Source organism: Passer domesticus, chromosome 2 (assembly GCF_036417665.1).
Source record: "Passer domesticus isolate bPasDom1 chromosome 2, bPasDom1.hap1, whole genome shotgun sequence".
Taxonomy (NCBI): domain Eukaryota; kingdom Metazoa; phylum Chordata; class Aves; order Passeriformes; family Passeridae; genus Passer; species Passer domesticus.
Genome location: NC_087475.1, coordinates 66,085,871 through 66,157,959, shown reverse-complemented (window position 1 = coordinate 66,157,959; position 72,089 = coordinate 66,085,871). Strand labels below are relative to the sequence as shown.

General features: G+C 38.2%; 1 long non-coding RNA gene across 2 annotated transcripts; it reads left to right on the top strand.

The window, feature by feature from the left end:
• Positions 1-16,679: 16,679 nt before the first annotated feature.
• LOC135294108 (uncharacterized) lies at positions 16,680-45,818 on the top strand. Of its 2 annotated transcripts, XR_010356262.1 has the most exons (4): positions 40,744-41,017; positions 41,604-41,658; positions 43,963-44,717; positions 45,361-45,818. It is a non-coding gene; the product is annotated as an uncharacterized LOC135294108 (long non-coding RNA). The 2 variants fall into 2 exon arrangements; XR_010356261.1 differs by lacking the exons at positions 40,744-41,017; positions 41,604-41,658 and adding an exon at positions 16,680-16,775 and having other exon boundaries at positions 43,722-44,717.
• Positions 45,819-72,089: the final 26,271 nt, after the last annotated feature.

The following is a 72,089-nucleotide window of genomic DNA, read 5'->3' as shown; positions in this document are numbered from 1 at the left end:
ACAACACAAAATTGAGAGGAGTGGCTGATACACCAGAGGGTCGTGCTGCCATCCAGAAAGTCCTCAGCAGGCAGGAGACGTGGGTTGATAGGAACCTCATGAAATTCAGCAATGAGACGTGCAAAGGTTTTTTGGAAAGAAAAAGTACAGTTTCACCCACACTCCAGAACACCAGCAGACCTGTCCCAAACCAGCTACACTACTTTTACACGTGGCTGGCACAAGGGCTATAATATCTAGAACACAGAGCTCATTTTGCACAACACTGCGTATTTCCTGTAGTGGCCTAATTGTATTATTAAGAGGAAAATAAATCATTCTCATGTTTTGGTTTTTCTGTTCTGCATGTCATGGACTGGAGCAGGGAAATCATCACTAGTTTGTGCCTGTGGAGGAGTCACAAAAGTGGGAGCAAAGCTTCCTGCTTTCTACAGTCTCTTTTGATGCACTGCTTCTAAGATGGAAGTTGTATCTTGAGCATCATAGTTAGATGTGATTCATCACACAATTGGGTTTTATATTGCACACAGACTGCTTGGCAATAAACTAGAAAAATAACATCATACTGGTTTAATTTTCTTGGGAAAGAAAGTCTATTTAATCACAACACAGTTCAGCCACATGCCTACATTTCTTTTTGTCCTGTAATATTTGTAGGAGCAGCATTCTGGCCACCTGATATATTTCTACACTCAAGAAAGGAAAAGGAATGCAATTCTTGTTAGAGGGAAATGTTGGTCAGAGGTCAACACATATTCAGAAAAAGTTTCTCTGCTTTCTTTTAGTAGCTCTAAAGCTTCAAATCAACAACTGCAATTCCCAACCATATGCATCTCAAGCAAATTCTTGCCCTCTGCTACAGTCCAAGGTCTTGGGAAATATCATGGTTTTACTTTTATGTCACTCATATAAGTTTTTATTCTTTTGGGCTAAATATGTGTCTCCACACCCTGCTTTTATCCATTCCTGCATCTGAACTGGACAATCTTCAATGTAAATATTAAAATATTTACCTAAAATTTTAGTATCTAATTAGGGTTTAGTCCCTCAAGTGACTCATGTCAGTAGTGTCCATTTTCTTTTCTCTTTTTGCTTGTTATGAATTTTGTTCCTAGAATTAATAAAGCATTTGTGAACAGGAATATCATCACACTTTCCTATGGTTACTAGTTATGGTTACTATTTCTTCCCTCCTTGCAAGTGACCTCAAAATGGAAAAAATCAAATTTATGATTTTCCATGCAATATACCAAACACCAGTGCTGATCCTATGGTGCCATGGTATCTAGTGCTCTATGTTTGGAGCTTATCAATCTGCATAATGACATATATGAAAGCTGTTCAGGTAAGGACTCATTTATGCTGGAGTCAAAAATTCCATCTAGTCTTTGCTAGTCCTTGCTGCTCTTTGGACAGTGCCATTCTCAGCTGCCTCAGAAAAGAAAGAAAAATGACAGGTTTTTGGCAGAAGATGGAGAGTTTATCACAACTGTGTTGTGACACTTTTTCTTCTTGCTTTCCTTACTCTTGTTACCTGTTCTCTTCTTGCTTGCAATAATTGTTTTCAGCTGTTCTTCTCCCCTCTCTTCCTCAGCTGTCCTTACTTTTGACACAGGCTTCACCCAGACTCTCTCCATCCCTTTTTTGAGATGACAGGAATATCGGGGGTTGGGACCATTTTCCAGAAGCATATCCTGCTGCTTCTTTCTTATTTATTTTTCCTCCTCTCTGGCATGGCTTCAGCCTCTATGGGGATGTCCCCACAAAGAGCTGAAGATCCTCATGGATCCACCCCAAATTGCTAAAACCTGTCCTCTTTTACCAGCTCACATTCTTAAAAAAACACTTGGAAAATGCAAACCAGCTGTTTGAAGATGTTTCTGAGAAGTGTTTGTGTATAGGATTTAAAGGCTATGAGAAATATTATGATCTTCTTGTATTCTGCTTTTTTGAGGGGCTCTACTTATATTTGGGGGTGATTTTTGTTTTTATCTATATTTGAGGGAGAAGTGATAGGTGAATGAATGAAAGAGAGACATTTCATGCTATTATTGAAAGAATATGATCAAAAGAATATAAATTCTGTGTTATTGAAAAAGAGCTGTAGGGAGGATTGACACACAGGCAGTTTATATTCACATATAATATTAGAAAATCACTAAAATAATAAAAATGTTACTGCTAGGCTTTACCACAGAAATTAAAAACAAGATAGATCAGCTGAATCTCCCAGAAGGAGGCTAAAAGAATACGAAAAAATTCCTTGAAGAGAACAATTCATATTGCAGTTATTGGAGAATAGATGAAGAGGGGAGTTAGTTACTTGGTTGGCTGATCCTGTAAAATCATTCATAGCTGTTCACAGCTCCTCAGTCATCAGCTCTTCTTCCTCCTCCTTTCTGTGTTGGCTCAGATCCTGCATCCCATGCCCTCCCTAACCCACCCTGGCCATTCTGCCCCACTTGCTGTGCCGGGAACAGGGATGGAACAACTGTGAGAGCTGCAGTTGGAGGAGTCTGAGGTTGAGGGTCTTTTACTGCATCTTCAGTGAATGTGGGGTCCCTCTGGATCATATCCTGTGAATTGAACCATAAAATAAAACCCCTAAGGTGTTGCTAGCTGAGTAGGCTCTGTGATGTAAGAGCGCTGAGGACAGGAAAAGCAATGTTCTAGAGACATCTGGGGAAACTGCTGCATCCTCTGGAATGGCCTCCTTGGAGCACTTTTGCAGTGATGTATGTTCATATGAGTCTTTCAAAAATATCTGGAAGTTGAAACATATCTGTTCCCATTAAAAAAAAGAGAAAAGGAAAAAAAAAAAAAGAAAATGTTCCTTAACTATGAATCAGAGGAAATCTGGAGATTGGAAATGGTAAAATACTTGCTTAAAGAATTAAAAATATGTTAAATGCAACAGAAAAAAATTAGTGGGTATTTTAAAACATAGTAGGGAAAGTGCTTTGAGATCAACAGGTAATAACTGGGTACATAACCACTATCTTATATTCAGCCATAAAACACACCTTTTGGAACAAGCTGTCAGAGCTGCCGTCGTGTTACCAATAATTGTTCTTGCATTACTTACTCCTGACAGGATAGAACAGTCAGAGTTTAATTCCCTGTAATATATTTGTCATAAATCTTAAAATAAAAAGTCAGAGGCTGTTTATGACGCCACTTACTATTCAGAATGAAGACTGAGGTTCAAGCAATGACAAGTGAGAGCTGCAAAATGCTTTAGATATTGGAGGAAAACATGATTATCAACACAGGCTTCTTTAAAACAATCAGCCATAAGTAAACAAAAGTAATATATAAGTGAATGGAATAAAATTCAAGTACTAAAATAAGTAGTCAACATTGAAGGTCATTGAAGGGTCAGACCTAGGATCACATTTGCTTGTCCAGGGGAGTTGTCTTGCATAGACTTGATAAATACCAGTTTCATTCTTCTGCAAGTGTTGGATTGGTTTTTACCGGACTTTGTGTTTTCACCTAACCTGATATTAGCTATCCCAAGAGAGAGGACTTAATTTATCTATTTCAGGAGTTTTCCATAGACATATAAACTTTTTATAAAAAATATTATTTTGACTTCTTTTCTACAGTCACTTCCAGTGACTCAGAATTACTTGGCTTTTGCGTTAATTTACATCATTTGGGTCTCCCTATTTTATACTTTTGGTTCAGCAAAAACACCACGAATATGATAAACAGACAAAGTCTGATTGCAGCTGGCCCACCAGTGATGTGTCTGAAGTGTGATAAGAGTACCACACAATCACAGGGAGCACAGAACACAGTGCAGAGGATAGAGACTTGTAATTTAGAATGAGCAATGGGTACAGACATGCTCAGCTGGGCTCAGATGTGGCTTTTTTCAAAGCTTGTCTTAGATCAAGCAGCGGAGAAGCATTTTCATATTAAGGCTAAGATGAAGGAACAACGTGTCCCTGATTTTGTGCTAAATTAGTTTCTGTTTCTTCAGGACACTCTGGGGCTTGGCGGTACTAAGGTGATTAAGTGCTTACAGAGGACTTGTATTTGTTAGAATATCAGAAATTAGATTGAAAGACTCCTGTATTGTAGACCAAAAGGCCCATAATAATTGTGATCTTGGTTACAGTCATGACACTACCATATCCCTAAATGAGAACCATAACTAAGTTCTGTAAGACTTATTGTCACCACTACTTTTCTTCAATTATTTTTTCTTTTTGTTTTCTTGTCATACTGATCTCTAAGGTTCAGATTGTAGACACAGACAGCTAGATATCCCTTAACTAGAGAATGATGTTATTATATAATGCAAGAATTACGACCAAACTAATTTCATTTTTTATAATTTTCCTCATTCTCCAAAACATTTCCACACCCACATTCTACCACCTACCTTTTGTTCTATGTGAACACATGAAGAATGGAATTTTAAAACTAATTTTCTTTATTTATATTATGCAATAAAACAGCAGTTACTAGGAAAAAGAAATCTTCATAGCTATTGGTTCAAAAATGCACAGAAGTTAGTAAAGCTTTTCTCTTCATACATTCATCTTAATATATCAAATGCCGTTATCTTACATGAATTTTTCCTTGTAGCTAATAAAATATTTCTGTCAATGCTTTAGCTTGCTTCATCTTATGATTTGTTTTATCATTTTATTGATAAGCAGAGGACTGTGGGTTTTTCTGAGGCATTTGCAAGCTGATAACCTTTCCCCCGTTCAAAGATCCTGACTCTGACAGCAGGACTGGCAGTGTCTGGCTGCCAAAGCAGGTGCTTGGACCCATTCATCTGTCCTGACTCAAATCACAAGCCACTACACTGCACATTACACCCAGCCCTAAGTGTACCATGTGCTGAGTTCACTTAGATATCAAGGAGAAATTTCTGGTATGAGAGCCTGAAATTTAACTTTACAAAGCCTGGAATGAGGCTTCAGAGCTAAGTGTCTGCAGCAGTGAGTCATACCAGCGAAGGATGGTGTACCTCACCCTCCTCTTTACCAGTTACCCAGAGCTGCCTTAGCTTCCTGACAAGTGTTTGGGCTTGTAGTAGCCTGGATTGTGTCAATTGACTGACTATAAGCTGCTTTAAGATGAGTTTTGCCACTTTCTGAGTTGTATTGACTATACAAATTCTCTATCTAGGAGAGAACTTTCACAGCTGGAAGGTAGATGAAATACCTGTGACACCCCAAATGATGCCAGATGCCCATGCTTTAGCAATGAAATTCTGCCCCAGATCTCCACTAATGAAGGTTTGTGCTCACACAGAGACGCTGTCTCTAATCTGTGGGTGTCCACCTTTAGTTACCCCAATGCCCCAAAAAAAGGTACTAAGGAAGATGGTACACGAAAAGCCAATGTATCTGCAGCCAGTGCTCAAAGCTGTATGAACATAGATCTTATTTTTTTAAAAAATTCTGTCAATATTCAGCACATTCAAATCCAAACGACCAGCAATCAGAGATATTTTGAGAAAATGAAGACAGACATCACTGATTTCTAAGCTGTATTTGTGTCAAAATACTGTCCAGCTAGATGCCATTTGCAAGATTATGTATCTGTAGGCAGCATCAGTATAATGAAATGCTATTATCTCTTTTATTTATAATAAAAAAGTAAAATTATTGTTTTCTAAAAGCACATTTCACAAGTTCATGTTTGAGATATGTAATATATTCCACCATTTTATTTTCTGTATACATGTGTAAGAAAACAACAGAAAACAACAGAAAAGTGTACACTCATTAATTTTAGAGTTGCCTTTTAATGGTGTTTTTCTTACGTTGGATAACCTTACTAACTGAATAAATTATTTCCTGTGTGTTTCAGGTAATTGGAATAAAAATATTTTTTCAGGCATGAATGATTCATTTACAGCGTCTCATCACTGAGGGCAGGATTTGTCTTCCCTAACTTTAGACATCTACAACGTAGAACATCTGATTTATTTTCCCTACTTCACCTTTGTCAGAGGAGAAAAGATCAACATTTATGGTGGTGCATTTTCTTTTTCCTTAATTATAGAAGGGTTTTGTAGTGACTAATTCAGACAGGGTCTTCTACATGATAAACATCTAAGATCTCTGTTGCCAGCAAAGCACATTCTCACATTCTAAGGTGAGATGCGTTTAAGGAAATCTCATCAAGTTGGAAGAAAATGTGGTCTGTCAGCAACTTGGTCTACCTACACATGATTTCCTGTTGTTGTTTCAGGACCAAGGTGCTTTTCTGTCAATCCAAAAGGTCATTTCTTTTATTGGCTGTGATAGATGGCAGGTGCTCTTGAATTACTATCAGTCTGTAGATGAAACTTGCACACTGGGAAGTTCTGCGACACTGGCTAGTGAAGGAGCTGTGGGAACACGGCAGGGAAGAGACTGAACCTTACTATATTTATTGACATGGTGGTAAATTAGATTTTCTTTTGCCTCGAGTACAGTTTTCCATCCTGATGGCTAACTCAAATAGGTTGTTTCAAAAGCAGTGTGGTTTTTTTTGTCTACCAGTGACATATATTAAACATAAGGTAACAGCTATTATGTACTCAGGCAAGTAGTATGCATTAATAATGTGCTTGCCATTACCAGATAGCACATGCAGTCTCTCAGGCCTGCATGAGTGATCTGACTACACTAATAGCTGTTTTGTTGTGACAAAAAAACCTCATGATTTTTAAATTATTGAATATTTTTCAGTAAAGTGACTTTTACGGTTAATGTGCTCCTGATGTTGGCATCCATTATTTTCTGGCAACACAGAATGAAACCATGGAGGAGGATCCCAGTTCTCCTTTTACTTTCATATATGTCAACATGAAAGAGCTGCAACAGTGTAAAATGGGAACAACATAAGGAGGCCAGATGTGTCCAGCTCAATACAAACTTGCTTTCTGTAACTCTTACGTGTACTATACCATGAAGAAATTAGTAAATGCAACATAGTCGTTAGTTACTTGAAAAAAAAAAAAACCCCAAACAACTTTTTTTCCTTTGTGTTACAAAGAGCATTATTTTAAAGGTTACTTTCAATATTAGAAGTTTAATGGAAAAAGAGTCACCCATCTTTTAAGAAAAAAACTCAATCAATTAAGACAGTATTTACTGTTGGGTACAGGTTTCTCTCTGTATGTCATATACATAATGTGTTGCACAAGATCATGAGCTCTGAAAAATTAGCTTCTAACTATTTCCAAATTATCATTCACAATTAGAGAAAACACTGCATCTCATCCTAGTTCCAGAGCCATAAAACTGAGGTTAACATCACCTCCTACTGCTCTGAAGTTTCAAAATTTATTGTATTAGGGCATGGAGCTATCTATACAACAATAAGAAGAAAATAAGTGTAACTACTCATCAATTTGAAAATAGTAACTATTCAATGTTGTGCAGGAAACAAAGGATGGTGACCTTTCCATTATATGCAGTCATATACTTACAGACAAAATTGCTAAAAAGACAATTCTGGCTGTCTTCATTCTGCCACTTCCCTGCTTTTGAATAGTCAGCTTTGTGATTCTAATCTTGTTCTTTTGAAGTGGGGGTTGGGTTTTTTTTTTTTTGTTCTGCAGTTTCAGCTGCTAAGACAATAGGCTGTGCTTTATATGAACCCTCTCTTTTCCTATGATGGAGTTTTAGGTCTTCTTAGGACACTGTTTCAGTAAGAGACAAAGAGAGAAGAAGGGGTCCTTAATTAACAGCCATGCAGACTGGTTCACCTCTTCTTTATTGTCTAAATAAGTGGCCAGTTCTTTAGAGCAATATGGTTCTGACCCCCACAGGCCTCACCTCATGGAAGTTCAGGAACACTGCTGGTTGTATTGGTTTTGTTGGTTTGATTAGTTTCTATTTGCCTTCTTCTCTTAGTTCAAGCACATGTACAAAAATTGTAAGCGTGGAACTTATCAAAATGTGGTTGTGCTATAATTTATAATGTATAATGTGATAATTAAAATAAAATTCAGTGCAATTCTCTCCCAGGTGAGTGCTCAAACCTTTAGGATGCAACCCAATTTAGCTTTAATTTATTTTGAAGTTCAAAAGGACTGTTTTGAATTTATTAACCAAATTATGATTCCAATTCATGTCTCCCAGTGCTTGGGTCAGGACTGTCATATAAATGATGAGGTTTATATCTTCTGTCAGTCTTAACAGAAATGAGAATCCATTGTAATTTTCTCTACAGACTTTTATTCTGCCCATTCATGCAAAGTCTTTGGAAAGCATCTGGTGGATAAGGCATTACAAAACCAAAGGTTTGCTTTGAAAGTGAGTTAGGGCTGGGTTGCTAAGATAAGACAGCTCAGAACAGACTTGCAGCCTCACAGGCACATTGAAGCAGAGCACACGTGCCTCTAGCGTTCAGCTGTGATACATATTTAAGATATATAAAAGGTATTAGTTAGGTCTGAGTATTTAAATTCATCTCCAAGTGTTCTCTGCCCATCTGTTTTTTGTCTATTGTCCTCTCTTCTGTGCCAAGAATTCACAGTGCTGCAGGTGGATAAAATTTCCCTGACTTGACAGCTGTACATCAAGTTAGCTGGAGACAAACCACGAGATCTTCGAGCAGCTTTGCTGACTCTATTGACTCCTACTAATGTAGGCAAGTTGGAGAGTGGATCAGGAGTGTTTGGAGAGTGGACTGTAAATCCTGGAGCCAGGGGTTCTTGTCATAGCCTGCAGTCAAAGCATGATATCTTTGTGTTAACACAAAGAAATAATTCTTGTTGGTTGGTCTTATCCAGTCTAAGTTACTATAGTTTACAAAGGAAGGTACAGCTCTCTAAGTCCAGCAGTGCAGTAATTTAGGCTACCTACTTTAAAAAGTACTTCACTGCTTTACAGTGATCTTTAGCAAACAGCACACATTAGAAAGATAGGTACATCTTTAAATCTTACTGGCACTGTTAGAACTGCTTGCAGCCCTGAACAAACCCATTATTTTGCATGTGATGGTAATGGTTTTGGCCCACCCTTTGTACATGTCATGTGAAGTACTACACTTGCAGGCTGGATTTAGAAGAGTCCAGTGTAGCTACCTGGAATCAGTGTGTATACCCACACAAATTATTAATGGAATTTTGTTCAGGAGAGCAAGTACTTTCAATCAGAAAGTATTCTGAAGTACAATTCAGGATGTACTGGTATCCTAGATACAAAAGGGGCTTAATGATGCCAATCACAGCTCATATTGAATCCTTCCATATAAAACCCACACAAATAAGAAATAAAAATCCTATATTTTTCAGGCCCATTTCTGACAGAAAATAGTGATATAATCACACTCTGATAACATGTTCCAGAAAAAACAGCCAAAGGCATAATTTTTCAAATTAGTGGCATTCAACTTTGTTCCTTGCGGGGAGCTTTAGACTTTACTCTTAGATAAGTCATTGTACTAAAATTTCAGGTCATTGAAAAACCATTGCTTTTATATCTGTTAGCTGCAATCCCACACATGGACCCCATCAGTCTTAGTTTTTTGTTAGGTACAATTAATTTTGAAAATGTACCGTGCTGAATAAATCATATGACGCATTACACACTTCACAGTTATTTGTATCCATCTTCCATTTACTCCTCTTTTTGAATAGCAACAGTTAATCCATCCTGAGGAAAGAAGAAAAGGTCAAAAGACCCCCATGATTGACTGCAAAATAAAATTACTTTGTTAAAATATAAGTGAGCCACAAGCTTCTGGCAGTAATCTGAGATATTTGACAGTGGAGGCAGAAAGGCAGAGGTCCAAGCATTTGGGAAGAGGCCAGGGAACAGAGAAGGAGTGAAAAAAAGGATTCTTGAAGCAAGGTATTACTTATTATATGCTGAGAGAGGTTTCCCTTAAGAAGTCAGTATCCTGTATTAGAGATATGATGAACTTGCTAAACAGTCCCTGTCTAATTTTAAAACCACTATTTTAATTATTTTAAGCTTACCACCTTAAAAGCCTTTGACAAATTTGTGTCATGTCATTGACCCAAATGACATCAAATACAGATCCTCACAAAAATCGAAAGGTGCACAGTTAACATTCCAACTCACATTCAGATCAAATTTGCCTTCAACCAATAAAAATAGCTTTTGGGCATTTTACTCAAATGAACACTATATGAAAAGCTGCACTTCCATATGATTCTGGGTCAAGAAACAAATTATTTGCAATAACCCACACTGGTTTGCCAGGTCAGCAAGCTATGAAAAACATGTGACAGATCCATAATGATCCAGCTGTTCTGCCATTACATGACCAGACCCTGCAGCAAGTGGTGTAAGCAGGGGTGAGGGAAATATAACCCTTGTATATCCCAAAGATAATTGAACCTGGCCCTACATGCATAGTGGTAGTGATACTTCTACCTGTCCTTGACAGCTCCTCCCCTCCATATAGTCACACAAAACTGTCCCTTCTTCTAAAAAGAGCTTCAAAAAATTTGTGACTCGTAGAAATTATCTATTTCACAGTCTTCTCACAAAGCTGCAATTTAAACAAGCCACAAGATTCCAGATTTATGTGTATTTTTATGCACCACTGTGCATTTCAGTGAAACTGAGATTAAATGCTGTGTCCATAGTTAAGCATATGTACAAGGTCTTTGCTATATCAAAATCTTATTTTTTCCAGAATGCTCTCTTTTTAAAGCAGTATGAGGTGGAGATTTAAACAGAGATTTTAAATGGGTTTGAAGGAGTCATACATGATGCTGAGTTTTACTTTGAAATTTTGAAGGTTGTAAGATTCTTGTATATATGTCCACAGAGTTGAAAATATAAGGAAGTTTTCTTCTAAATCTATCTTGTACGTAGAAGCTGCAGAGCTTTTTGGGTTTTGGATGAGGTCTCTGTTCTCTGTTTTAAGTGGGGTAAAGTTGATCCTCTCTCTGTTTGTGCATAGAAGGATTAAAGAAGTGATATTTATTTGTGGTATCTATTTAGATGGGGACAAAGGCACTGATAGACACTACAGGAGACACCTGTAAGAGAACTCTTCAAACCTCTCATAATCATATGGGGCTTACAAAGCATTCTGGAGACACAGACTGGATGAGGAGGAAAGGCATTTTGGAGAGGAAATCCCAGGCCATGGATGAGGGAGACTGCTATCATATCTAGATTACGTAAAAACAGCTTGTCAAATTTTCTGTCAGACTTCACATTCTATCTTAAAATGTCATATCCTCATAGGCTAAGGTCTCTAGCTGGCCTACAAATCAATTGCAGTGTTTGATTTTCAGCTTCTGGGCAGCAATCACTGCAGCAGAATTCTGTAGAATTAGTAGAATTAGGAGAATTAGCTCATACAGAGTTGCTTGTAGCCTGGCTGTTCACCATTGGGCTGGTCAGGAATGGAGCTGATTTTCCCACTCCCTTTATCCCACATTTCTCAGTGCAGAGCTTCAGACATACCCAAGCAGCCGGTTCTTACCAGTTACACTCCTCTCCCCAGGTCCTCCTGAGCTTCCTGCCATGCTGGTCTCCCTCTGCTTGTGCTGGAGGAAAATTCCTGCAAATAGGAGAGTTTTGCAGTGGGCAACCACTGCTCTGCCAGAACATTACAGGCTCTTTACTGTCTGGGCTTTTTCACCTTCTGTGAATTAGTTTTGTTACAGTGTTTGGTATGTACTTGCATAAAGTTAACTCCTATTTTTTTCCTCACAATGAGGGATATTTATTTATTTTTTGTATTTAAACCCTCTGCTTCTGCAGAGGACAGAGAACTCTTAATACCAAAAAACCTTCCTTGGAAAGAGCTTATTCACCATAAAAATGGATGCAAATAAAAGATTTGAAGCTTAATTGATTAATGCAGAATTGATGGATAGACCTATATAGGACACTACCACTAGCTAAGCTGAATCAGGAAGATGCAGGATTGAGGGTCAAAGACTGCCCTGGGACATTTAGCAGCTGAGGTTTAATAGGATGTGACTTAGAAGCTAAATTGACCCCCTTCCACAGTGGCACTTTACTATAAGTCAAAATGTGCCTCATATTCCAAGGCCTCTACTCTGACAGGCTCCAATATCTGTGTGCTTTTCCATTTGTTTCCTTATTTTAAAGCTCAAAGTTATTTCATTTCTTTTCTAGGGGAAGAGATGAATGGCTGAAAAAAACAAGGCAAGAACACTGAATTGAAATTACTTTCCTTTATGATCATATTTTAAAATATAAAAAAAAATATTAACTCCTGAAAAGGGACAACTTTCCTCATACAAATGTTGGAATCATTTAATACATTTTCAGGATCATGATGTACTTTGTTAATGTTCCTATTGAACATGAGAAATATCTGCAAAGCAAGCTATACATCAAAACTGACCATAAGGTATCTAAAATGCATTTGAAAATAATAAAATTATTTAAGTTGCTGCTACTAGAATTATAGCTGCTAGTTTGGGCAGTGGTTTGGGGGGTGATTCTATTCTCAGGACAAACAATATAAATTATCTCAAGAAGGTTTTATGTTCCCACAAAAGGATACGACATTAAAGGCAGAGAGAGAAGAAGGGGAAGCACCTTCAATGGATATTCTGGATTCAGGAGCAACAGAGAAAAAAAGAAATGTTTTGGGGAGATTTCTGTTGTCAGTAAAATACTGCACAGATAATAAAATACAAAAATTTGACAGCTGTGTTGAGGAATTATCCCTGTTTGCATAGAAGTTTTCTCAAGGAAAAAAAAACAAAACATTTGCTCATCTTGTTAATCTGAATTAAATTCTTGTGTTTAGAGGGAAATATGCAGTCTCTTCAGCCACTGCTGGTGTGAGTCAGTCACTGTCTCTAGAGATTCCTTCTGCCGCATAATCCCACTGCAGCCCTGCTCAGGAAGAGAGATCTTTTCAGAAGAGTTGCAGCACAGTTTTTCTTGTATACTTTTTGATGACTTCTGGAAAAGAAATTAAATATGGCCTTTATAGTTCCTACATGATCCATCCTATTTTACAACAACACAAAATCATATCTGATTTCCTTACATTTAAGGGGGCTTTTTCTCAGAAGTAGTTTTGGATACCTGACCTGAGATAGAATTCTGAACTGATCCGTTACTTTACTTCTGGTGTCCTTAACCTGAAGCTAAATGCATGTATATTAAATAAGTGGATAGATATTAATAAAAATTAATAATTTTCTCCTAAAGGGAGAAGTATTGCATCCTGTTCTTGACAGCATAGAAAAATCATGGAAGTTACACATCTCTGAGCTTAAAGATAGCTTGTTCCCGGGTATTATTAAGATGATTTTTTTGTAATTGGTCCTCAAAATATGACTTCTCTGTAAGGAGCCCATGTCCCCTGTTTTTTTGTTTGGTTTTGTTATTCATACCAAGAACTCTTAGGCATTTTCACACACCCTCCATTCAGCACTCTGTATTCAGCTATAGCCTATGCTGGACAATTAACTGGTCTGTCCCTGTCATATCATCTACCTACCAGGAAATCAGATTTCCATAAATGTTACCAGCCCTAATTCTTTGGACACTACACAAAGTCCTCCATTAGCTCTCCCATCCTCATCCCCCAAAGTATGATCCATTCATCTGATAGCATCATTTGTCCCTCAACTTTGAAGGTGTTCATCTGTCTTTCTTCTTTTGTCACAAATGTCTAGGTCCCAGACTCATACTTAATCAGATTCAGGACAAGGATTTGTCATTCAGACACTGAATTCTGAAGTGTGGTGGGCGTCTGCAGAACAAAAGGCAATTCAGCACTGCTGAGGGCATTCACGATCTCCAAGCACGCTTGTTGCTTTATTGGTCTCAGTAAAAGCACACAGTAGCCAAGTGCAGTGCTGAATCAGAGCCACAGATAGTGAGTCAACCAAATGAAAACTTAAATGATTTATAAAAAAGTATTTAATTTCCATATTGCTCAAGGGAGGTATGTCTTTGTCAGTCCACTCTTTCTTCTCACTATTTGCCTGCTGTCCTATTTAAAGTTCATTATCTTATCAGCTGGAGCTAGGGAAAGTGTCAGGAAAACCTAACTCAAAGCAGTACCCATAACCTGTCCTCTTTCTCCACAGTTGTTTGTAATATGCTATATGAAATTGTAATCCTAATTGTTGTATTGATTTCTGAGCTAATTCATGTTTCTCATGCTCTTTTCCTGGAAAGAAAAATAGTATGGAGAGACTCAATGAACTGTATGACCTTGAAAGATTCAGAATAAGAGTACTTCTGAGTTTGAAAGAAAATATATATTCTGAACATTTGGTTCTTTTTCCCCTGGAAAATAAATGTTTTGAGAGTTTCATTGGTCAAAAAGACTTTTTATCTAGAACAGAAAATTCACAAGTCCTCTCCATATTCATAAATCATAACAATTCCATCAGCTAAAGATTTAGAAAGACCATGCATCTTCTCAGTGTTTCTCAGAACTTGTACTTCCTTCAAACACCCATACTCTGTTGTTCTGTGACTGTACTATTGTGCATGATCCTTCTTTCAGTTCATCTTTAGCTCTGACATGTCTGCTTTTCACTCTGCATCTTTGGTTCCTTGAGGAGTGTTGGAGTGGGGGACAAGGGGTCCATGACAGTGCCCAGGGCTGCAGCTCCCATGGACCTTGCAAAGACCAAACAGCAAAGTAAGAGGTGATGGAGGTGTGAACAAGGGGTTCCATGAGAATTAACAAGAGAAGAAGCCCTTCATTTAAAACAAATCAATTGTAGAAATGATGCTTGAGAACGGAGTAAGGGCTGTAAGGAATAAATTGGAAAGAGGATAAGAGAGAAGGAAGGAGAGGAAGCAGTTGAGCTGAGCTGGTGCTTGGAGGTTGGAGTCACATATCTTTTCATTCAGCTGCAAATCCAAATATTGACCCAAAGTCAAATGTCCATATCCACAGTCTTTATCAATGTGTAAAGGCTTTAGACACTATATCAACAGGCTTACAAGAAATCCTTAGTAGAGAATCATACATAGGCTCAGTTCTGCTCTCAGTTTTGCACAAGACTGGCCAAGTATCCAGAAAGAAAATGTGATTCTGTTTTGACATTATCTCTTCCCATGAAGTACATAACATGCACTTAAGCACCAGGATAAAATACTCCAAAATACAGAAGCTATAGATACATGAAAAAAGGCTGGATTGCACTGTAGTTTAATTTAAAATTATCATGTTGTTATTGGATATATATGGAATACTCAAAAATGAAGTATCCCAAACCAGTGACATATTACTTTATTTCGTAATTGCTATCTTCTCCCTACTAATTAAAAAATCATTCAAAAAGAGATATTTTTTTTTTGAAATGCCAAATTTAAATGTGAAGGACAAATTTATGTCTACAGTACATGAAATATATTTGAGAATTCAGCTGAAATGCTCTAACAGTGCCATCTACTGAAAAGCAGCTGAGGCTAAAAAGTATTTGGCAATTAATTCTTGCTAGGATACATGTACATTCTTGGTCCATCCTGGGTTTTTTTCAGTTGTTTATGCTGTACAATGTCATAGTATAAAATCTGTAAACCCAGTGCAGGGGAAACTAAGAACACTGCATTTGCCCATATTGGTAAGTGTATGGTGCCACCGGCAAGTAAAACCCAACTGTCTCAAACAAGGTGATGACATGCATGCTTAGGGTTTAAACTGGTGTATGCATATGCACAGCTTAAGGCCTGGATGTCTGCAACAATTTTTTTTACCTCTGTCAGGCTGCCTCTCATAAAGCAGCCTAAATTTAATAAGCTCTAACTTGTTCAAGGAAAAAAAATAATAAATTTTAGACTGATTTAAATTCTCATCTATAAATGCTTGTCAAGCATGCGACTAATTCTTTTAAAATGAAGAAGACAGACTGCATGGATTAAGGTAAGCTTTTGTCACAGCCTGAACTTGGGCCATGTGAAAACAGCCCACTTGTCTGAATTTAAAGATTTTAATTTTTTTCTTTTTTTAGTCAGCAACTGATCTGAGTTTCAAATTGGTTCTTAATTAGGGGTGAATATTTTTGTCCTGCTTGCTGTGTTAGGCATACTCATCCTTCATTATTTTCATATTATTTTATAAATTCTTCTGGCTTCTCAGTCCACAGTGAATCAAATTTTCAGCAGATCTCCTATAAGATCTGGTCAAAAAGCTCAAAGCTGTGTACATGCCTCTCCACAGGAAATGCAGGGATTTTTCGTTGTACATACAGATGTAAAGCATCATGTCAGTGAAAATCAGATTACTTCTTCCCTCCCACAGACTAAAGTTTGAAAATGCACTTTGAAATGCAGGTTATCTGGTATTACTCCCCTGCTTAAAAAGTTTGCAATGGTGATTTCAAAAAGTAACAAAATATATTCCAGCAATTAATCACAAGCTGCACACTGTCAGAGTGGACATTCCATAAATAACCAAGAGGCTGGAGCTCTTTTTCATATGTTCTGTCATGAATAATTTAGACTTGTAAAAGCAAAGTCAATCAGTAACTCACTGAAAGAGAAAAAGACTGAATTTCTTTTAACTCTGTCAACCAGCATGACTAATTCTACCCAGTTCAATGGATGTAGGACAGGCACAAGTTTGCTCACCAGCACTGAGCACCGTGTCTGTGTCTGTTAGGTGACAATGTTCAAAGGCATTAATGTGATTTATTGCTGTTAAGTGCTACTGATGTGAATTACCCAAGCTAAGCAAAAATGTGTTTAAACTTTTGTCTTCCATCATTGTATTTTAGGGGTTCAAATTTGTGTGTAATTGATTCACAGACCTGAGCTAATTTCCCTAATTCCTCCTATGATTACTGCAGTAAGATGTTCTTACTCCAGAGGGTAAGTCTTAACAACTGAATTTCAACTCAATTTCTGATGTGTGCTCTGGCAAGTCTCTTTCCCTCTTCTCTCTTTCCTGTTTCTTTACTTTTGAAGAAATATAGGTAGATTCACTTCTGGAGTCTCTTTAAATGTGCATTCAAGCTCCTCCTCTTTTTTCCTTTGCCTTTCTTTGTTAAAAGCTCTCATAAATATCATAATGATAAACCAGTACTTAATAAAGTACAAAGAAGGTTTGGGGTAAATGATTCTGATGTAGGATAAGAATTTCATATTGAAAAAAAATCACAAAACCCCCAAACCTTGGGGTAAAATATTTGAAATATGTGCATAAGTATCTGAAAGGTTTTGTAAAATTTGGCAGATGCCTGTGTCTGTAGGTGCCTTCTTCATCAGAAATTTTAATCCAATGTTCATGAAATTGTGTTTCAGTCAAGATAAAATCCTGTGTGATTTGCTAAACACATCACTGTCATAGCACTTGGGTGACATTCATTTGTTTACTGGAGATGGTGGGTATAAGCAAGGGTTCTAGCTGTTAAAAATTTTTAATCAGTCAATTCTATTTATTAACCATACCCTAAACAAAAACTGAATTTCATGAAAGATGTCAATTGTTAAATGCTACATATTTTTGAAGCATTCCAAGGACCGTGATTCTCTTTATGACTGCAGCCAGGCTGATCCTGTAATCTTTTTTCTGTAAAAATGTATTATGTCCAATGGACTTTGTTTTGAAAAATGCCCTGATTTTTTGTATTGTTGCTACAATAATAGTACCAAGAGTAAGCTTAGCTGCTTATTTTGGCTCACAGAAAAAACAGAATCATAACTGATGGAGGAAATTGTGAAATCTCCCAGAACACTGTAGTATTTAAAGAAATAAATAAATAACAAATGCAAATACTTCCCAAGTGTAACCATTGTTTATCATGGTGTCCGAGCTACACCATTAGTTTTCACTTAGGTTCAGTAACTTGCACATAATTTTAGGGCAAGATACAATGACCACTAAAATTCATGGACCAGGTGATCAATACTCTACAATGATTAAAGAGATCAGTACTTAGCTGTGACCTAAATAAACAATTGTAAGCTTTTATTTTCATCCCTGTAAGGTACTGGAAGGTGCTCTAAGTTCTCCTTGGAGCCTTCTTGTCTCCAGGCTGAACAGCCCCAACTCTCTCAGCCTGCCTTCATGGCAGAGGTTCTCCAGCCCTCTGAACAGCTTTGTGGCCTCCTCTGTAGTTGTTCCAGCAGGTCCATGTCCTTCTTATGTTGGACATAAGATGCAGCACTCCAGGGGGGTCTCAGAGTGGGGCAGAGAGGCAGAATTCCCTTCCCCCTGCTGGCCACACTGTGTTGGATGCAGACCAGGATATGGTTGGCTTTCTCGGCTGTGAGCACACATTGCTGGGTCACGTTTGAGCTCTTTATCTGTCAGCAGCCCCAAGTCCTTTGTGACACCACCGCTCTAAATCCTGTTATTCCTCACTCCAACTCAGATGCAGGACCTTGGGAACATATACATGGGCTCCCATATACCTGGGAACCTCATGAGGATCCCACTGGGCCCGCTTGAGGCAGCACTTGGCATCAATGGGATATCCAGACAACCTCGCCTCAAGTGTTTTTTAACAGGTAACAACTATTCAGCTGTACTTCTACATATTGACACAACCTAATCTACAAGTAGGTAGCAAAAAAGACTTTCATTTCAAGTCACATTAGCATTTACTGCTTTATAAATAAGCCATAGAGGCATTCTTTTAAAACATGCCATGGAAATATTCTCTGTGCATTTATGGGCCTGACAGGTTTGCTTCTCTAGGGTACAGGTTTCCTGAACAAACAAATGATTTCTTCATTATCTTTGGAAGTCTGCTCTGTGCTGCACCAGAGCCGAAGCGTTGTTTATGTGCATTCTGCCAGCTGTCTTCAGGATGCTTAATGTTCTTACACTCTTCTGCCAGCTCCTGTCCTAAATTACATATTTACAATGCTTCAGGGAAATGAAAACTCAGAGTTGAAACCTCCCCTGCCACTTTTCAAAGAGGCTGCTTTAATACCCACCTTGGAATTTCAGGCACTTGCACTCCATCCAGCAGTTTTAGAAGAAACACTCCACACATGTTCAAAAAAACATCATCTTCCTCGGCATTTTGAACTACAGGCTGCAGAAGTCAGGGAAAAAAAGTGCTTAAAAATTAAAAATAACTTGATAATTTCCCACATTACACTCCTCATTATATACTGAAGAAATTAGAACTCCATTACTCCTCTAAATATCACAGTCACTGAGATTTCCTAGGGCTGTGTAGAAGAACTGGAGTTAAAAGGAAGTGGGAGATAGTCCTGTATATTGGGGTTTCTCAGGACACAGCCTGCTGTGCAACAGGCTATGCAGCAGCCAGAGAGAGAAGAAAAGCAGAGACAAAATGCACTTGCAGCTTCCACTTGAAGGTACAGTGTATCCTCTTTTGAATAAGAAAAATATCCTCTTTTGAGTAAAACATATTCAGAAAAATACCAGCAGAAGCAAGGGCATTGAATACACATGAAAGAATTGAACATCTGTAATCTCTATAACCATCTTTGCAAAGCATTTTTACACCGTCCTTTCCCGTTTTTTGCTCTTACCTGTCTTGCTAGAGAGCCTTTACCAATGTTTGCCCTGGGTAAGGTGTAGCAAGAGCTGCAATTGCTTTTTAAAACTTAACACAAAAGGAAGAAAAGACAAGCTCTCAGGCATTCATGCCCTTCCTTGACTAAAAGTTCCCAAAACTCTATTTTTCTTCCTGCTGACTGGAGGGGGTAGTTGAAAAATTTATTTCTCCAGCTTGTTAGGGAAAAATGTGAATGCAGAAGCAGATAAAATGGAGAATTTTTCTTTTTTTTCAACCTGGTTTAGGGTTTATTTGCATTCCTTTTTATTATATGGATCACATTTGTTAAAATGCTTAGTCAATACGGATTTATATCAAGCTGCTAAATAGGAGGCATCTGAGAACCTCAGGCCTCCACTGGTAATTTTTTCTGGGCATGTCACTGGCCTGTAATTCAGATAGGCTTTGGGATGTTCATGGCTCCTCATCACACAAAGGGTGACTATACCAAGGACCCAGGATGGAAAGGCTAAGAGGAACACTAAGTTTATGGTTTTGTCTCTGAACTTTTATAAACCTAAATTCCTCCCCTTTCTTACACATCCCAAGTCCTCCTGTTCCAGTACAATTTAATTGTATTCCACTGCTAACCAAACACTTAAGTATTCTGCAGAAGCAAGATCTCTATTTCTGTTGCCAGATCTTCATTTAGGTACAACAAAGGCAGAATCCATCCTGAGTTACAGAATTGCTAGGCTCAATTTAGCTATGTAATTTTAGCAGTAAAGGAAAGGGGTTTGGGGAGTGGAGGGGAAGGTATTTGTTAAAATAGCACAGATATGGTCTGTCTAATTCCAGTCCCTAACAGGGAATATGTGTTTGCATGACAAATTTCAAGGTAAAACATGTTTAGCAGAAACAGTGCTTCCCAGCCTTCATGGGCATATAAGGCAAGTTCTGCATTTCACACTGTGCTTTTCTCTCTATTCACCTGAAGAGATAGATATTGACAAAAAGAAAAAGGTCATTATTAGCCCGTGAGATTGAATTGGAATGATGGGTCTACAGAGCAAGCTTTAACAGCTTGTTGCCAAACATCTGTTTTAATGAAATTCATTGAAAAAAATAATATTTTGAAAATGGTGAATTTTCTGGTTTATTTTTCAGAATTCTGTTTCAGTTTGTTGTCCAGATACTCATACATTTTAAAAACAGCAGTACTTAGCACTGCCATGACAGCTTATAAGTTCCTGGCTGCATGCAAACAGTTTCTGATGTGCATCCACATTGGCAGGAATTAAGCCCACATGAAGCTTTGTCACGCACACACAATTTCTCCATCATTTAATCTCAGTTGTAAATGACAACTTTGGAATTCTCTGCCTCTCTAAATCTGCATTTCTCATTGAATCTAAATGGATCTCCAATATATAAATAACTGCACCAACCCTGAATATTACTTTCAATTGCTTTGAATTTTCTGCTGCTCACATGGCATTCATGCTGGTCTTTCATGCTGTTTGCATTAGGAAACCTCTTCTTTCTAAAACAACCTCCTGCACTCACAATTAACAACTCAGTCCAAGGTTGAATTTCTTAAGCGTCTTCTCTGACTTTTTAAAAATGTACAACTGGTGGCCTGTGGCTACAGCTCACCTCTTGTTCTTTTAAACAAGACTTCATTTGGAGTCACAAATGTTAGAACTGGTTTTGAACAAAAGTAGCAGGTCTGTTTCACAGAATGCAAACTGAAATTCAGTACAGAATTAAAGTGACAATAATAACAACTTATTACAAGCAGACCATGCATTTTGTAGGTGCCCAGTAAGACAGGGTCAGGCTGTAGAAGGATCATTTCAGACAGCTGCTGCTCTCCATGGGTAGCAAAACTAGATTCACTGATTTTACTTACAGTGCTGTTATGGAGTGGCCCTGTCCAGGGAACATGGACGAGCTTTCTGTTTTATTTTTGGCTGTTAGCAACAGCCTTGGGTAGGGCTGTCCCTGGGGAAACTGCAAGTCCCCAATGCTGATTGTGCCACAGTACATAAGGAAAGGCACGTCTCACCATCATGGGCTACACTACACCCTGCTACAAGGAGCCTCTGTCTAGCCCCTCTGGGCTAACAAAATGTTCTGAGCAGATAACAGCCATGATTATGGGGGCAGAGTGCTGCCCAACAGCTCCTCACTACTAATTGATGTCACAGCAGGCGGGGTTTAAAACTGCAATGAGTTCAGCTTGCACGCGGCAGCAAAAATGGGCAGGCCCTAGTTTTCCCTGTGGCCTGCATTTCAGGCCATTAGGGACAGCCAGAGCATCCTTCTTGGGCAAAAAATGAAGTGCACATCAATACAGACATTAAATTCACAGTTCAGATATTAACAGGTAATGGATAGGTAGGAAATAGGTAATAAGATCAAGATCAGACAAACTCAGAAGCTAATGTTAATTCACATGAGCAACGGCAATTCTGCTAAGGGTCATGGACATGCTGGAAAGGACTATGAAGACATGTCTAGGTGTCTAGATATCTGTCTATTATCTGATAAAGGCCTACAAAGTTCATTTAGAGCTGACCAACTCTGTGGAACAAGAGCCTCTGTGCAAAACAGGAATAATAATATTTATTATTATTATTATTAAATAAGTGACTTGCCCAGATACTCAATATATTGCAACAGCTTCCTACAAGGAAAATGGGCCAAATGGGTCTTTTATTTCAAAGGCAGAGAATTATTTCAAAATTGTAATGGAATTAGGAAAGAATGACATCCTTGTGCTCACTGAGAGGCATTAAAGAAAGCAAAGGTGTAGCTAGAGAGAAACAGAGACTTTAAACGGTTCTCCAAGATTTTTTTCCTTTATTGTTTTACCTACTCGTGCCTCATGCACATATTTCATTCTTGCTAGAGGTTTACATATCCTTGGTGGTTAATGCAAACAAAGACACTTCTATTTTAGAGTAGAAAAATAATAAATGAAACTTTATTTTGACAGAAAGACAATGAGAAAGAGACATTTGAGCTCTGTTCACTTTTCAGTTTCTGGTTGGCCTGCATAGGGATTTCACAGCTGCTGCTAAGAGTCATACCTTGGCTTATCTTCATGGGAAGAGATATGCACAGACCCATGGAGTGGCCATGTTCCACTTCAGGTATTTCCACCAGCACCTGTGGGTCCCAGATTTTGCACTGGCCCTCCTTCATTTCAGCAAAATTCTGTGTGAAGATGGGCAAGCATGACCCAACCTTAAAAATTTCCTTTCACTTTAAACTGAAAACAAAAACAAATAAATGTGCTATGAGGAGAATGCTTCTCAAGGCGCCATTCCTATAATAATTTATAAACAACTGTCCAATTTAAGCCAAGTGTGCTATGTCTCTATTAAAAAAATTTAAAAGATACCCTTGCTGTTATGATAATTAAACAAACATGAGTTGGAAAGTAACAAACATACAAAAATAGCCCATGATGACTTATAAGTACAACAACAGTAAAACTAAATTTAATAAATAAAGCAGAATAGTGTGGTGACAGTGAGGCAAGAACGTCAAATCCACAGAAAATAATGTACTGCACTAAAGAGTAACAAAAAATCTTGCCTGAAGGGCAGAAAATTATGATGAATGATATACTGAAGAAGAAAATAAAATATTGGTGAGTAAGAGACTTCAAATGCTTAAGGCTGTATGAACAGTGTGATTATTCACAGTGATTACTAAATGTCCCTATGAGTGTTCTTAATGCCAGAAGCATTTCATTTCTTCCTAGGACCAACAGAACATTCTGCAGGAAGTGAAATCAGCCAACTCTTTAGCTAGACTAGAGGGAAGCAAGGTTCTGTATCACTCTAGGACACTTTCCCTGGAGAAATTGCACCATACACATAATTAAGCTGAACAGGAACTTGTCTCCGCTACTGCTTTTAAGAAATAATTGGAAGGTATTGCAAAAGACTAAAAAATGTCTCTCCCACAATATTAGATTTAAAAAAAAAAAAGCTTAATTTTCTTTATTTGTATAGGAAGAGCTATTTCTTTTCCTGCTAAATATGGCTTTTTAACTGGAAAGAACAAAAACACTCCTTATCCTAAATATAATGTGATTCTTCCCTTCCTCTTAGCTAGCAGTACTAAAAAATGAGGAATTTTTAAAATGCAGATTAGTTTGGTGTGAACCCTGTGTCAGCGGGCCAAAATTCTACTGACCAATAAACTCTTAGGTATTGAGTAAAAGTGAACTTGATAAGGTCTCATAGATTTTTCTGTTTGTGCTCTGTTGTTGTAAATATTTTACATATTCTTTTTATACTGATAGCAGAGTTCTGACCTGCCCAATCAAAATCTTTCAAATTACCTGGATAAGGGGTATTTACACCTTGCAATGATTTACAGGTGTTTTGTTTTCTTTTTGCAGAAAAGCAAAAAGTTCATGAAAAATACTGTAGAAGATGTGGAGTATTTGGTTTTTCAGAGACTGATGCCACTGACTGTCTGCAATTGTCTGTGTCAGATCTGTGTTTCACTGTCAATTGAAATGAACTGAGAATAAAATGCTGTTCAGTCCTCTCAGCTTCTTCCTGACATCACATTAAACAGCTTTGGAATCTGCTTGCACTTCAAATAGAGGGAAAAATTACTTTGTATGTACAGCTGGTTAGAGCACTGTTTTCTAACATGTGGGCCACACTCTGCTAAGGAATCACACTAAGGCCAAATTTGTAACCAATGTTTGAAAGAGGGAAAAGCAGGAATCAAGGAGGAATTTCAATCTACTTTTCAAAACATGAAGGACAAGCACTGAGCCGGAAAAAGAAAATAAATCCCTTTATAAATCTGTGGGGAAAAAGAGGGCCACATTAGAGGTTGCTGTATCTCAGCACTCACAAATTATATTTGGTCTCCAATACACAGGCTGTAATGTAAACCCTCTTATCCTTGAGAAAATAGTAATAGATGCAAGTGCTAGTTTTCAAAATCTTGCATTTTCTGTGATGTCAGTAAAGGTCTGACACTAGGAACTTTTCAGGCTCATTTTCAAAGGTGAGACAAATTATGTCACTGGCTCAAGACTTCTATATTGGCATCTATTATATTTCTGCTGAGACATTTTAGGTCCAATCCTATATGTAGGTTGGAGCTGTAGGTACTCACCTACAGCTCAGGCTGTGAGCTCATCTGTGTAATTCACTTTTTCTGCCCATATGATTACTGCAGGTGATTTATCAAAACTAGAGATCACGAGAATAATTTCTAAAGTACCTGTAATAGTTCTAATATCTACTTATCTTGAGCTCTGTACTCCTTATCAAGGGATGATTGTGAAAAAAAATAATGTATCTTTTCTCATTTGCTGGGTAATATAAAATCCCTTTTTTTTCTTTCTCTCTTCACTTGGATTTTATAGATATAGGTACCTATTAGATTAGGCATGATATGAACTGTAAAATATTTTTGAGTTCTCTCTGAAAATAGAAAAAAAACCCATAAAAATACTAAGTCCATAAAGAATTTTTTCAATGTTTTTAAATTTAAAAACTCTACAGAGTAAACATTACAGAAAGATGGAGAAATTGTACATTTTTATAAAGGTCTGTATTCTAACTAGTGTTGTCAATCAAATGTAGAAAAAAATTGGCTCTGACAGAGGAGTTCTTCAAAGCAACTTTGGATGAGGATAAAACAAGTCTCAAATTTGCACATGAAGTATTCGGAGCCTCACACAACAAGCTTCAATAGATTATTTTATTCTCAGTATTGTAATTTTCCTCTGCTTTATAATCAAGTTACATTCTTATTCTTGTTGCATCGCTCAGCTGGCTCCAGCCCAACTTGATATTTTGCTGCCCTTATCATCTTTTCTCTGCAGCTTCTGATTGACTGTGTTTTTATTTTTTTTTCTCTGTCTTGCTTGCATCATCTTTTCTTCTTTCCACTACGGGGCATTTATTATTGCAATTTCTCTTAGGAGCAATCACTGCTATTCATATTACATATCAGATATTTTTTGACCCTTGCATTTTCTTATTACTGAGAGATGGCTGTGTCTTCTGTCACTTACCATTGTCAGTCAGATCCCTAGCAACATAAATTTGCAGAACTCCACTGCCTTCACTGGAATAACTTTACTTTGTGCTAGCAGAGGAACTGGCTTAAAATTCAAAGATGTTTCTTGCATTACACCTCAAGAACAGCATCATTACTTTCTCTCCTCAGTTAAAAGTCATGTATTTAAAGAGAAGGACGCATTACCCTCTGAAGTTGTATAGTATCTTTTAATAAGTTTTATATAGTATTAAAATGTAAAATATATTTTAAAAAATCTTTTTGGTTCCCCTCATTTCACTCATTTAGGTGGTGACATTTATTTTGGGGAAGATCTGTAGAGACTTTTGATAGGAGATAATATGATACTGGCACTGAAATAATCCTTAAGGCTGTGAAATCAACAGATCGAAAGATCTGTCAGATCACAGGAATAGAGCTCAGAAGACAGACATTTCTGCTGCTCTGTACCTCGTTACTGTTTAAATTACTGTAGGAGTATAAAATTCAGCCTAGAACCAGCAGCAAAGGCTCATCATGAGTGAGGTGGAACATACTTTTGAACCTTCATGAAAGGGTGACATTTGAGACTATTCCTATAACACAGGCCAGGGTTTCAATGACTGCACTAGCACTTCCTAACTTATCTTTGGGGTGGAAAACCAACTATCAAACAGCATCAACACAATGCCCCTTTAGTGAACATCGTAACTCTCTCCAAAGCACAGAGAAATCTGAGTAGCTATGTACCATGGCACTACTGGACTGAGGTTCTCATTTGAACTGAGCTTCAGGGGACAAAATCATTAATTGGATTAAAAAAAAACAAAAACCCTGTGGAAACCTGTCTAACCTTTCCCAATTAAAAGAGAGAGGATGGATCAGTTCTGCGCTAGACTGCTGGAGAAAGGAGAAGGAAAAACTGCAGTTTTCTGCTAATAAGTAGGAGAGCAGGGCACGGTAACAGCAGTTTCTCCCACATGTCACCCCTGTTGAGCAAGGCACCTGTGCTTGACCTTCTCCAAGCTGATGTGAAACTTTGCCATCTCATGTTTCTGTGCCCCTAGAGAGAACCAGGGCTGTGTTCCTTTCTGGGCCTTGACCCAGTAATACACCCATGGTCAAATCAGCTGTAGGTGAGCCCTTAAACACTGTTGTTAGAAGTGATACCACCCCAACACTGTACACTGTGTGTACTCCTCTGTTTACCACTGCTTGTGTTTCTAGAGGACAGGACAATGGAGTGCCAATTTCCCTGGTGAGTCAGGTAACATTCTAATGGAAACCACAGAAGATTCCCTCACTCCTCATTATGTCATCAAGTTTTACACAATTCTTATTTATAAATGTCTTCTGATAAGCATGAGGGAAAATACACAATTCTGAATTAATACCTTTTTCTACAAATCTGATTTTTTTTCCTCTTCTGTCCTGCAGCCAATAAGATGCTATTAAATAATACAGGGCCCTGCTATTTCCCACAAAGGTGAGGTAAGGGGTATTATTGCTCCCCTTCTGTCTATTTTGAGGGTCTTATCTTTCACCTGTGCTAAACTGGTTTTGCTGTGTTCTTTCATAGGCACAGCATAACTGCAAAGGCCACCTCAAAAGTTCTGTGATACCATAATTCAGGTGTTAGCTACACAAGGTCCTTATTTTTAGCTTTTGCCTGTGCTACTTGAAGAAGGTTACTCTTTGGTCCTTCAGGAGAATAGTGGGACACTCTATGACCAAAAGAAGAAACTCAATTTTCTGAAAACCAGGCTAGCTCTTACATTTGTACTGAATAGCATTTTTGCATTCAAGATCCTAGTAACAAATTTTAATACCATTCTGAGTTAAGTGAACTTCTAGTAACCAGATGCTTTCTGCTCCTCTTACTAAGCTAATCCTAGATTGCAACTGTCTTCATCTTAACAACCTCTATTTTTTTTTTTTTTACATTTATTAGTAGTACTTCTTTTGAAAATAGGTTGATACCTTGTACTGGTGGTATAGCAGTGCTATTGGAAAGTATGGGAAGCACCTTTCTTATGCCACCAAGCAGAAAATGGATGAGATACTTGGCTCAGCAGTATCACCTCTAATAACAGTAAAAAATGGGTGAATGCTGCAATATAGATAGTATTTATCCTGAATGGGCTGTGAACAAAAAAGGACTTTCAGTTCCATCTGTTTTGCATTCTTTGTGGTTTCCATAAAGGTTTAAAAACCCTTTTATTACTTAAGTCAAACAGCTATAGGCTTTTGCCCAAAGTGAAATGCATCATGATGGGTCTGTGGACATATGTTTGGGAATATATTATGCATTACATAATCTTACACCAATAAAACTCCTTTCATGCTAAAGAGCTTTAATAACTGCTAGCCATAATTGGTTTTGGCCTATCTGGGTGGTATTTGCTGTGAATGAGCTCTTCACAGATTTTGCAGCTGTACTCCTCTGGTGCCAGATTGGAGACTAGCTGGGTAGTAATCAGAGAAGTGCTTTGTCAGCTAAAGGAACATGGCCAGATAAATTTGAGAAATTTACCTGCCATCTCCTCTTGTTATGCAATTTCCGTCAGGACTGATGTTTGCTTTTTCATCTTGGAAGCAAAAGTATTACACTATCCTTCCATCCTGTATAGACAAATTTGTATTCCTTCCTTCCTTCCTTCCTTCCTTCCTTCCTTCCTTCCTTCCTTCCTTCCTTCCTTCCTTCCTTCCTTCCTTCCTTCCTTCCTTCCTTCCTTCCTTCCTTCCTTCCTTCCTTCCTTCCTTCCTTCCTTCCTTCCTTCCTTCCTTCCTTCCTTCCTTCCTTCCTTCCTTCCTTCCTTCCTTCCTCCAAAAAAAGAATACTTAAGGGTGTGCTTCACACTTAAGAGTGTGCTAGTCCATGAGGAACATAAATACTCAGTGTGTTCTCTGTTTTTTGGTTTAGCTGGGAGGACCAAAGCAAATAAACCTACCTGTTCTCTACTCAGAGGAAAACCAGCAAAATTTACAGAGTCATAGAGTCCATGAAAGACAAAGCTAAATTTTGGGACTTTATCCTTTTGGGGAGAAGGTAGGAGCCCATATGCTCCAGGATAATGGTAGGAAAAGATGCCTGTTCTCAGAAACTTCCCTAACATGTAAGAAAGTTATGAGGTGAGTGTCTATGCATCTTCTGTCACCCACACCTTGGGGATGCCACACTGACCTTTCTCCCACTGTTTAGCAGTGCTGAGGTGGTTGCATCCCAGCACAATCACTCTCCCATCACCAGGTGGCTGCCTGGCACCAAGACAGGTGACACAAAAGCAAAATACTCTGGAATTTGAGAAACAGTCTGGGCTTTAGCACAATGTTATGCTAGTACTATCCATACATGAAGTTCTCTTTTTGAAGTTTTCCCTCCAAATATGTAGGGAAACCACAACAACCTATACAGAATATGGAACTATATGTGTCTGACAGAGCCAATTTAGCTGAAATTTTAGTTGAAATCCAATTTAAAATGAAAGTTTTACATATGGCCCATATATGCTGAATCACCTAGAAATACATCTGCCAAACTACATTAATCTAGCTTTTGAAAGAAAAGGTGTTATATGCATGTGTGTTTACATGTAGAAAGACATTAAAATAATACATGAAGTTTTAATCAGGACAGTCAATTTTCATAAATACAAAGAGATTTAGAAATTTGTCTATATCATGTTAAAAGGTTTCAGAAGTAGGGCTTTTCTAACATCTCTGCAGATGAGTGTTTTTACTAGGGAAATGGGGTGTAATCTTGTCCTCTGTAGGTGGTTTGCTCTGGACTTCAAAAGAGATGGAACATCTTTCACAGGCTCAGGAAAGACACAGAATCTCTAGAGTCAAAAGATGTGTCTTATAGCTCCAATATTTTCTTAAAAAGTACACTTTCTAATATCGCTATTTGTCAAATCACGTTCAAAACCATGAGGTGAAAAGATAGCTATTGGCTGTTTTCCATATCCTTCAAGATGTGACAGGTTATTTTCCCTACATTTTTAACTGCATTTTCTGAATTTTTCTTTTTCTTTTTGGTCTTCATTCCAGCACTGTGCAAAGACTGCACACTTTTCATGACTGCACTTAGAATACTTATCCTGTAGTGAGCGTTAATCCAAGCTATCTGTACCTGGTATCTTATTTTCCCCTTCAATATCTGAAATCCCAATACCTCACCAATGCTAAAAATGAAAAAGCTGTGCAGAACATCAGCTGGCATTAATTAACCTTGATTGCAGGGAAACTGGTTTTTTATGCTGGTGAATCATAAGATCTCAGTTTTCACCAATGATCAAAACCACATCCAAATAGGGATGTGATAAATTAAGGACAAAAATCTTCCAATTTTTGCTTAAAATTATATTGGGGAATAGGGTACTCATCAAAGTGAAATTTTACACAGAAATTCAAAGTTTTAACTAAAAAAATATTTGGAAACATCTATCATTTTTGATCATATTACATGTTAAGTCATGCCTGATCTGCTGGGCCTCCTGATCTTTTTCTAATTACAGATATTTACATTATGTTTTGTGTTTTTCGTTTTAATAAAATCATGTCTTGTTCAATTAAAAACTGTATGATTATACTGTTGTATAGCAAGTACAGTAGAAATCTACTATTTTATTTACAAAATACTGCACATTTAAAAAATCAGTTACCCAGTCTCTCTTGGCAAATATTTAGTATCTTCTGGTTGAAATGAGACATTACTTATGATTCCAGGGGAAATCACCATGGGAACATTTCATTATTTAAGTCTGTGAGAGGTTGGAGGGGAAGGGGCTTAGCCATAAAAGTTTAATAACATATTACTGTAAAATTCTCTTTTATTATGTTAGAGTATAAAGGTCAAATCTGACTTTAAAACAAATGGTAAATTTAATCTCTGTTATAACTCTATGGAACTGCATGAGAGAGAAAAAATATGGTATGGGGAAGACGAGAGAAAATTGAACAAAATTGTAGCAAAGTAAAGAACTTGTAATATATGAGAACTACTGGAGCATACTTTATAGAAGTTCCACATGTGGATTAAATTTTTATTATCCTCTTTAACTTTCTAGACTCCTTTTCTGGCAGCATGCTGAAAATGTGTAACATCTAAAGATATGAAATATAATCTAATATTTATACATTCAGTATATATAGTCTGTTAAATTATTGTATACAACAAGTGATAATATTGCAAGCTGTTATGAAGATACCAAAAGTAAATACATTATTTCTGCCAGATACCTTCTTCTAGATGTACCATCTATCACACATATGGAGACAATTTCTACTTTAAAAGATTGAAAAAAGCCCCATGGCTACACTGAAGTTACAGGAACATAAAAGTCAATCTGACGTGAGATTTTTTTTTATAAAACAGAATTTTTGCCTGTTTCCTTTTCACCTTGCAGCTTGCATACTCATTTACATGTGTTTGAAGTGGCTGTAAAATATTAAAATTGAGATCATTATTTCCAGTCCCTCACGTTGAACTGGATGGTTTACATGTAGGTAAGAGACAGCCTGTGTAACTAGACAGTGATGAAGCTGGCATACCTGCAAACAGCTGCCTTCTAGCGGGTACTGTTGCCTAATGCCATCAAGAATCTTTAAAGAGACTGGTTCAGAATTACATTTCCTGGGTCTCTGAAAATACTTTTTCTTTACTGCATTTTTTATATAACCATGGCTGGAAGCATTTAGAAAAATGTCTTTACAGTATTCATGAGCTAAATGGATGGCAACAGATTATATCTGAAAACCAGTTGCTGACTACAGTTCACAGTTGCATCACTCAAAGTTATCTATCTGTCCTTGTATCTGTCTAACTACCAAGAATTCTTTCATGGCAAAGATATGTAACTGTCAGTTCATTATATAAAATATTTATATATTCTTCCTACAAACATTACAGTGAAAACTCTAAGGTTTCCAAAACATGTCAGAAACTCATTTCTGAGTCATTTGCCTGTCTGGTAACACCCCAGGGCAACACATTCTTGTCCTTTGTTACAATTACTATTAGTTAAACATAAATGCTCTGAGATTTTCATCTGCAGAGAACTCAGGTTAAGCAGACTGCCGTGTAACCATAGAATCCTTGAATCTCAGAAAAGCTTGGGCTGGAAGGGTTGTCTATTACAACCACCCCTGCAATGAGCAGGGACATCTTCAACTAGACCAGGTTGCTCAGAGCCCTCACCAGCCTGATCTGGAATGTTTCCAGGAGTGGGGCATCTGCCACCTCTCTGGGCGATCTGTCTGTGTTTCACCACCTTCATTGTGAAACATTTTTTTAAATCTAGTCAAAAATAATTCTCTGTTAGTTAGCAACAGTCTCTACTGAAATTGGTTTTTCTACCTTTCTTAAAAGTCCCCATCAAGTATTGAAAGTCCACAAAAACCTCTCCCCAGACCCTTCTCTTCTCCAAGCAGCACAGCCCCAGCTCTCAGGTTTTCATCACAGGAGAAGTTCCATCCCTCTGATCATTTTTATGACCCTCCTCTGGACCCACTTCAAGAGGTCCATGTTTTTCCCATGCTGAGGACTCCAAAGCAGTATTCCACATGAAGTCACACCAGAGCAGAGTCACCTCCCTTAACGTTCTGGCCAAATTTTGATGCAGACCAGGGCATGATTGGTTTCTGGCCTATGAGAGAACACTGCTGGCTCACACTGAACTTTTCATCCACCAGTCCATCTCACCACCCATGTCCATCTCAGCAGGACTGCTCTCTGTCCATTCATGAGCCTGTGTAGATGCTGGAGGTTGCCCCAAGGCAGGTGCAGCACCTTGTACTTGGCCTTGTTGAACATCATGGGGTTTCCATGAGGCCACTTCCTTGAGTTTGCCCTTGAGTCCCTCTGGATGGCATCCTGTCCTTCACGTGTGTCAATTGCACCACTCAGCTTGGTGTCACCTGCAGATGTGCTGAGGGTCCACTTGATTCCACTCTGTCATTGGCTGGGATATTAAAAAAATACTGGTCTCAGAATGGACCCCTGAGGGACTGGTGTATTCTAATTCTTCAAAAATCTCTGAATTTAAAACTCCAACATTGTGCATCCTTCTGTAGGATGGCAAAGAACCTGATTCTGGGTGGGAACTTCAGATGTCAGAATAATACCAAGACAATGTTGCACAAAGTGGATTTTACTATTTTTTAAATGTCATTGGTTGGTTGTTTAGTTAGTTCCCAATTGAGTTTTAATATAATTATTCCCCCCACCCCATTTCTCTGAAATAACACCTTTCAAATTAGACTTACATTACCATATTTATTGCGATATTTACCATGAAAATATTCAGCCATTATACCATGCATGTAGGAGCATGTTCCTCCCATAAATTAATTGGTTTCTCTGGTGTTGTGTTATATTCTTCTAAATGCTTTACCAACTAACCTTGGTCTTGACCACCTATATATCATCTGTCCCCTATGTCAGTAATGATTCACACTCTCAGGAAACAGGACTCTGACTATATAAGGAAAAATAAAGCTCTCCTTTTTTTTCTCATGAAAGAATATTGTTAATGTAATATATATATATTCTTTAAAAAGATAAGGTTTGAGCATGGGAAAGGTTGTTTTGTGGATTGAAAAAACCCTGGGCTCTGTTATCTCAGAGTGTTAAATGATTGGAGTGTTCATCTGCTGCCTGTTATACCCCTCAGTTTTCCAGAGTGTCCGCTGTGCACATAAATGGTCTTTAATGTTGTTATTGATGAGACTGCAGGCAGAGCAGGGATGCTAAATAAAAGGAGAGCCTTGAATGCAGTGCTGGTGTCCAGAGCTTCTTTGCAGAGAGCAGCAGGATGTAATGTGATTAGAGATTTGTGGCTGGCATTGAGCCTGAACACAAAACCAGAGGCATTTGCTCAGCCCCAGCAAACACTGGTTCAGAGGTCAGAAACCATTAGCACTGTAAGGTGGAAAACAGATAAAGACCTGGGCTGCAGAACCAGATAAAGGCAGAGCAAAGCAACGCAGCTGTTTTGGACCACTGCTTATGCACTGCTCAGGCAGAGCTCATTAGTGGCCAGCTAAAGAATTGTGCCTGTCTACCAAACACAGAGCAGAGCTCCTAAGAAATACTTAAATCTGAATTGTGCTATTTTTCCTTGTCTGGCATAGTGCAGCTTGGGCCATGTATCTCCATCTCACGTGTTCCCTTCTGCTGCAGGGAGGGAGGTTCTTGCAGCCCCTGGAGAGAAAGGAATTTAACTTCCTCTTGTCAAATCCTTACAGTGGGCAGGGACAAGCCTGGGGCATCAGGCCCTTGCTTACAGGGCATCTGATGTGGTTTATTCACACGTGTTTGGGAAGCAAAGAGCCTCAGTCACCTCTTGCTCTGGACCAAAGCAGCTGCCATGGCCAGTGGGACATGGAACATAGACTGGGGCAGGGCACTCAGGTTCCAGGGGTATCTAGGCGCTGCTGTCTCACAGGACTTCTTGATTGTTTTCCTGCTGCTAAAATATGTTTATGCTGTTGAAATTGTTGCCATGCTGCTGGCCAGGCTGGTGTTTGCTTACAGTCTTCAGAGAGACCTGCTGGCTGTACTGACAGGTTCATAGGTCTCAGTGGGGCTTTGTACTTTCTGTGAGAGTTCAGAAGCCCCCGCCAGCCATGAGAGAGAGACAAGGTCTGACCTGAGGTATGGCAGTGCCATATGACTGACTGAGAGGAAAGGGTGGCATCTATCCAAGACCCTAATGCTGATTTTTTTCAAGGCCTGGCCGTGAAGAAACAATCCATCTCTGGTGTGGGCAATTTTTCAGTAAGCTGTGAAACCAGTGTACATTTCTGTATGTGTGATCTCAAACAAATACATCTCCTACTAACCCTGATGGATCTCCCAACACTGACAGAAAGTTTGGTCCAGGATTCTGGCAAGACTGGTTGCTAGCTACTTCCTCAAATACTTAACTTTGTAGACAGAGATATTAATGAGGGCAGCAGCAGCAGCTTTTGGTATTTGTGAATTCTGAGCCCTAGATATTGAAAAAGTGTGAAATAAGAGGCTATTTTTCCACTTTGTCTCTCTTCTATTTATATGGACCCACATGTGCATAATTCAGTCATGAGGAAAATATGAGCAACTGCACTGGGAAAGAGTGTCGTACATATGCTCTTCTGAGGTCTTTACCCAGAGAATTAATCCCCCCTTAATTGGAAAGATTTAAAACTAGATGGAGAAACAGCTGACATGAAGATCCCTTCCAGAGAAGGTGAAAAATCTGGAACAAATTACCCACCAACGACTGAGCAATAGTGAGAAGACCTTTATGGCAACCAGCCTTTGAAAGACGAAATTTAAATTAAAAACCTTTTTAGTTTATTTTATTTTAAGTAGAAATTGCCCATGCAACTTGCGCCAATTGAGAGCACTTCTGCACTGCTCACAGAATTTGGTCTAATAATTTTCAGTATAATTAGATAAAAGGAAGATACTGTACATCTCATGTTTTTCAAAGTCCTGCTGATTAGTAAGACTGAGATTCTTAATCAATAATTACAACCAATTCATACTGTCCATCTCTCTCAGGGAGTCACTGTTGCCCTGTGATATATTTCATGATTATATTACAGGCACAAAGTTACTTCCTGAGTGTTTGCCAGTCTCTGTGCAGCCCTCATTTCTCTTAGCTCCATTCAGTTTTATTTGACCTTCAGTGAGAAAATAAGTCCCTCTTGCATTTTTCCATTTTCTGTGTCTTTGAAAAACCCATCCCTTTCACCTCCAATGTCTTCTAATAATTTTTAGCTTCATGTCATCTATTTCTTTAAATTTGCTTGAAAATGAATTCTAAAATCCTTTCTGGCAGTAATAATTTTGGAATGTTATAGTGAAACAATTTTCTCACCATTTAAACTAAGAATGTGAGAAATACTGCCAGTATTGAATTAAATATTGATGAACTAGCTGATTTTAGACAAACAAATGCTATTTTGAGTCTCTTAATTTTGGAAACAATTGCCCCAGATGTCTAAATATGAGTTGTCAATTGTGAGACCAATGAAAGCAAATTATCTCTCCTTTCCTCGCATCATTGTTGTTTCTGGTGAGAAGCTGGAGAGTTTCATAATTCATTGTGGGTCTAAAGGGCATAATCTACTTTTCTCTCACAGCATGGCCAGACTAATGTGTCTGACAGGATCTGGATCTGAGGATAGCAGCTGCTTCATAAATCAGACAGGTTTGCAGTCTGCATTACAAATTGATCCTTAAGACATAACCTGTTGCAGCAGAACTTTTCCAGCTATTATTGGGTACCAGTGACAAGAATGCTAACACACCAACTCACTCCCTGTCTGGTTATAGAAGTAAAGATGCTTCCATGTACAAAGAGCTTATGGCTAACTGGATGTTACTGTAAGACAGTCTTTATCCCGTTTGTTGAATCTGCACAAGCTTAAATACAGAAGTCAAAAAAGAAAAAGGACAGCTGGGGAAATGAAACACCAGGCTGCAAGAATGTGACATTTGCTGAGCTCCTGTTTTTAGGGAAGCCAGAGAGTAATAAAGGTTTAATATGTGAACCCCAGAAATTTGTGCTTCATGGGATTTGCTTCTTTTTGTTTTATCCCTAAATGTTTGCATAGGTACAGCAGACTGTTAATTCTGCTGTCAAGTCAGCTCCCATACAGTTGTGAAACCTTAGTTCAGAATGTGAATTTCCTTATCACAGAGAATGAGACTCAGATTAAATTCAGCAGTGAAATGACTACATCCTCACATATCATGGGCCTCTTGCAATGTATTTTTATTTTTTGAGCTGTTTTCCCTAAGGAAGGCAAAAGGTAGTTTCTATGTAGCCTGCATTTTGAAAACATCTTAAACTAGGCAAAACCCAAGACATATAAAATCACTGTTAATTTTAAGAATATAAGCTGAATTGGAAGCTGTGATGAAAAAGAATTGAAGATTAACAAACTCAGAAATGTATCTTATCTATTACATTCTTATCATCATACTAATGGCAGTGATGGGGAATTTTCAAATAAAGCTTGATGAAATCTTTCCATTGTTCACATGCTTCAGGGTTGGCTTTTTTCAAATATACTTGTGCTAGTACTGCACCAGACATGTCTTCTCTGATTTATAACAGGGAATGTCTAAAGGTAGATGATTATAATTGGTGCATTGTGGCAACATTTTTAGCAGGAATATGTTCTTAATGCTGATGGATTCAAAATCTAACCACATCAAGTAGTAAGATCTTACAAAGCCTGAAGTTCTTACACTAGAAAACATTTCTAAACTCTTGAGTTTCATATTTAGTTGGTATGAGTTCTCAGTTTTGCAAAATTGAAATGCAGCAAAGTGGCCTAAAGCCTAGAGCCAGGAAGAAAGACTGTGACTGTGGAAAGGAAGAGAAAGGCAAAACAGGCTAATCCTCAGAGCTGAGTTTTACACATTGTGGGGATGAGAGGGGTCCCAGAATGCTGCAAGCATTTTTCCAAAGAGGAAGACTTCACCTGTAGGGAGGTATCCCAGTGTAATCATATTGCAAGGGGAGATCAGTGGGGGCTTGGCACACAGAATCCTTTTGCAAGAGCACAGACATTTAGGTCTTTGGGGATTCTTCAAGTGAAACAGAGTGGGTCTGTCTATGTGTTGCATGGAACCATGAAGCATGTGGAGATTTTGGGAATACCTTTTCAGATCAAGGTATCCACTTCCTCTCAGATGTGATTTCATTAAACAGTAATGCTGTGGCACTATGAAGGAGATAGCAGTAATCTACATAGCTATGGATCATTACAATATTAATGATGGCAATGAAATGACTGCTAATTTTAATCAGCAATGAACTTTATCTTTTGACAACCTTCAGAGCAACAACAAAATTCTTATTTGAGTTTGGGTTTTGAGGCACAGAATAAATTACTTCCCTGAGGGAGTAACTGTGCAGCAGCCCTTCACAAAATCAGCTCTCTCAGCTGTTTCATGCACTTCAGATTTCTCTAAGCCTCTTGAATTTGCTGTGGGCTAAGGCATCAGACTATGAAAATGTACATTAACTTCCCATCCAGTGGTAACCTGTTTGTTGGTCTGAGCTATTTCACAGCTGACTATTGACAACTGAGGTAGCAAAAAAAGTCCAAATTTTTGTCACTTTAACAGTACAGCATCCCCCTTCCCTCCTGTGTAGCACTGACTTTTAAATGCCCATGTCTGCCTTTTTCAAAATATTCAGCCCTCATGGACACAGATGTGTGTTGGATTGCATCAAACATGCCCTATTCCTGCCCATATTGAGCAATCCTTATTTTATTTTTTTTATTTAGAGAACAGATTTCTGTATCAAAGGTTTAAAGTGTTTCTATAAACAGAATGGGAAACCACTCCAACTTTGTCAGAAGATTCATTATGAGGAAGGTTATGCATTTGCATCTAGTTCTTGTGCTGTCTCCAATGCTGAATATTAGCTGTTGTCTGGGGATCTATCCCACAAAAATACAGTTTTTATTGGCAAAAAATGATCTGGGCTGCAACAACTTCTGCATACCTTAACATCACAACGTTATCCAGCAGAACCTTTTGCAAGCATCCCCCAGCAGAAGAATCCATTTCAGCTCTGCCATTCCCCAGATTCCACACTCAGTTCCTCCAGCCTCACAGCAGATCACCTCTTTAAAAGTGCAGTGCTGTGCACAAGATGGCCCTGGGGTTAATCACCAGGGCACAGCTCAACACTTTCACTAACACAAAAAGCTTGGTGGATCCCTGTGCTATTGCTGTTAAATACTGATTTTCTGTAAAAAAGTTTTACTCCCACTGTTCTCATCAAGAATTCCCTCTCTTCCTCCATTTAATTATGTAAGATGATGCTTGTTTCTTCTGGAGATATTATATGTCATTGAAAATCTTGACAGGGAATGCAGCTTTTACAGCTAATTATTTTTAAAGAGGATGAAGAAGGGATAGGAAAAGCATCTTTTAACTATAAGCAGCTTCAGCTCTCACAGTGCATGAGCACACTCTGTTGGATTGTTCTGATAATGACTGTGCAGAGGAAATGGTAATTTTGTTTGAAATACTTGAAACTTCTGTTCACAAAAAAAAAAGAAAAGAAAAAAAGAAAAGAAAAGAAAAAAAAAGCAATCTCCTTCGTACCAGTCTGATTCTCAAATTAAATATATTCCAAGCTATAAGTTTCTGAATCCAAAACCCCCAAAATATTAAATGCAGAGATTGTATGTTGATTACTTGCAGCAAACAGATAAAAAAGGAACAGTTTCAATTCTAGCTCAAAGTCATAATGTCATAAATTAAATTTGAAAAAAAGGAGCATGGATGAGTTTTTTAATTTCATATTCTCTATTAGTTTCTATATAATGACAAAGGTTTTCAGAATAGATGCTCTAAACTGATCCAATTCATCCTAATACCTTCTGTATCTCCCCCAACAGGAAGATTTGAGGGAAGAGGAAACAGGGAATATTCAGATACAAAAAGGCAGATTATGAAATCATCCTGCTAAATTTATAAGTAGTACCAGTGAAATCATGCCCAGCTATCCGGTTTTACACAATTCATAGAATCATAAAAAGGCTTGAGTTGAAAGGGGCTTTCGTGATCATCTGGCTCCAAACCCCACGCCACGGGCAGGGATGTCACTCACTAGGCCTGGCAGGTCCATTCCTTCAATGAATTTCAAAATTACTTCTGGGGAACCATTCAGCCATCAGATAATTGCCCCTCTTAGTCAGAGAACACTGTGCATGTAAATGTTTTACTGAATAATGGTAAGGTTAATGCCCATCATGAGCTTACATGCTTATGGGGCCTTGCGACAGTGGAATGACAGAATTGTACTCATTTAGACACTGGTATTGCAATGTAGTGTGAATGTGCTTTGCACTAAAAGTGCAGTGTCTTTGGTGATCACTATTACTTGAATCAAGTGTAATGCAGTTTGGGAAAGATTATTAACATGCTTTTTCCTTAAGCACTTTAGCCTCAGTAGTGAAGTTAGAAAAAAGTTGTGTGTAGATTTATTATAGAAATTTATAATAGAATTATGTAGACCCATAATTTTTTTCTCATGAAATATTTAAATTAGGACTACTTCAATAATTTCAAGTCAAATCTAATTTATCTCCTCAAATTTCAATGCTGTGTTACATGTGATATGCTATTGTCCCAGCCAGGGCTGTAACCAGCATAACCCAGCAAAGCCTGCTGCAATACAGCTATGCTCATTTGGATCTCTGCTGTGATAATTCATAAATATTTTCAATATTAGTGCTGAGCTGGTTATATTTTTGTGGACCTGAAGTGAGAGAATCCTGTTCTATTTGAAGTCTCAAAAATATTTTATTTCACACACTTGACTGGTCTACTCCCTATTATAAAGGAAGGGTTTCACCAGCTTCCAGCAGCCTGAGCTTGTCCAGCCTCCAGAGGAGAAAGAGTTAACGGAGCCCGCAGAGACAAAGGCGCTGAGAGATCTGACCCGTGATGAGGGATGGCGTGAGACCCAGCATCCCGGGCTTGTGCTCAGGTCAGGGAGCTAGGGAGGAGCCAGGCCCCCTTCAGGCATCCAAACCTCTTTGTTTTCCAGGGAAGGCAAAAACCTCAACTCAGACTCCTGAGGGGAAGTACAGAAACCAAACTCAAAAAGATGTTTTTATCTTTTAATGCCATAGATATTGGGGTCAGCATGCTTCTCAGCAGAGATGGCACATAGCAGGGGAGCTCTCCCTTTTCTCCCCGAGGTTCAGGAACAGCTGCGTTTGTTGAAGACAGCTTGTAGCTTCATTATAGTTTAAAACAAGAAACATAAAAAGGTGAGGCATCACAGTGCAAGATGTGATAACTGATTAGAGTGTTGTGCACTTCTAGGCTGCAATAAAATTGAAGATAAACTGGGAAACCAGTGCTCAGTAAAATTTATTTTGGTTTAGTCTAGAGGTTCTTATTTCTTTTCTATCAGATCTTTAATGGGATCATTACTATGGTCACCACTACACATTTAAAAGTATAAGGCTTTTTATACATTTGACATGAGTACTAAGTGTAATTTAAAAGTAGCTTATCCTTTGTCACATATGAAACGCCAACCCCTTTACAATCCTCTCTCCCAGACAGATGGACTAAAGCTGTCTCTGTGAAATATAACTGTGCCTTGACAGAGACTAATTATCCCATTTCTTCAAACAGGGATTTTTACAAGTGGGAAATTAGTCTTACATTTGTTTCTCCCTGATTTTTCTGAGGTTGAGACTCCTGTTATAGAGAGGGACTGGTCAAGTTTTGTTACAGGCTCCCTCCATTTTAAAATGTTTGTAGACTGACTTCCTCTGATGTTGAGGCAAAATCAAAAAGATGGCATATGCTGTTCTCTGTCTCCTGCCATGGGCAATTCTTTATTCCTTAATCTACAAATCCAGTAGTTTTCCTGAAAATAAACAGTTCTGAGGAGAAAGCACAGCCTGCTCTGCAGACCTCTGGTGACTGATGTTCTCTAATCTCCCCAGGAAATTCCCATAGTGCTTCATTGTAGAGTTCTTTTTGATAGGAAAACCTGAGCCTTTCTTCAGCACCTGAAGGTCATGGCTCTGTTTCATCCACCACAGGTGAAGCAAACCTTATTTTCACGTGTTTCAAAGCATGTCTGATCATTAAAGCCAAAACCAAGCAATACTCCCCTGCCTCATCTCATTAGTCATGGAAGACAACAAGACTGTCTCAAAAAACTATGAGCCGATCCAAATCAGTCTTGCATCAGAGAGCAAATAATAATATAGGTCTTGAGCAGAACAATAAACAGGATAATTGTGGGAGACATTTTAAATTCAGAGTAAAACTGGGTTGTAGAGGAGGCTGAGTATGCCTAAATATTAATGAAACCGATTGAAATAGAAAGCACACCTGGGATCCACAAAAGATAGTGTGCAGCAGTCAATAATGCTGAAAATCTTGAACTCTGTGGGATGGAGTAGTGTTTAAAGGTGTATTGTTAATCTGCAAGGTACACAGATTTGTTGACGGTCCCTTTTCATGCTGTTACCTTTCAGGATTTATAAAAAAAATGTTTAAACAAAAGTGAATTTTTAAATTATTATTTATAGAGAACTGTTTTTATAACATGTACATTCAGCAGTATACATCTAATAGTAAACATATTATTATGTTAATATATAGAGTCATTTTCATTTTCAGTGATTCTGTTTTAAAGTCACTATGCCAGAAGAAGCAGTTGTAAGGAAGAATGAAGGTATTTATTTAGCACTGATAGATTTCTCTATGAAGTTTTAACATCTTGCCTTTTACTTCTGATGTTTACAAGTGTGTCTTCAAAGACTGCTTTCAAGAGGACTTAGTCAGTCTTCCTTGCCCCCTTTGAAAATCGAGGCCTTTGGTATGAACCTTCCATAAAGCCCCTAAAATGTGGACCATAAAACTATGTTTCATGCACAGAAATCTTGGCCCTTATAATTGTTTCCTCAATGAAACTGTTCCCATACCCTACTAAGGGAAAATGTCATCACTCAGCCTATATCCACAGATTAAGAATCTGCATCAGCAAATAACACAAAGCTGAGCCTCAGGCACAAATTTTAATATGAGAATAGATGTTATTGGAATGAAAACACATCTGCTATCATTGCCCAAAGCACTCTTGCACATTTACAGGTCATGGGAGCACAGGTACTCAGTTCGTAAAGCTGTGAAATTGCCACTGCATGGGGAACACCTATCCTCAGATAAGACCAGCAGGATCTGCAAACAGAATGAAGCCTCAGAAGATCAAACATTTTAATTCTGAAAGATACTGCCTATAGATAACAAAGTTTAGGGATTCATGTTTGCCCTTATTAATGTGTGAAAATTTACATTGGTACACCACATTTATTTCCTGAAATCACATGGTGTTAAATCAGTGGAAGATAGAAGTTACCCTCCAAATACTATTACCATTTAGTAATATATTTTTATGAACTGCACTGCAAGACGAATCCACAAAGGTAATTTTGACCCAGCATTGCAACACCTACTTCTGGTAGAGCCATTACAGATAAATGCAGAAGCCTCACCCCCAGCTTTGATGCTGAATATCTTCTGCAGGCACTGATGCCAAGTCAAACACAATTCAGCCATTACTGGCTGACTGACCAATTGATTGGCATCAATTTACTGCCCTTCTGTTCTATTTTTTTTTCTGAAGAACTGATCACAGGAGAAATAAAATTGTTTAAAATCTGTCATCATTCACCCACATTACTCAGTAGTATTATAAAAGCATTAAATTCCAAGTTAATACCAATATAGACCTGCTTTAATAATTTGAATATTCAATACCGATTCAATTACTGTCAACAGCTTAAACCAGAAGAAATAAAAATAAGATTTGGATCTCATTTGGACTTGTTTAAAGGCACTTTGACCTCCATGATATTATCATAGCTCAAATGTTTCTGTTACAAAAGAGAATCTATGTGGAAATCTGCAAATGCCAATTAGTTCTAACATGAAGTGCTAATTAAATTTGATCTCCAGTTTCTTTTTATATTCTTCCCAAGACAAAAAAAGAACACAGGCAAAGAGTGGTCTTGATATGCTTTAGTGAACTGTCATAGAATGTGCTAATTACCTAGCAAATTCAGTTTCCAGAGTTGTTCTTGTCATGTACAGTCTTTACTTGAATACTGCCTTGACTTCTGTGATGCCTTTTTACTTTCATTTCAGAAAAAGATTCTGAAACTGAATTTTTAGTATAATTTTAAAAATATTAATTTAAAAATTGCCATATTGTGTATTTTAAAGAAATAAAAGTAAACATACACACTAACAAATTTAAGACTTGGATTTTATCCAAAAGATTGCAAGTAACACATAAAGCAGGACCCTAAACCTCAACACTAATTTTTTTTCTGTGTGTTAGGAATTGACATAACTTTTAACAAGAGGTAGTGAATTACTTCTGTATGCATTCTGGTGACAAACACTTTACTGAGATCAAATTATTTTTCTCAGTTTGAATCCAGTGTTATTTTTAAAAATTAAACAAATTATTATTCCATGTGTAAAAGAAAAGCAGTCAATAGATATCTGTCTGCCAGAATATTATATTTGTTTTCAGGCAAACAAAAAGATATTTTTCTTTTTCCATATCAGAGTTGAAGGTTTCTTCAGCTCAATAAAATATATCAGAATGATTGACTCAGTAGTAATAGAGATAATCAAAATCATTTAGCCACAAGCTTGCTGAATCTGCCAACTACATTGGTAAATGTCAAAATCTCACAGTTAATACTGACAGAGTTGCAATAATTTCAGATGCTACACACCACAGGACTTTCATCAGTCAATAAGACGACTCCACATCACACAACTTCATAAATCTCAATCTTTTGAAAGAGCTCTAAGTATTTTGAGCCTTAAAAGTACCTCCAGAGTGCACCATAGAGCAGACAGCTCAGTATTAAAGGGATGATGACACCTGATCATCCATCTTCATACCCCTCTCATGAGGAGGAGGAGGAGCATGTGTCTGTGTGGATGCATTTGTGATTTGCAGGAGACCTGAAGTTTCTCCCAAATGCTGCACTGCTGTCATCAGTAGGAGGAGGCTGAACAGGAAGGTGGGGAAAGTTCTCCAGCTGTCATGTTTGCAAAATGGTGAAATCATGTCAAGGTGGGCAGGGTTTGGCTGTGCACAGTGGGTTAGGTCAGCTCTTTGATGCTGTCCTGAGCCTGTGTACACTGGGTCAACAATCTTCAAGTTCAGAGCTAGGGCTTTGTGTTAGGATACAAAATCTTATCAGATATTAAAGTATTTAAACCAAAAATCTTTCTTACTTTTTCCCATCCAGGACTTCATTACCTGGAAATCTCTCATTCATACCTTACTTATATTAAAAATAATTTTCTCTTCCTTGAATAGTGACAGGTCAGTATAAATGTTCTAGTGATGTTATTCACTAGACAATAAACATCAGTCTAGCTGAGATGAGCTAATGTTGCTTAAAAAGCAACAAATCTGAACAAGCCTGCCTATCTGCATTGCAACCATCCAATTTAAATGTATACAGGCCTCACTTTAAACACATTTTTTCAAGTACTGTTTCAGTGCCTTTCTGGCTATTTAATTCAGATGGAATTTATGATGTAATTTTTTAAAACTGTGTTTTCCTGCTTAACATGTTTATCACTGTGAAACTGATTTTTGCCTTTGGAGAGGACCAGCATGTGTGTTGTACATTGACATGAGACATACAAAGCAACCCTGCGAAGGAACTGAAGTCTGCTTAATGCAGCTCTCCACATTGCAAGGTAGGGTGCTGGCATCTAAATTCTAATCTAATCTTGTGCAATTACATTACTCAAGGAATGCAATCAAAACTTTGCCTTCCTAGGAAAGAACTCAGAAAGACTTAATCAGTGAAATAAAACACAGGAATTTTATCATGCTTCCAATAAATTAATTTGAAAAACTTCTCAGATAGGAACCTTCTACAAGCCTTGGAATTTTTTTACAGAGTTCTAAAGCATTGATTTAATTTATTATTTGTGTAAAATGTTTTCAACTTATCTTTTCTCCATTAACATCTTGATATGTCTTCTATAGAATGATGTAGAATATAGCTCAACTCTCAGAACTAATTCAGGCCATTCTTTTTACTGCTTTGTATTTATTCCTGCATACTTAAGCTGTACTTTACCTAAACAAATATGTTTCTGACTAGTTTAGAAATTGAAGGTAAGGAGTTTAACTCATCTAATTTGCTAAACTTGTCAGAGCAGAGAGATATTATTGCTATTTGTCAAGAATCTGCCTCTTTTGCAGTGTGTGCTGGTAGGTAATTTCTGATCTGTATTTGCTGCAGTTCAGAACTATTGCTGAAATGAAAAGTACAGTACTTTGGTGTAATTTTCATTAATTCTTCATGCTTTATCCTTTTTTTATGTTTTACAGGCTGCCCAGTCTCAATAGACCACAGTGAGAGAGGATACCTTGAAAATGTGTATGATGAGATTCTATTAAGTTCAAGGACATTAGGAAGAATGGGAGATTTTAAAAGAGGATGTTTTTCCTGATGCTTATTTCCAGCATGATGAGAAGAGTCTTTTCAGAATTAAATGCCCCCACTGTGACTCACTTGAATACAGTGAAAGCTGAGAAGTGGAAGAATGCAACCAAATGAAAGAAGCTTAAAAACACAAGGCAAACACAAATTAATGCAAAATCCAATGTTTCTTGATAATAAAAGTCAAGGGATGCGTTAGACTACTGAAAGCACCAAGTCAAGCCTTAGCAGATGGATTTTATTTCATTCCAGTGTTCAGTTGCACAGAGTGCTGTAGTCTTACAGCAGGTAGCCTGTTACAGAGATGACAGGGAAAAAAAGCTTAGGTGGAGGAGTGGGGATTCCTAAGAGATTGGTTTGTTACAAAGCAAGAGAGAATTAATAGCAACTTATACTTACAGTTCCTTATCTGCAGCAGTTTTTCTTCCAAAGCTGAAATTACCCCACAAGCTTTCTTCCCTTGCTGTGAAAATATCTTGTGAGAACCAATCTGCTGCTCTACACAACCATGTGCTCAGGGGATACCCTTTTCTCCAAGAGTTAAGGTGCCATATATCCTAACTCTTCTGATACTCAAGGATCATATGTCAAGACCATAGAAGAGCCACTTGGTAAGCCAACCTGATTCTGTGTACATAATTACTGACTCTCCCTAAGTGGCATTTCTAGACACCTTGTTGTTATCTGGTGTTACCATACAACAAGTACATGAGTAAATAAAAGTTACTAATTGTCTATAAATTGAGATAAATTTATAAATCTGCCTCAATTTGACTACGATTATAGAAAGTCAAAGATGGGGAAAGTCTACAGTTGTCAATAAACACACAAGAAAGGATCAGATCCATGTATAAGTGTCTAAGATAAACAGGGAACCTGATTTTTAATATGGTTATATTAAATAATTGTGGCTTGAGGGCTGAAGCAACCTGTGGAGAAAGAAACAAACAGCAATCCAGCAGAACTGCAGTTCAATATTTTTGGGGAAGTGAGAACTTGTGGGTGATATTGAAATGAAAAATAGCTTCCTAAAAACAGTGAGGATAATGTTTTTTCTGGATGTAGCATTATGAAATAGAGCCTCAACTGTAGGTGTAACTCAATAAAACATAACATATTCCTTGACAGATGATATTGCAATAAAGGCAAAATGAATAGACATGATAAAAATCTATGCTATTTTAGGGTAGTGCTCTAATTTGTGAAGCAATTATCATAAAATAGTCAATCTGGATTGCAGAATGCTGAGGGGGCATAGGACTAGCTGAATAATCAACATAAAATGGAGAGTCTGATTCCTTTCTATTGCCTGCACATTTCTTCCATCTGTGGACCATAATATAAATTGATGAAGCCTACCCAACTTCTCTACAAAATGTTCAGCAATAAAAGTTCTTGAGCTCCCATAAAAATGTAAGTCCTTATACTATATCAAAATCCCCAGTCAGTCTGGAAAATATGACCTTTATGAAATAAACTGAAAACATGGAAAAAAAAAATCATTGAGTATGGAGAAAAACAGTGAATCCCAGCTGCTCAACTGCTACGTCATTCAAACTCTTACATGAACAGCAGTGTAAATTATTCTTATGGAAAAAAATGCCAAAATTATACAGTGGTCTGAAAACCCTTTCAGTCTTTAACCAGTTGTTTCCTTGCAAACACTTTTTTACTCCCTTAACTATTTTTGTTCAGCACAAGAATAACTGCCATTCAAGAAAATTTCCATACCTAACACCTGACTAAATGCTGAACTACCCCATCTTAATTTACATATGAATCAATTGCCTACCAAATAAATAGGAGGTTCAGAGAGAACAGTTTATATAGTTTTCCAGGAGTGATTTGCAAATAGTGCAAAATCCAACCTTTTAATTATTTTTCCTCATAACCTGTGACACATCATACAAATCATGGCCTAGTTTCCCAGCATTCTCCTCAATATAGTACCCTGGAGCAAAGGATTTTATGTTTCTGAGACAAATTCAACATCCACCCTATGTTTGCAAATAGTCACATGAACCAGTAAAGTTTTTCGTTAATATTTATACGGGCTTGGAATTTCTGATGATGCTGACCTCCAGCTAAAGTATTTGGGAGCAGTAGGATTGCAATAGGTGCTTGCTACCTACATGAGGCATCCAGCTACAATAGATAATGTTAGTGAGCTTGATTCCTTATCCAACCAATGGAGAAAGGCAGGTGCCTCCAGAGGCATTTAGATGCACAAAGATAAATGCTATGGTTATTTACCTGGACAGTGCAGTGTCAAACACAGAAGGAGACCGCTTGTCTATTTTTAAACTTTTATTTTGCACTGGTTTATAAACATGCCCAGCAGAGGGAAGTATCCCTCTGTGTTTTGAACTCCTGGCCTCTGACCGAGTAAGGGCAGCCTGAGCCGACACCCATGAGCTGACATCCAGAGCGAGGATGAACATAGGTATTGTACCACTGAAGTGGAATTATTTTAAGAAAGCTGAAAAAGTTTCTGCAGTGTTTCCCCACGATCTGCAGTGGGAGACTGGACACAGTGGGGCACTGTGGAGACAGGACATTGGTTACATTATTTGAGGTTCACAAGTGCCATATTCAAAATGCCACAAAATAGCACAATGAAAATACTTTCCAGAGGGGGAAAAAATTATAAATCAAATCATAAATCTAATGGCTACATCATTTTTTAAGCAGCTAACCTAAAAAGCTTCATGAGGGGAAAAGAAAAAAAACTAAAATGCATCTGGCTTGTTGTCCAAGACAGCTTTCTGTCTTGGCTATGAGAGGGAGGCAGCTCCTTGATAGGCAGATGTGTACAAATCAGTGCTGATGACAGGAGGTGAGGGAGGCAATCCCTCAGCCTGCTCTTCACATTTCCAGGAGGATCAGAGCAATGACAAATTTCAGCAACTGAGATAAAGGAGGGCACAGCAGTAGAACTGCAGATACAAGGAACACATTGACTGCAAGTTTGTCATGCCAGCATTTGTAGGGCTTTAAGATAGATGTGTCTTGATTTCAATCAAAGATTTTTTCTGCCTCTTCTACCTTCCCCCCTCCCCTGCCAAAAAACCCACCCAAAATTTAAAAAATGCCAACAACCCCAACACCAAACACACCAAATAACCCATTAAAAAACCCTCCTGGTTTAGATTTAAGAGGAACTCAAAAGGGAAAGTGCTGCTTATTGGACAGTAAAGTTTTGTTCCTGCTGCAGCTTAGCAGGAAACCTGCTGTGGAGGTTGAACTATGCTTTCTCTGGCTTAGTTCTAGTGTTGCATGTCATTTTAGACTAGAAAAAATCTGATTTGCTGGCGTTTACAGAGGAATATTCATTGCTTCCATACATACAGAAATATCCTATGATTGGAAGTCAGTTGCACAAAGCAGATCCTAATCACTGTGAGTGGCAGAGAATTACAGATTCTTCATGCATTTTGACTGATCATAAATTCACCCTTTTTCTGATCTTGGTGACAAAACAAAGGATAGCATTATAAAGCCATATTTGCTAAGCATAGTCAATCTTTTCTTCAAGATCAAAATGTTTATTTCTCATAAAAATTCATAAACGTTATATGGATTCTGCACTGGTGTCCTTTTCTTATCACCATGTAATAGCAACACTTTCTTCTAGTCACACACTTCCTTGCTTCAAAGGAATGGAGACTTTTTTTGCACTTAACTTGAAGGGAGGTGGTATTTCAAAATCCCATGCCTGTATTAACAATTAATTAACTCTCTTAGGATATGGTCAAGTTATGAACTCTGTTTTTGGAGCCTCAGTTCTTCAAAAGAGACCAGCAGAAAACTGAGGCTTAAATTGTCACTCACCAAATAGATAATGACACTTTTTCAAGACTCTGTCATTTGATCACTGGTCCCTGTATTAGTTCTGTTAAGTACTTCTTTGGCCAAGTGTCAGGTTTAGCAAACACTGTGTAATTTGAATCTTCCAAGTAGATTGTACAGGAATGCACACCAACTTATCAGCGCTGGGAGGAAAAAAACCTTGACAGAGTAGGATTTCAGGCACGTATTACTATCACTAACACTGTCTTTGTTCTGTGGATGAAGGGTATTTACACAGCCTGTATCTGAAAACCCGGTTTTGATGGTTTATCACAGCCAGATCTCACTGTTCCATTTCTTTTGACTGAATGTGTGCTTTTCCATCTGAAGATCTGGATTCCAGAAATTTCAAATGTTTTGCTGCACCTCTTTTTATGGGGACTTTTATTAGATCTCAAAGGAAGTCATGTCTCAAGGAAAAGGACCATCAGAGAAGATGAAATCCAAAGATAGGAGATTGATAGAGAAGAGCTTCTAAAGTGTTCCTATTTGTGTTTCGGACAGAAATCAGAGTATCTACCTTGGAGTAACTCAGCTCTTCTGTTTGTGGTTTAAACAAAGCCTTTTCAGAAAGCTACGCCTAAGGTGGCATAAACAGACCAGACCTACAGGATCTAGCAAAATTAGTCTGCGTACCTGCACAAGAGAAATGCATTAAACAGCCACAATTCAGAATAGCACAGTTAAACATAGACCATTTAATAGTTAGGAATAAGCCTCTGTACAGCCATGATCCAAAATTTTACTGCCAGTGTAAACCAGAGCATTACACAAAATGATCTCTCCCTGCTGTGCTCCTGCATAGCATAACCTTTGTCACAGACAATGATTTTAATCATCTTACCAGAGATTTGGAACAGCCTGCAGGCGTTCTTGCCCTTAAGAAATCTCACTCCTAGGAAGAGACAGCCATCACCTCTGGGTGCTTTGATTATTTTTCCCTACCAAATTTATACAGCAATAAATCTGATTTCTCCAATGTCTGTAACAAAAACATATTTTGCAATTGAAAAATGTTATTTTTAAATTTGCTTAAAGCTCTAATGGCAGATGCAAATCTTCCATTCATATTTAAGACTCTACTCAACATATCCTCTGTTTTCTAGAATATTTTCAGTAAAGCAAAATACAGAGTGTGGACCACAGTTTTTGGTATTTTCAGTCCATGGAACATGAAGCCTTAAGTCTGCAGCTGGCTGCTACAGAGGTGAAATGTCAGAAATTTTCTCCATGAGAAGCCCTGTGACAGAGTGCAGCTGGTATGTGTGATCACCAGGAAGCTTAACTTCACACAAGTGGCCTTATCAGAACATAAAAGAAACAACTTTCACCTGAAGCAAATCTTTTGCTTGGAAAAAATTATTGATTCTGAAGACACAGTACCAAACAGAGTATAATTTTCTCTTGAATTCTTCTTTAAAAATTCCCTTGCTCACAGATTCTATGATTAGATATATCCCCAAAAGATTGTTCCTCTCTGTTTTAAGTGCTATTAGTGTTCCTGAGATTCACAGCTTGTCTTTCAGTGAGCTAGCTTGGAGAAGCATTTAGTGCCAAAGTTGCATTTCAGTTTGAGCTGGAAGTAGTGAAGCAACTCTTATAGGAGAGAGGCAAGTCTTTTGTGTGCAGGAAGAAAGAGGAGGCTTAGTTGGTCTGCAGCCCCAGGCACTGTGTTAGCCAGGACACAGATTTCCACAGCAAAGGAAGAGAGCAGCCTAATCAGGTCCAGGAAGGTGAATCTGACAGCAGTATCACCAGGGAAAAGCACTGTGTCTCACTCCCTACTGCAGTAGTTAGATACTGCTGCAAGCTGGGATAACTTGGTGTCTTCTGCATCTCACACATTCTGAGCAGAAAAAAATTGAACAGGTGAGTGCAAGAAGCCATATTTCAGAGGTCTTCCAGGGTCTGGGAATCAGTCTAGGTACATAAGCCTAGAAATCTGCTCCTTCACATTATATAAGAAAGGTGAGATTTTTCTTTTTTTTCCCCCGACTTTCATTCAGTAATCCAGAAGCTTTCAACTATGTGTATGTGTGCTATAAATAAGTGCACATCTCTGAAACAAAACAAAAACACAGTGCTTTGCTTTTCTTGTAAGGTGTCTCCATGTAACTTCCCTTTGTCTACACTTGTATCAGAAGGGGACAAAGGGTTTTGCAGACCTGTATTTTATTCTACCTTTGCTAACAGTGTACTGAAGATGAGATCATATGGTTTGGCTAGGCCACTGGAAGCAGATATAGGATTTTTCTGTCTCAGTTACCCTGGAATAATTGTGTCAGTGACAGGCATTGACAGACAGCAGTGTGGAGGAAGTTCATCCTAAACTGGAATTTATGCCATTTCTCTGGCATGTAACACTCCTCTCTTTTGTACATGCATATTCATTGCTACCCAGTTTTCCAGTTCTTTTTTAATCTTAGACCTTGAGAATAAAGCCGTGCTAAGTTTGGATACGTCAGACTGCACTAGTTTGTTTTTAATCTGGACGATGGAAACCATGTTGTTGCTGCAAGAAGCTGTCCACACTTCCCTGTTGACTGCTTTCTGTTAAAATTAATGATGATGCTGCCATGCAGTGAACTGGACCAGATCAGAGATCTGGTTAAAAAAGACCCAGAAAGGAAAGAAAACACGAAAATATCCAGTAACTAAGTCCAAATGTGACATGGGGTTAGAAGTAAGGTCACAATTTTATGACCAAGATTATCAAGTAATTGCTAAATATCTGGGTGCAACGATGCTCCTTAATCGTGTGTGGGTTCCCTGTAAACATTTGCCTTCAGGACTTGTAGAAAGCCATATTCTTTTTCACAAGCACCTTGTTTAATTAAGGATGGCAGTACCAGCTTCTCAGAAAATGTTGGGGTGAGACCCTTTTGTACCACTGCAAGCCTTGAATCAGTTCAGCATAATAGCATGTATTGAATTGCTGCTAAAAGCCACTTACAGAATTTAATGCTTTTCCTTTCATCTAAACCCACCATTATTTTTTTTTTCAAGGTAGAATTTTATAAATATGGGCATAGCAAATATTTCATTGTAAAATGATCTAAACTGTAAAATAAATGCTTTACAGAACTTTATATATAATTTATATTAATGTCTTGCCAAGGTGCCAAGTTTTTATTTTGGTTTCAGCCTACATTTAATTCAAGACATACACTGCATTGCACTAGATATGTGACTTTGTTGTAATTATTCATACTTTACATACACAGTAGTGTCCAAGCTATTTATTACTTTAGAGCTATAGTCAAAATGAGTTACTCTTTGATTATTGATGTTTCTAGTGGAATTATTCAGTCACCACATTAAATTGACAAGAATGTTCATTATTTGACAGAAAATAGGTGAGATTCTATATCACTTCTGTAGCTGTCAAGCACTGCCATAACCTTTCATGTAATCCATTCTGTTTTGGGGCAACCCATCATGTAATCCATTCTATTTTTGGGCAAAAACTGCTGGGAGAGAAGGAAGCTAGTTACAAGCTTTCCCAATCTTTTTATAATTATTTTTTCATATGTTTAAATTCCTTTTTCTGTCAAAATATATACCATTTTTTAAAGTTATTGTTTCCTTCAAAAGAAGACTATAATTTCTGAGACATCATCACACATTCCTCAGATTTATTAGATGCAGAGGAACAGAGAAAGGCTTATTTCCTTGATGACCATGGGATTTGCAGACTGAAACAGGCCTTGACATGACTCATTGTTACTCTCCTAATGCCATATTCAAGTGCAATGTAAAGCCTGTTTGATCCCTGGTTAAGTCCAGATTTGAAAGGTTAGTTCCTCTGTAATCAAGAGTTGTTTCATTTGTTGTTCCTTTCCATTTGATGTTTGATGTTTTGGAAATGTAAGAGCACTTTAGATTGGGATCTGAGGCTGGGTTTTATGCTTTTGTGATAGAAGTGACCAGTTCCATCTGATTTGTATAACTAACAATTGCTCTTGAGGTGCTGCCCTACCCTACACTACCAATATCCACCCTCAGGGTGTTATTTCCTCACTAGTCCATAAATGTAATCAATAATTTTTCATGGGTTTCAAGGAATGTTTTCATATATTTGGAAAAGCTGTAATTTCTAGACGTGTGTTAAATGAGATTGCAAACTTTGGATTATAGCAAAATAGCACATAAAGCACATAAGATCAGAGGCAGAGATATTTGGGTACCTAAATTTACATTGGCCTCATGGTAATTCAGGTGTATAAAGCCTAAATATATTAGATATTTAGGTTAAAAAAATTAAATTGATCATGAAATATGACCCTTTTTCTAGGATATACGAGCAGCAACTCTCTCCCAATTCTCTTTCCACAAGAGATTTTTCTCACAGACTTGTTGTGTGTCCTCTTTCTTCTCTTCCCTTGTTCCTTCTTCAGCAGTGCCTGGCTCAGTTGCAACTCAAAATTCAAATTTCTATTATATTTGAGATTTGATTTTGTCTTTAAATCTTTGAAAAAATATCTCGTCTCCAATGTCTTCTATTATCTCTTCCAAAATAATTCCTCCTCTGGCCTCACTGCACCTCTTCACCTTTCTTTTTTGCCTCCTGCGTCCACTTTACCCTTCATATGAGTATCTCTTTCCATCAGTGAGGTAGAATTTGGGGTTGTCTACAAAGCTGAGCAGAGGCAGAAGCCTGTTCTACCCACACTCTCAGCTGACTGAGTAAAATCCAGTTCCTGAAAGTTATACACCATATCAATTCATCCCTGAGCCTGCACTAGTAAACTCAGCAACTCTGCAAAGTTCACTAGCTGAGCACAGCTGCGGCCATCTCAAAGCTTCAAATAGGGGAGGGGAAATAAAATTTTGCTTCCTCAAGTATAAAAGGCTGGGAACGTCAATGGAAAGGAAGAATTATGGGAAAGAGGAAAGAGGATTTGGAGAAATATGCAAGATAGACTGGAGAAAGTTGAGTTTTCTGCTTCCTGGAGGGGTAAAGAATATGCTAACAGCAGTAGCTGAGAGAGCCCATTCCTCATGAGCAATATCTCTCACACATGTACCAAGTCACCTGCGTGACCTGTTATAGCCACACTTTAAGCAGAATCCAGCCCCAATCCCCAGGGCTCTGACAATTCAGAATAGTCTGTAAAGGGATGGAAAATATATTACCCAAACCAATCCATGGTCACAAATTGCTTGCTTAACATGCTTTGCATTGATCTTTCTGCTTTTTATTGTGAATATCAATATCAAAAGTCAGCCATCCAGCACTGGGTACAGGTGGTGGAGTTCATGTCTGCCCACACCACAGCATTCAAACTCCACAGTTAATACCTGAGAGCAGTCAGATCTGAGTTGTAACATAGCAGCAGAAGTAGTAAAGTTTTGGAGTTTCATCTTGCAAAGACACTTCAAAAACACAAGGCAAACTGCAGTTTCTGTGCTACAGTGGCAGGAGAGCAATTAGCCCATGCTATGTGCTCTTGTGTTTATGTGGTTTTACCATAACCTGTACAAGCCCTGTGCTGAGACACGATTCTGCAGCAGAGCAGCAGTAGTTGTAGCAGACAATTAAATCAGTGCTGGCAGTATCATATTCCCTCTTTTAGCATTATTTAACAAGTAATTATTTGACAAATATTTGACCTAACATACTGCCCTACCTGACTAGAGGAAAGGTAACCAGTTATTGGTGGTGAACCTGGGCCAGTTCTGTTAGTTCCAGGGTTCTTTCTGACCCTTCAGCAAAACACAAATTAAGTCATGAAAGTCATGTTCAAATTTTGGCTCATAGATTTTTCTCACAGTACCATCACTCTCACTAAATCCTAATGGAAGTTGGCATATGCAGTACAGGCTTTTTTAAAATAAAGAGATTTCATATCTCTTTTTTTAAAAGAGATATGAAATAAATAAATTTACAAGCAGACACCTTTTGCAGAAGTTTCACTAAAGGAAGGTATGTACTTTTCATGGTATTCATGATTCTTAAAATCAGAAAGAAAATTTAAACAATAAATTTCAGCTAATGATATTGCTGTGAGATAAAATGAAATAACTTTTTTTACATGAGTTAATGTTTTTTTTGAAGTAATAGGTTAACTCCCTCTGTTAACTGTTAGATTTTTTGATTTCCATTTCATTTGGCTGAATAAAAGTGTACTATCTTTTATCTCTAGACTTTAAAGCCCTAAAACTTTGTGGGTGAAAAGTAATGAAAAACTCATACTAATAAATTACATTTCTGTTTTCCCAGTCTGGTCTTTCTTCAGCCACATTCAGCCAAGAATTCAGCCTCCTCAACGTACTCCCACAGCATGCCGGGGGAAATCAAAAGGACTTAAAGCCACTAAGGGAAACATTTGGGAATTTGATGTGTAACTGGTGACTCCCATAACACTACAGTTTCTTTTGTATGTTGTTATTAAGCAGGTGTTTTGAAGAAGGATTTTGGACCAGAAGTTTGTTTTTCTTACAGTTCATCCTGCTCCTGTGCCAGATGCTCAGGAATGCCAGAAAATATATTCTTAGGCATGAAACTTTGTGGAATATCAAAGGACTTAAAAGCAGAAAAAACCTCATCGGAAAAAAACATTTCATATTAGTCTGCACAATTCTGCATCATTTATAACATTAATTGCTTTGCACATTTCATTATGTAGATGTCAGCAGTACACCTCTGTGTGTCTGCTTTTTAAGAAAATTTTTCCAGAAGTCCCTTCTCTGGTCACCTGGTTCTTCTATTTGTTTTCTAAAAGACTATTTGCATTTGGGTAGCCTTTTATACTCACTTTGCTGGCATGCTTCACAAGGTGAAAAACTAACTAGAATTACATTTTTAAGGACATATATTTTCAAAAAAAACATGTGGCATTGCTTTTTTCCTTTTTAATGAATTAGAAACTGATACATTTAGGAGTATCATGCAGGGATGGATAAGCAATTAGTTTAAATGGGGGCAATTAATTATAAAGTAGGAACCAAAATTATGGTTAAAAGTTTTCTTTTCAAGTAAAGAAATATTTTTACAGCTTTCACTTCAAATTTATAATCCTCAAATAATGGATATATCCTCATGCCTTGCAAAAAAAAATATTAGCAAATAATTTCAATGTCTATAGGCCACATTCCACTCCTGGTGTGGCAAGATTTCAAAAGCTCTATGCACCCTTCTTTCCTTCAACAAAAAGCATGTTCACTTACTTCCCTGCATCCAAAACACTGACATGGAGGCTTATCTGGCCCTACTATTCTGCAACCAAACCAGATTTTCAGCCTCCGTCTGTATGAATGAAACTTTTCCATTTGTGGAAAGTCTCCAACTGGAACTTGCTTTTGGTGGGTTTCACTTTTGTCCCAAGAACTTGATTGAATGGTGGATATGGCCACTGAAATAACGAGCCATCTATCTCCTACCTACCAAGCCTATTTCTGACCTGCTTTTCTTCCCCCATTCGTGTCTTGACCCCAGAACTAGTAAGTTTTTTATACACTCTCCCTGTAGGTAGGGAGGCTTATATGGGCATTCATGGCCACTCACAACTAATTCCTTCCAGCTCAGTGTGTTCAGACATTAAGTTCCCAGACAAGAATTTCCTGAGACGCTGCTGTCTGAATTTTCATCTCTTGTTTCTCATGAGAGCATCGGCATCATCGTTTCTAACCTCAGTCATCTAACAATAGCACATACATATAGTGTTTTATACTGCAAGATGGCTGTGTGGAGTTGTTTTTTGACCCATGTTTTTTAGGAAAAAAAGCAGGCCGTAATAGAGAAAGGTCAGCATAAGCCCTAGACAGCTCTCAAAGCCCTCTCCTCTCAAGGGTTAGGCTGTGGTGTACAAAAAAAAGGGAAACTCAGTTTGACAGTTCTGGAAGAAGTATGCAGAAACAAACACAAGGAGGCCTATGTTACTCAAAGCCTCTTTGTAACATAAGAGGTACTTTTAACATGACATGATTCAACATAAAGATGGGCAATTTAAACACATTTGCTTTACATATTTCCGTGATAGTTTTGGAAAGTTACAAAGTGCTATTTTTTTCTGAAGCAGAAATATTATCTTAGCTGCAGAGAGTGGATTAAATTAACTACAGCTTACTAACATTTGAGTTTTGGAAAGCCATAAGATAAAAGAAACTTTCACATCATATGCAGATGTAGTATTTTACAACATTTCATTTTTCTATCTAGTCTCACATTCTAATGAATACTACAAACCATGTGGTATTTTTAGGAGTCAGAACATGGCTTCTCCAATGACACATTTGTCCCCCTCCCCGTGCCCCCCATTTAGATGGTATTTCAGTACATTTTCTTATCCTTCCTATCATTTCAGGTCAGATTGCTCAGTCAGTCAGCTTGAGGTTCTGGACACATCTTCCACTCACAATCACTCTGTTGGGCTTGTGCAATGGGAGTAAACTTTCTGGAAGCAACTCAGGGATGCTGTGCCCACAGTGACAACCAGTTGAGATAACACCCAAGGATGTTATGAAAATCCTTCCACCAATAGTCTGGTCAATGTAACATAACACATCCCAACAGCATCAACATTAAAGGTGCTGCTTGTACAGGCCACAGGAGAGCACAGTAACATTTGGGAGATGGGGGATGTTGGATAGAAATATGGGAATATCAATAATGAAGGAAGGGGGAAAAACACCTCCTATAAGCCTGGAGTAAAAAAGCAGAGCTCCCTGTACTACCTTATAGTAATACCTCATGGCAGGGAAGCTGTGGATGTGTTCTTACCTTTTCTGTGACTGCCTCTCTCTATACATGTGACTGATGAGCTGTATCTGAGCTCAGCTTTTAAAATGAAAGTAAGAGGGGAAATCAATATCATTAATTTCCATTTCTCAATTACGAATGCAAAGTTCTATATGGGAACAGAGCAGTATAAAACATCTGATCTAATTCTCAAGGTGTTAGGAAGGAAGATGTGTACCTTTACATAGAAGTCTCTACACAAAGAGACTCAGGCACAGCTCTGGGAAAGCACCAACGCCAAAGGAGATAAGGACAAATATCTGATGGGTCTTAGGACTATGGCTTTATTCTGAATCTACATATATACATTCTCCTACACATATAAGGAAACTTGAAGTGCAAAAATGTACACTAACCTGTAGCAAAAATATTACATACAGCCCTGACATGTATTCCTCATTAAAAAAAACAACAACTTTGGCTAGTTTAAGAGACCAAAGTAAAGCAATCTTTATTTATAAAATAATATCAGTCTCTAAATGAAAAACACAGTAATTTTCAGTATAAGTCCTATAGCCTCTTCCTCTAACCGTATGAAATCTAGGTGTCTATGACAGGTTTGCTGTATAGGCTTTTACACAGTGTTGCTGACATAAACATGTGGGATACATGTGCTCTGAACATGTATTTTAGGATGAAGTGAACTGCCCTCTGGAGTTCAGTCCCAAGGAACTAAAGAAGAGGTATTCAACTTTGACCAGATACCTAACTTTAAGATATTTGGGCAAATGAGATAAACTCCACTCTAAGTGTACACAAATTCTAACAAGGTATAAGAATTTTAAAACTCTTATCTACCTTTGTTTATAGTTCTGTACTTTGTACTATGTTCCTTGAATCCCACAGTCTTATCTCTAAGAAATCATTATTTTCATTTGTACTTACTGAGACATGGAGAATTTGTTTGCTGTGCATAAGAGATAATCCTGAAAACCAGAAAAGAAATGAAACCATTTTTAACATACCATAGAGTTATAGCATAGAAGACTCCACATAATTTCTGAGAATTGAAAGTATTAGCTGCATTGTTTGGAGAAGGCCCAGGTGGACAACAGGAACAACTTGCTTTGCTGCCTGTCCAGTGAATTTTATGGCAACTCTTGTCTGGACTGTGTAAGCACTCTAGTGAGTAGCTGGCAGAACAGTAATAATCAACAGGAATGCCCCATTCAGTGAATCAAGCGTGGGCTGTCTGGGGAGCTGAATCATGATTGTGGTAAGTTTTCTCTTCAGTAGAAAAACAGGTTAGCAGTTAATAGATTTGGCATAACTCTACTTCCACATAGAGCAGGGTAGGTAGTGGCACTCTGCTTCCAGTCCTCCAGATGTACAACATGAGGTGCATCTGGATCAGGAGTCCAGGCTTCAAGTGCTTTGTGTATGTACTGCTGCTCAGATTAGAGCCTTCATACAACAGGTAGAAGTGATTGCCTCTGGCAGTTACATTTGATTAAGTACAACATTTTTAGTTTATCTGCTTAAACATTATCTTCAAAATAAACTCTGTGTTAAGAAAGCCTTGTTTACATACAGACATGCAAAAATAGCATAATTGGTATTATAAATGCTTCTCATACATGTAAATGCTTGTTTGCAAGAACAACCACAGATTTTTGTCATGCAGACACATTTCAGAGCTTAATTAGTAAAGTTTAAACTCTTCATTATAGTCTGAGTTGACTGCTAAGACTTTAGATCATGGAATTTTTCTCTCTGGTTGCCTGTGTTTCCTTTTCCTGTGAAAAGGACACTTTCTGTCCTGGGGACAAGGGATGATTAAGCAAAACCTGTTGCCGCATTATATGCACAATGGACATGGGGATTTGGTAAGATTTGGTAACATGTCCACTTGACAGTATGTGGCTCAGCTGCTGTGGAGCTACACATATTTGCTAAAACCAGAAGGTGGCAACAAAGACTGTCTGACATTTGCAATAGAAAGGCCTGAAAACACACAGTTGAAAACTTTTATTTTTGTTAACAGCTATTAAAATATGTAAGCATGGGAAGTCACTTTCTCTGTATTAGTCTTAGGAACTTGGGGTAGGCAGACGTCTGGTAATCTCCAAAGATAGCATCTAATAATGTGGGAGTCATAATACTTGCACAACCCAGATAAATTATTTTTAGAGAACCATTATGAATGAATCAATTTCTCTGGGATTACTAAATATATAATACTGTCCTAATATCAATAAATGCATTTGTTATCCATAAGAGTTTAGTTAGTCATCTTGACAAATATAACATATACATCTATGCACACGGTTTAATTGGCAATGTCCATCTTGGTTCTCAGTCACCTAATCTAGGTTTTACCCCTTCTGACATGGATCTTCTTCTCTGTCAGATTCCTGGACAGAACAGAAAGGCAAAGTGCCTTCTCTGTAGTAGTACCTAGTCAAACTAACCTTGATTAAATTTCAGTTTACTAGAGGTAAACTGAATGGGTTGATAACCTAATTTATCTACTATCATCCTGAAGCACCATTCTTCACATTATACCTTCACTGAAAATCAAATATTTGATTCTGCTCTGAGTTCTACCACATATCTCCATGCCACGTTCATCTACTGCCTCATTTACTATCTCTTAATTTGTCAGATTTTACCTACTTCATAAACTTAAATGAAATTTCTGTGGGCTTTAAGGTGTATGATACATTTTTTATTTTACAATTTCCAGATTTATTTTATTTTTTCTTTTTAGGAAGTTTTGCTAACTAGATAATTTACAAACTAAATACAATTTGTCCACTGTGTTTTTCCCTCTATTTTTCATGGCTTTTGAACACTGCAGAAAACTTGAGCAAAATTTATTGGCAAGAATTCTGAAGCTGGCTGCCCACATGCTTCTTTATCTAGGTTCATCCTTTTACTTTCAGTTATTCTCTATACTGTTATATTAACCTTCTACCTATTATTTTAGCAATACTTAGATATTTTGAGTCACTTATCACATTTTACTCTTAGTCATTCCTTAGCCAAATTATTCAAATTTCTCCTGTTGTTCCACCATAAGCTGATTCTCTCTTTTCATCATTTTTACATTACTCTTCTGATCTTCAGCTGCTCAATATCTTTCTAGCAATGTGGTGTTCAAAAACCAAGCCTCTCAGTTCTAGGATTTTTTGGTATTAACCATAATTACTTAGGGCAGTGCACTGTGCCTGCTCTGTCTTGTGTGCATCCATGTTAAGAGCTGAAACGTAAGGATTAAAGAGCTGCAGCCTGTCGAGAAGGAAGCAAAGAGCCATCTACATTCCATTCTTCAGCAAGCACATGGAGAAATCTCGTTCAGGCAAGTACCTGCTTACCCTGCATTAGGCACCACACTTGCATGTCAGTTATTAAGCATATCATCAGATAAAATAGATGGTAAAGTGTGCTTTTTGCAATTATTTCAGAACAAGCACGAAATGATGAGGTAGTGAAACATAATATTGGCTATGAAGTAATTATTTGGAAACTTTTCAAGAAAAAAATGAAGGAGTGGTATTGTCAATTTTGCCGCTAAAAGTCTAAGTTTGGTGACACGATCTAAAAAACCATTCAGTTCAGCCAGTTCAGCTCCCTTATAGCAGGTCTTCTCTGGCGTAACAGCTTTTTCCAACTGTATTGTAGTTCCCTGAAAATACTTGTCAGCAAAACCACAACCCACTGACCTTGCTGGACACTTTTCTAATTCTCCTTAGATTTCACTAAGAAATAACAGATGACTCACTAAAAGCATAGAAGTAGCATCAGCAAAGGAAAAATATTTTCCTCACCTCCAGAACTAAATTAGAATATCTGAAAAAATATTTATTCTCTGCATACATCTGTGAGAGTAGATACCAGTGTGTGACTACCAAAGATTAATGCTGGCTTAAATGCTGTTTCACTCATGATGGCCACTATCAGAGGAAAAGTATCAACTGAGTTACTGTGGAGTGTGGACCTTGGCTGGCTGCCAGGAGCCCACCAAACTCCTCTATCAGTTCCTTTCCATCAATAGAATGAAGTAGAAAATAAGATTAAAAACTTGTAGGTGGAGATAAGGACAGGCAGATTAGAGAGAAATTACTGTCACAGGCAAAACAGACTCAATTCAGGTGAAATAATTCAATTTAGTGACAATTAATGACAAGATGATAGTGAGAAATATGAACAAACATAAAAAACACCTTTCCCCACTCCTCCCTTCTTCCAGGCTCAATTTCACTCCAGGCTTGTCTACTCCTCCATCCCAGCAGCACAGAGGGACAGGGAATGGGGGCTGCAGGCACACGTTGTCTCTGATGTTCCTTTCTCCTCACACTCTTCCCTGCTCCAGCAGGGGGTCCCACACACTGGAAATAGTCCTTCATGAACTCCAGTGTGGGTCTGTCCCATGGGCTACAGTTCTTCCCAAGCTGTTCCAGCATGGGTCCCTTCCACAGAGCAGAAGAGTCTTCAGGAACAGGCTGCTCCAGCATGGATTCTCCGTGGGGTCACAAGTCCTGCCAGCAAACCAGCTCCAGCATAGGCTCCTCTCTCCACAGGGACACAGGCCCAGCCAGGAGCCTGCTCCAGCACAACCTTCCCAGTGGGTCACAGCCTCCTTTGGGACATCCACCTGCTCTGGTGTGGGGTCCTCCATGGTCTGCAGGTGGATCTCTGCTCCAACATGGACCCCCCTGGGCTGCAGGGGCACAGCTGCCTCACCATGGTCTGCGTTATGGGAGCACTGGGAGCACCTCCTTCTCCTCTTTCTGCACTGACCTTGGTGTCTGCAGGGCTGCTCCCCTCCCATTTTCTCACTTCTCTCTACAACTGCTGTTTTGCAGCAGTTTCTTGCTCCTCAAATATATTCTCAGAGAGGCACTACCCCTGTCACCGATGGGCAGGGCCTTGGCCAGTGGTGGGTCTGTCCTGGAGCTGGCTCTGTCTGACACAGGGGAGCTGCTGGTGTCTTCTCACTGCAGCCATGCCTGCAGCCCCCTTCCCACTGCCAAAACCTTGCCCTGTAAACCCAATACCGTTTCTAGAACTTTTTTCCTGGAAATACCATGATGGATTTTAGTAACACAGTCAAGTGTGCGAGAGGCAGGAGACAGAGGAGACTCACAGGGAGATATTCTGTTATTTCTCTGAACTTCATCAGCTGAAACAGGCATCTAGTCTAAACTACTTTATAAGCTAACCTCTGCAGTTAGCAGAGACTTGTATCTCTATAGAGCCATTTATCCTCTCTTAAAGTAAACACCTTAGGTCAGTAGGACAACTCTTTGCAGCTGCTCCATCTCTCTGTTGAATTTTGGACAATTGGTTTGGACAAAGAACTTGACCTCTAGACAAACAAACTTAAGTCGTTTGAATACCATCTGTACATATTTGAGTATTTTGAATATTTTTATTTTTAATGGAATAAAGGTAGAAAATATGCTTATTTCTAGCATAAAGAACTGAAACAGAAAAGACAGAGGTCCTCAAATTGTTGACACAGGAGTAATATCACTACTTACATAATTGTTCAGGAAGGATAGGAAGGAAATTACCTTTTTGGGGTTGATTAACCCATTTAAACAGATTAACTTTATTAATATAATTGAAACAAGTAGGAGCTACAGTTGTGTGCTAGAAATTTGTACTGCTGGGACCTGTGCAATAAAAATCTGAGATCAGTGCAAACAAACAGAGAGCTATAAGGAAAGCGAGGGCCAAATTAGCTGGGCAAGGAAGAAAGAAAGACAAGAAAATGACTAATTATGACAATTAATATTGCCTTCTAAGTCTGACATGTTATAAATTACTGTATGACAGAAGCAGAAACATGCCCACCTTTTGTTTTCAGTGCTTATGCCTTGAAACAACCATTTCAGACAATATGAGAATCTGTTGTTAGATGGTTCATTTCTGCCTGTTGCTTGTTGATGTGATCATTACTTCTACATAGTAAGATGATAGAACCCTGTTACAAGAAGTACTGAGACAAGAGCCATGGACGGCTGGAAAGTTTTTTTACAGCACGTTAATTACTAGGGGTAAAAGAATCTGATAGAGCCTGATATAGTTGATTATAACAAAGCTGTTTACATATATGCACTCACTTTTTTTCCTCAGGCCTTGGAATTCCTCTCCCTCAAGTTTGAGCACTCAGAGGGAAAAGAACATTCTTATGTTTTCGGTGATTTCAGGGATGCTGAGATGAACCTTATTTTCATTTGCAAAGCATCTTGATATTTTCCTGGGTTGTATGTATGTTGGGGTCTAATTCTGTGTGACTGAGAAATGATGAATGGCTGATACAATCTGGCAGTTTTAGGACTGTTATGTCAGCTACTTTTCCTGCTGAGGTCTACAAAATAATCCCTTATTTTTGGAAAGTCCTTTAAATAAAGTCCCAAAATCTATAGTAACATCCAATTAACCTTTGCACTGGGTTGACATATTCACTGGAATTTGGTGTGATTACGCCCATTATCCTGAACACTTTAATCCTGCAACAAATATTACAATTCTGCCTTCATGTGCCTTTCATGAAAGCAGGTTAGAGCAGAGTCATCCATGTGCCAGTCACCTGGCAAACATGTAGGACGTTACCACTGAAGTACAGAGTGCATACAAAGAATCATAGAAAATAATTTCCAACACTGACAACTTTAGGAAAAATGTTTTTAAACAGAATTTTATAGCTGGTAAAAAGATTTAAGTCAGTATCATTTTTTCCCCTCTGGCAATCTACCACGACAAGCATTCTTTTGGTTAAATAATGTCATTCACGTATCACCTTAGTGACTGAATATTTTGGTTAGCAAACATTCAGTAATTCCTTTAATTTCATATAACAGGAAACTGCACATACTTGCACACTCTGAGATTGCTTATCAGGAGTTCAGGTAAGGTCAAAATGTGTGCAGGTTCCATGGGGTATTTTCCCCTGACCAAAAGAAGGGAGGTATCTCCTATTAATATTTGATATCAGATCCAGAGATTAATTTTGTGATTGAAACACATCATGTTTTTGAGCTAAGTGTGCAAAAAGCAACAAACATTTCTAAGTGTTTGTAAAATATTTTACAGCAATATCAGAGGCTACATAAGTTGCTATTTTTTCACATGCAAGGTTGAAGAAAATGCTTCTTTGGAAGCTAGGGCATCCTTTTGCCAGGGGTATTTTGGGATTTGAAAGAAGCATGGTAAACCTTGGTGCGGTCTTCATTTGTGTGTGAACTGAAAAGATTTCAGCCATGCATTATCACAGTCCTGGTCCAGATCAGAGATCTGGACAAAGCATGTTGTCATCTGCCCAGTTCTGTTAGGATTTCTCCTGGGTTTTATGTTTATGCATAGATTTACTCATACCTGGATGCTACTCGGGTGAAATTGAGTTACATGGTCAAATAAATAAAGACATAAAAGATTTTAAAAATGTATATAATCAATTCTAGCATTTAAAAATAATTTTTCTGCAGTGTTTACAAAATGGACAATAATTGTAAACAATCTGGAAAAAGACCAGAATAAAGAAGGCTGAATTAGCTGATGAATGGGGGCAAGGCTTGTGTATCAGTTAGGAATATTATATGTACATTCATACAGATTGGTTCCTGCTTCTCTGCATTTCTCTAACTGTATAACACAAGCCAGTCATTTTCTTGTTTCAGAATGTTTCATTTTACAATTCAACAGCCAAATTAAAAAAAAAAAGGTGTCAAATTTAGCAGTGTGAGAGACAATACCCTAAAGGCCTCATAAACAGTGAAAAGATAATACAAATTTTAAATGTTTTAATAAAAAGCTGTTGAGTATCAACTGTATTTTTCATTTGAGGGCCTCCTTGAAACCTTTTTTACTGCTTAGATTTGCCAGTACAACGTAAAGTTATTCTCAGCCTGCTAATTACTTGAACAGCCCCTACAAAATGGTTGTTGAGGTCAGAATCTAATTTGGTGTTGCAAAAGTGTCTGGATTGGCACAAGTTCCACTATCATCACCTTATGAATCTGTCTCCCTGTGTCTGATTCGCAGGTAATTTAGGCAACCTAAGGCATTGTTTTGCTTTGATTTCCAGAAGTTTCACGTATGTAGGAAACAGAGCCCTGATTTCTATGCTGTGCTGAAAACCTTGTCATTAAGGAACAGACCTCGGGGAGTATCAGCACATGGAAGCTGATAATATTTTTAACCTTAAAACATGGGCACTCTTGGTCACACCTAGAATGGAAAGATGAAAAGAAAGAAAAGGAAAGGGACAGCAAAGGTTGAACAGCTGAAGAATGCAGCCATGCTGACCTAATTGAGATTTGAGAGAGAGCAGAACTTTTGTCCTACCCTCAAACCCTGCATGGGAAGTCTGGCATATAAATGAAACGTTCTCTCTCTCTTCACACCACATCATCAATGAGGCTTTAAGCCAAGGTTCATAAACTTACAATTGCCTCAAGGCAAGAGGTTTTCCATAAATTCCCAGGAATCTGTATTTTTCTCTCTGTCTCAATTTCTGCTTTCTACTGTGTCTGACTGAGGGAGGTGGAAGAGGATGTGGGCAGGACCTGTGTGAAAATACAGTGGTTTTCTGAGAGTTTTCTACCTTTTATGTAAGAGTATTAAATTCAGTTTGCTCAAGTTCCACTAGTAATGACCGGCCAGTATGTAAGACACATAGTTAGCACCTTATATATACAGTTCCTTACTGATGTTGCTACAAGCATGGTTCCATATGTCATTCCACAGCCCCATAGCTCAGTTCACAGCCTGTATAGGTATTTAATACATTCAAGAGTGCTCTATTCAAAACATTCTAATATATAGCAGTTTGGGGAGCAGAAAACCCATTTCTCTAAAATTTAATCTTCACATGAAGTTTCTGAAATAGACCTAATCAAGAGTGCTTGCCACCTTCCTCACCTCTGTTTCTGTGTGAAGTCATAAACAAATACAAAATTTTACCAAATACAGCAATTGAATAGACAAAGGAAAAATTGTGCAAATAGATTTCAGGAACCAGGGAGATTTTTCTTGCTTTCTCTGTGGGTAATATTTCTTAACTGCCCTTTGTTTCCCTGAAACACTTCCTTTTACAAAACACTTTCTGAAATATTTTATTTGAGGAAAAACCATGCAAAAAAATGTAGCAATAAAGAAATTAATGAGAGAGCCTGCTTCAACACATGTCTTCTCATTTATTCTCTCTACTCTAAACATGCCCTTTTCTTGCAGAGGAATTTTTTTTCAGGAGATTTATCTGCAAAGCCCAGATCCATGAATTATGTGATTAAAACTACTGATAGGTTTTGTTTGTGACTTGTCTGTGATTCTGTGGAATGTAGGTATTTTACTGAAAAAGGCTAACTATTACATTTAGGTGCCAGCTCTCTGTAATGAATGCAATGCAAAGCTTTTCAATGGCAAACTGTAACTGAGCTGTCAGATAATAATAAAAACATTAATATATATTGAAAAGTAGGGAAGAAAAGTCTCCTCTTTCTCACTTGACAAGTTCCGCAGCGCAGTTGTGGAAGTCATTCAGGTCTGAGCATTCATGCATGCACACTGAGCTCAAGATTCACAATTAATTCCCGTTTCCACCTCCCCCACAGCCTGGCCATCCCTTCTGTTTGTGCATTAGCTGGAAGCCCCCACACTGCCTGGTGCCCCAGGCTGCAGCAGCGGCTCTGTGGCAGGTCACCTGGTCACCCCCAGCCCTGGCTGACAGGGTGGGTGCCCAGAAGGGGAGCGGCTGTTCCCTGCTGTCCCAGAGCCAGCAGCTCTGAGGCATTGCTTAGCCCCATGCCCAAAGGATTCCATCAGCTAAGGACCTCCTGCTCCTAAAACAGAGCCCAGCCACAGCCCCCAGGGGCAACCACATGTGCAGGATGAATCTGACTGCAAGGCGTTTGTGAGAGATCTGTACCTTCCTCTGATCACATCTTGTTTCACAGCAACTCTAACTGACCTATTTTATCTTCATTTGCTGCTATGGGTAGTCAAATGAAGAAATGTGCCTGAAGTGCCCTGCGTTTTCTGACCCACAGCCGTGCTTGCCTGCTCCTCAGGGAGAAGCAGCTCAGTGTCTCATTCATGAGATCTGAGTGCTCAGATCTTTGGGAACCCATAAATTTGTGGAAACACATTAATACAATCTATACCATGCTAAAGAAAATGCAATTTTGGTAAACATCCTAAACTAGTTTGAAGACATAAAATGCACATTTCTTTTAGCTCTTAGCAATTTTAGGGAGTTTACATTGACTTTGTATGGTAACATTTTTTTCCAGTAAGAACACGTCTTCTCCTATGATAGTAGAGGTTTTCTTGGGAAACAAACCTTGGTGCAGATAAGTGTGTGATTTGCAAAGAAGACGTAATGCAATTTTATTTCCATTTTGAGCTAAGGAAAGTGTTGGGAATTACTACACAGGCTGAGAGCCAAATGCCCAAAGACATACCTGAAAAAAATGTAGTTACAGCCATACACTCTGCTGCTGAGTTCTTCCTTCAAGCTATTCACAGAAATATCAGTAAAAATGCCCCCACAGAAAAACCCTGGGCTTTGTGGGAGATTGGAAACTGGCTAATCATGTTAATTACAGCCCACACAGCTTGTCTTAGCTCCCATTCAAAGGAGAGATTTATTAACGAAGCCATCACGTTTCAAAGAAATCCATTTCATGTTTAGTGTCCTTCTTGTTTTTTTATGTCCAAAGGTCCTTTGGGGCAGGAATTTTTCATCCGGAAAAGTAAAGCTGATGCAAGATAATTTGTCCTTCAGACAGACATACTCCTTCGGTCCACTCTTGAAAACTTATCTGAGTTGCTGAAGCAACAAACATTTTGGTTTGCCATAGGTCACACACACAAACTGAGACTCTCATCCACAGTTGTTTGAAGTTAATAGGATTTCTTTTCTGCTGGATGTTTACTTAGGCCGTGTTACAGAAGACACTGAGTCTCCATGAGGGAAATTTATTAGAGACTGGGGGAACTTGACTGGCCTTGCCATTTCTCATTCTGAGAAGTAAGGACACCATCCGGTGACCAGAGCAGTGTCCCTCACTCGCAAACATGAAGTGACAGCACAAGATGATAATTCATGGATTCCACGCAAATGAATTAGAGTAACCTCACTCAAGTCAATGAACTTACATGAGGAGGTAGAACCTTGGTATTTTTCTTCACATGTTTTCATTAGTGCAATACAAGTGTCTGAGATGGGATTCATGTAACATGGCTTTGGCCATCTGAAAGTGACAGCTTCTGTGGGGGTAATGAGCTCACGGAATATGTTCAGTGTCTGCAGGGCTAATGTTTCCACACTCCCCTTATAGGTACAGGAGAGGTATGTAGTTGTTATCAGCAGTGCGGCCTGGACAGTGATTCAGCTGAGCGGTCAGGGTGAATTTATGTGTTCTCCTTGGCTTTTCATCCAGTAAATAGAGAAGTTCATCTTGAGATTTTTTTTTTCTAAAAAGCAAGTCATTTAAAAATCAAACTAAACCAAACCAAACTGTACTCTATACACTGTACTTTATAAACACTTATAATACACTCTATACAGTGTACTTAATACACTGTGCTTTATAACTAGTGGTTTAAAAGGAAACATAACCATGGTTTAGCCTAGATAACTGATTTCTTAAAAGCTACAGTTGGTTAAACTGACTCCTTATCCCAATATTTGTGGAACTTCTGAAAACCAGATGCTGGGAAGCATGTTGAACTAAGAAACAATGTCCTAATGACAGAAGCCAAATAACTCAATAGGGCTTTTCTGTCACCAGCATAATTTCCACTGTCAGCTGTCAACTTGTCAGCTTATGTGAAGCCAAGTTTACTATGGCTCTGTCCCCTACAGCCAGTGAAGGCACAGGGCCACACCAAATGCTCTGGCATGAGTCCAGCTGTTGTGCAGGACAGCTGCAGAATTGTCTCACCCAAAGACCAGCATGGCACTTCTAATATTTTCACACTTTTTTAAGAGCCTGGTCTCTATTGGCTCCCTCTTGTACCCTGTCGGGCTTCTTCTTCCACACAGCTTTCAGCAGCAGCTGAGGTTAGTGCTGTCAGCCAAGTACAGCACAGGGATCACCCAGGAAAAACTGGCATCCAGAAGCCCAGTTATTGGCACACTTTCTTTTTTTGTCACTGATTTATCTTTGGTATTTATCTGGACTCTTTATCATGTAAAACAGAAAACAAAAATCCATGTACTATAACAGTGAAGCTTTCTTCTCCTCTTCTGCAAACTGTAAAATAATACAACTGCTTCACTACATTGTTATGCTGTGATATTTCTGCCACTTTAAACCAATTTTGGAGATGTTATCTAGAAGAAATAAAGGCAAGAAAAATATTTTTGGTTATATTTGACTTCATCAATAAATAAGGTAGCAAAGAGTTTATGGAATATATGAACAACATGATAATATTTCTCATAGCACAGAATTGCCTGGGATGCCATTCACTGACAGAAGTACAGAAATACCCAGCAGGTGAATGTTAAACATGAGTGTTATGCTTGCTCTCAAGGTAATTTTAAGGATTTTTAAAAACAGAAAGTGACTTTTAAAGCAAGTACCAAAGCCAGCCCTTATATTCATCTGCTCAATATCCCTCTCATGCCAAGGCTGTTTAAAAACATGGTGCTTAAACTCGCTCTGTCAGAGTGGAGAAGCTACTGTTGCAAAAGCAAACAGGACTTTAGCTTGCTAAATTTTACATGTATTGGAGAGGTTCTCAGTTTTTCTTATGCCAGTAAAAAAAAAAACTATGGATTTCATTTTAATTAATATCAAATTATGTCTGACAAAAAACCTCAAGGAAAGATATTTTCATATCGTAATGGGACCTCAGTAAACTTCCTTTTCATAGCTGCTTGTGAAAAGACAGGAATTACACAAATGACAATGAAAAATAAGAACAAAGGAATTAAGTCATTCGAATGTCTTAAAATTACTTGAGCAAGGGTTCATCTGTTTAAATCAGTCTTTTCCATTAAATGTACAAATATTTCTTTTTTTTTCTTCTGAGTAATCCGTAAGTTATTTTAAGTTATCCATAGCTCATTTGTATGGATCTTATGAGAGACAGCTTCGCTAAATATTAATAATAGGACAACTTAAACTAAAAATCCAAAATCGTCACACTCCTGCTCTATACAGCCAGGTTTCACTCTGATACATCTGTCTGTTTTGCACTTTTGCTTTCATGCCTTTCCTTCCATAGCAGGAGAACTACCATAAACTGGGCTGCCTCAGAGGAGTGCTATGACACAGAGATTGCCATAAGGGGCTCCTGATGCTTTGTCTGTGGAACTTATTTTACAGCTGCTGCAATATACAAAGCACAAAATATTCTTTTGTAGCATCAGTTCTTATACCAAAACACAGAGTTAGCTGAACATGGAAGACTGTGGCTAGCAGGAGTGAGGATGGTTACACACTGCAATGAATGTTGCCCTCCAACACACCACTACATATCAAGCAAATGGAAGTACAGACAAATTATACACTGAACTGCTCTGGAAATGGTGGTTTGCAGGAGTCCAGCTGCCAAGCAAACCAAGTTTGTCCCTTTCCCCAGAACAGGCTTAGTGTTACACTTCTGCACTCTCTGCCTCTCTGGGCAGAGGATAAATGTGCAGATTTCCCAGTATTTCTTTTGCCCTTCCTATGATTTGCCATTTCTGCTTCTGTCTCACTAGTAGGAATATGAAGCCCTATTAAAGTGCTTTTTATGATGTATGGCCAGGTCCTGCTCTGTGGGTGAGCCCAAGGGCCCCGATCCTCCCCAGCCTGAATATACCCTTTCTCTCCTGGTACTTCCAAGAACACAAGTATGATCCAGCCCATTCTACCCTGAGTACAGAAAAGCCTGTGAAATATTACTTTGTGTTGTATTCTGGTAGGATACATTTCAGATGTGAATGAATGCCATCTCTCCGTGGTGTGAAAAGTATTCTTCATGGGCTTGCCAACAATTGGCCTTTTGCGGCCAAGTTTTCACTTACAGTTTTCAGGGGCAGTGTGCATAAATGTTACTGCCCTTCGCTAGGCAACTTGCAGC